At 40.4% G+C, this 72,089-nt stretch overlaps 2 protein-coding genes across 3 annotated transcripts; both read left to right on the forward strand.

Moving 5' to 3' along the window:
• The first annotated feature begins 16,257 nt into the window (after positions 1 to 16,257).
• LOC135089914 (uncharacterized) lies at positions 16,258 to 17,433 on the forward strand. Its single transcript, XM_063986098.1, has 3 exons — positions 16,258 to 16,392; positions 16,724 to 16,912; positions 16,999 to 17,433. The coding sequence occupies exons 1-3, from the start codon at positions 16,258 to 16,260 to the stop codon at positions 17,431 to 17,433; spliced, it is 759 nt and encodes a 252-aa protein (XP_063842168.1).
• Positions 17,434 to 20,725: 3,292 nt separating this feature from the next.
• Positions 20,726 to 60,476, forward strand: LOC135090070 (dimethylaniline monooxygenase [N-oxide-forming] 2-like). Of its 2 annotated transcripts, XM_063986351.1 has the most exons (8): positions 20,726 to 20,880; positions 53,483 to 53,680; positions 53,791 to 53,926; positions 54,078 to 54,211; positions 54,764 to 54,941; positions 55,203 to 55,353; positions 55,521 to 55,684; positions 56,010 to 60,476. In XM_063986351.1, exons 1-8 carry the CDS (start codon positions 20,867 to 20,869, stop codon positions 56,469 to 56,471), a joined length of 1,437 nt encoding a protein of 478 aa, XP_063842421.1. In that variant the 5' UTR covers positions 20,726 to 20,866; the 3' UTR covers positions 56,472 to 60,476. The 2 variants fall into 2 exon arrangements, with proteins under 2 accessions (XP_063842421.1, XP_063842422.1); XM_063986352.1 differs by lacking the exon at positions 20,726 to 20,880 and having other exon boundaries at positions 53,539 to 53,680; positions 53,796 to 53,926.
• The last annotated feature ends 11,613 nt before the right edge of the window (positions 60,477 to 72,089 follow it).

The following is a 72,089-nucleotide window of genomic DNA, read 5'->3' on the forward strand; positions in this document are numbered from 1 at the left end:
CAGCATCAGGGACAGGCGAAGACAGCCTCTCCAAAAAAGTCATCAGGAAAGGCGCCGACGGAGACATTCGTGCCGCCCTCCAGCTCCTGACGACCTCAGACTGTATTGCTTTGCCCAGCAAAGAGATCATCGATGCTCTCCACGCTAAACATCCCCACCACCTTCCCGGACGACATTCTCCAAGAGCTCCCTGACCTAGACCAACATCACCTTTCGGCTGTGGAAGACGATGTGCTGGCAACTATCAAGGCCACGCCACCCGGCTCGGCCGCCAGTCTGGACGGTATACGACCTCTTTACCTGAGCACGCTAGCTGCTGGACACAACGGAGGCGGGCCGCAGACTGCTTCGTGTGCTTGCTGAGCTCTGCATTTTTACCATTGCTGGGAACATCCCTGAACACACGAGAGAGGCATTTTTCGGCGCCAGTCTTACCTCCGGACTGCGGACGGCGGCCCATAGCAGTCGGTTCCATCTACAGCCGACTAGCGTCCTAGCTCCTGGCCAAACGCATGTCCTCCGATTTGGCTGCCGAACTTCAACCCGTTCAACTGGGTGTCGGCACGCGGATGTGCTGCGAGGCGGCGGTCTACGATGTACGCGAATACACTGAATCGCAGACACGGTTGCTGGATCTCACCAACGCCTTCAGCAATGTCCACGGATCAGGAATACTCTGCGAAGTCTTTCGCCGCTTCCCTGCCGCCGCGCCGCTGGTGTCACAAGCATACTCACAGCCTTCACCACTCCGCTTTGGAGTGGTTCCAACCGTCTTTGGTGATGTCGTGGTGTGTAGCAAGGCGGCCCTTTGGGCCCGATTTTATTTGCCCTCTCGGTAGACCCTGTCATACAGGCTCTTCACTCTTCCCTCAGTCTATGGTAACTGGACAAATGGCACCTTAGGAGGTCCCTCAGATACAGTCGCTGTCGACATCAACAGTTTATTCCCATCCCTTCCAGAACTCGGCCTCGAAGTTAACCTACGTAAGTGTGAGATCACCCACCTCGATTTTTAGTGATGAAACCGGAATGAGCAACAGAGGCCGAACAGTACTAAGAGAAGGCAACGGCTCAAGCGCAGCCTCCCACTCCATCGGAGACGCCCACACCAACATCGGCTCCCACTTTGTGGAATTCCTCAGACTCGCCCATCCTACTCTTCTCACACACCTCACCATCCTGGTAGCCCACATTCACTCCCATGACTACGAAGAGGCTCTAGTTAACACAGGGGATCACCAGGACGCTCATCAACAGGACAGTAAACTCTGGCAGCCATGCTACTCTCTTCTTTCTATCCAGATATGCAGCAGTTCCCAGAGCCACTTACCTGCTGAGAGCAGCACCCATCTATACTGCCCAAGAATCTCTGCGGGCTATTGACAAACAAGTGCATGAGGCAACATCGCGAAGCTGCAACGTGCATCTCACTGACGTCTCCTGGACACAGGCTTCTCTACCACTGCATTTTAGAGGTCTAGGAATAAGACTCCTGACGGACGTGGCACTACCTGCCTACATTGCCTCTGTGGAAGCATTGCGTGGCTTGGTCTGTACCATTAACCGCCGCCCCAACAGCGACAGGCCTATGTGTCTGACTTCAGCCATAGAAATTTTCACCGGCAACCAGTGTCCCAACCTCAACCCTGACCTTGCTCTTATACAGCGGACTCTGGACGAGGCAGCCTCCAAGCACTAGTTGGACAACTTGCTGACTCACGTTAAGACTGACCGAACGCGTATCCTTGCCGTCACGGCACCGCACAGTGGGGCTTGGCTGTCAGCCATCCCAGTGGAATACCTCGGTTTCTTCTTACCCGATGAAGCGGTCCGAGTCGGCATATCATTAATACTGGGCATCCTCATCCTGCAACCTCATCGCTGCAGCTGTGGGGTCTTGACGGACGTCTTAGGACACCACAGCCTCTCCTACCTGGATTCAGACGGCTTGGTAGCTATCTTCAAGCCGCCAGTTTTGAATCGAGGAGATGGACGCCGACCAGATGGCATCACAGTCTTCCCCTTCAGGCAAGGCAGAATGCTGATATAGGATGCCAGATGCATCAACACATACGAGTATACCAGCACCCACCTACTTGACTGTTCCTCTGCAACTGGCGTAGCAGCCCGAGCGGCTGAGGAGCGCAAACGTCAGCGCTACGCGGCCCTCGCCTAGCGGTACGAAGTCACGCCTCTCACCATGGAGACAAGCGGAGTGTTGTACCAAGCCTTCAGCGATCTGCTGCAAGACGTCGGCAGGTGCGTCAAACAGCGCAGCGGAGAGCCGCGCGAGAGAGCCTGGCTGCGGCAACGAATCAGCCTTGCCGTGGTGCGTGGCAACGCAACGGCGATCTGCGGGCCCTCGGACGGCAACGTACGGATTTAACCGCACCTCGCACATCACACGTGTGGGGTAACACATACGCACACGCACGCACACGTGCACACACACACACACACACACACACACACACACACACTGGCTCAACATCACATTAGTCAGCAGAAAAGTGGGGCAGGTGCCGTCACATTTGGTGATGCCTGATAGAGTAAATGGTGGAGACGTCTCACACACACACACACACGCGCACACACACACACACACGCACACACACACACACACACACACACACACACACACACACACACACACACACACACATATACACACACACACACACACACACACACACACACACACACACACACACACACACACACATACAAACACACACACACACACACACACACACACACACACACACACACACACACACACACACACACACACACACACACACACTGCCTTCTTTATTTTCTCTTTCTCATTATTTTCTCCTCCTGTTTTTTCTTTTAGGAGGAAGAGTAGAAAAAGGAGAAGAGGAATAAAAGAAAGAAAGAAGAATGAAGAGGAACAAAAAGCACACAAATGGCAACAGCAGCAGTGCAGAATAAAACAACGGTATTAAGTTCCCGTTCACATGGTGCGTTTTCAACAATCGGCTGCATACAGTCTGGCCGTCTTTGGGGGTGGCCACAAACTAGCACGCGCTTTTTTTTTTCTTTTTTTTTTGTGCCACCTGGGGAACCGCTGGAGAGCAATATTTCCCTTCCTACCGCACGATTGCTTCTGTATGTGTGTGTGTGTGTGTGTGTGTGTGTGTGTGTGTGTGTGTGTGTGTGTGTGTGTGTGTGTGTGTGTGTGTGTGTGTGTGTGTGTGTGTGCATATACTATATTCATTAAAATGTATACACGCAGCAGTTATTCTGTTTTTTTTTTTTTTTTTTTTTTTTAGAAGAATCAATGAAAAGAAGATAAGGTTCAAGACAGAGTGTATGTAGGCGTTAATATTTATCCAATGGTTGACCTATTTTCCGTGGTAATTTATTTTCCCTTTTCTCCTGTTCAGGGTCCGCCTTTGCTCTCCCTCCCCCTTCTTGATACGGTACCTTATATTAATCCTCTTTTTCGTGTAGTAGTGAACAGCTTTTATATTTTTGGCTATTGTATTTTGTGCTAATCCCTTCTTCTTGCTGTTCTGGCCTCTTTTCTTTTTTTTTTATGTAGGAGGGACACTGGCCAGTCCCATAAAAGGGCCCAAAAATGAAGGATAAGTGTCTTGAAACCTCCCTCTTGAATTCAAGTCATAGGAGGGTGGAAATACAGATGCAGGCAGGGAGTTCCAGAGTTTACCAGAGTTTGCGCTATCCGGTTCCCTAGTCAAGGTTACAGTGTCTGGAGTGACAGTTTGTTTTCTCCTTTTCTTCTTCCTTATTACTTATTCTGTCTTCTTCTCTTTTTTTTTCTTCTTTCTTCTTTCACCTTTTTTTTGTTCTTTTTTTCCTTCTTTCGTAGTAGTAAAATATATACTGTGGTATGGGGTCACCACAGGCCTTCCCGTTCAAACACCGCGTCCACGCGCTCAAGAGGATAGTATGGGGGCTGCCTGTCCTCGTCCAGGGATGGGACAGTTGTCAATGGTAGGGTCAGGGTCACGGGTCACTGCTCGGAAACAACAGGTGCGAGATAAGTTTACCATCCCCAGGGGAGCCCCAGTAGACTGCAAAGGGTCCAAACTTTTCTTAAAAAAAAAAAAGTATATATATATATATATATATATATATATATATATATATATATATATATATATATATATATATATATATATATATATATATATATATATATATATACACACACACATTAGACGAATAGGAAGCCATTCAGAGTTTTGAGAGACTTGGGGAAAGAGCATATTTCAACCTAACATATTATATATATATATATATATATATATATATATATATATATATATATATATATATATATATATATATATATATATATATATATATATATATATATATATATATATATATAGTCCTGTAGGGAAGATCTTCGTTTCTCATTCCTAATCATATATTAAGCCATTTTGTAGGAAGAAATCTGATTTTGAGTTGTCATGGAAAGGGTCTTATACGATTAAGCCACATTTGAGTCAACAATATTCAGTCTTTGTATTCCTTAATATGACATAAACCAATCAAGGCATTAATTTCCTTAAAGAGCTCGACAACAATAACTCAGTATTCAAGTAAAACTGTAACTTCCTGACCAATGATAAACACCAACTCGTGCTCACAACTGTATATCATACTTTCAGAAATATTTGATTTATTTCATTTTTCCACATTCACATCTGTAAAGATTAATCCAAACATAGATATATTTATATTCATTTTTCTACTCGATGTTTTAGTGGGTCCACTAATATCCTTGTGAATAACTTAAACATTTCCATAATGGGTATTGATGAAACGAGGTTTCTAGGGTGTCTCCCGGCCTTCTGAATCGACGAATCCCTAAATAGAATTTATATAATATTTCTCGAAACATTTAATTTCTGGGCAGAAAAACAACTTGACACTTTGTTAAAATAACTTATTCACAACTATGCTGCTAGGTTGGCACGAAGTGTGCAAGTTAGCTAAGTGCCAAACTAATTACATCAGACACATCTGTTTATCAAAATATATAACTCACATTTATCTACTTCAACTTACAAACTATATTGTTAATTTGTGTTTACTTAATTTCAATTTTGATTAATATAATACTCATCATACACATATTTTCCACTACATATTATTCCTATGCTTTGATCTCATAATAATTACTCATCTCTTCAGTAAATCACATAAAATCCTGAAAAGGGTGATCGTTCTAATCCCTCAAACTACGTCCTATTGCCTATCCATTTTTTTTTTATCGATCCTCAACAGGAAGTTTCTTAAACATCTATCACTTCACAACCAAAATTCCATCTAATCGCCAGTAGGGGTTCCGTCAAGGCCACTCTACTGGTGATATTCTGGTTTTGTTTACTGAATCTTGATCATCCTCTTTTTAGAGATTTTGGTGAAACTTTTGCTTTTAAAGATTTTGGTGAAACTTTTGCTGTTACTTTAGACATATCAAAAGTTTTTCATAGTGTATGGCACAAAGCTTTGACTTATAAACTACTCTCCCACGGCTTCTATCCTTTTCTCTGTAACTTCATCTCAATTTTTTTTTTATTTCTGCACGTTTTATTGATGTTGTGGTAGACGGTCACTGCTCTGTTAAATTTACCTCTCTTCCTAATATTCATCATTGATCTTCTAAACAAAACTTCTTGTCCTAACCACCCCTACGCTGATGATACCACCCTTCACTTTTCCACGTCTTTTCGTCAGGAAGTAAACAGTTCACGCAGGGAAGCCACAGAACGCCGGACTTCTGATCCCTCTAAAGATTTCTGATTGGGGCAGAGCAAATTTAATATTGTTCAATGTCTCAATTCAATTCCTCCGTCTCTCAACTAGGCACACCTTCCAGACCATTATTCTTCAGTTACACTCGGCTGTCCCTCTCCCCTACTATGAACATCTTGGGTCATTAAACCCTGCTGTGAACTCCCTGAATGTTTCCCTTTGTGTCTCACAACACAAGGGGGAAGTCACAGCCTGCCCTCTAAAGACAACTCTCTTCCTCCACACAAAACTACAAGCACCTAATAACACACACCCTTCACTCAAAAATGTTTAAATCATCATGGCGACTCCTACACCAGACTCGGAGTCCCCATCTGGGGAGGGGACCATAAACGTCCCCAGGTCGGACACTTAGGGTCGGACGACCCTAAGTGTCTTGACACCCCCATCAACTTTTTCTTCATTAACTTCTGCAATATTCGAGGTCTAAGATCTGATTGTCAATCTGTAGAACACCACCTCTCCTCTTCTAAACCTCATCTTCTTTTCCTCACTGAAACTCAAGTGTCTGAGGCAACTGACAGTAGCCCCTTTTCTGTTCCCTCCTACTTTCTCTATCCTCATTTTCGATCCAAAGCTGGATGCTGTGTTTATGTGCGCAATGACTTAACCTGCTCTCGTGCCCACGCTCTTGAATCTTCCGAGTTTTCCACCATCTGGCTACGACTACAGAATCACTCTCAAACTAAATTTATCTGTGCTGTATACCTCTCACCTAACTCCTCTGACTATGAGAAATTCTTTGATTACTTAACTTCCAAAGTGGAGCACATTCTGACCCTCTTCCCTTCTGCAGAGATCTCTATTTTTGGAGACTTCATTGTTCACCACCAGCTTTCCTCTCCCTTCACTGACCATCCTGGTGAACTAGCCTTCAACTTTGCTATCCTCCATGACCTAGAGGAGTTGGTGCAACACCCTACTCGTATTCCTGACCGTCTTGGAGATACGCCCAGCATTCTTGACCTTTTCCTGACCTCTAATCCTTCTGATCATGCTGTCACCCTTTTCTTCTCATATCTGTATCTTGACCTATCGCTCCAATCCCTCCTCAGGATCCCCATAAGCGAAAGCGTTTTGCCTCTGCTAGTTGGGGGGACCTGAGGAGGTATTTTGCTGATTTTCCTTGGAATGACTACTGCTTCCGTGTCAGGGACACGTCTTTGTGTGCTGAGCGCATAACAAAGGTGATAGTGTCTGGCATGGAGGCGTACATTCCTCACTCTTTTTCTCGTCCTAAACCTTCTAAACCTTGGTTTAACACAGCTTGTTCTCGTGCTATACATGATAGAGAGGTGGCCCACAAAAGGTACTTAAGCCTTCCATCACCAGAATCTCATGCACTTTATATTTCTGCCCAGAACTATGTCAAGTCTGTTCTCCAACTAGCAAAAACCTCCTTCATTAAGAGAAAGTGTCAAAACTTTTCAAGATCTAACTCCCATCGTGACTTCTGGCATCTAGCCAAAAATATCTCCATTAACTTTGCTTTTTCTTCTTTCCTTCCTCTGTTTCAACCAGATGGCACCACTGCTATCGCATCTCTTCGTTCAGACCTTTGCCAAAAACTCTACCTTGGATGATTCTGGGCTTGTTTCTCCCTCTCCTCCACCCTCTGACTACTTCATGCCACCTATTAAAATTCTTTGCAATGATGTTTTCCATGCCATCGCTGGCCTAAACGCTCGAAAGGCTTATGGAACTGATGGGGTCCCTCCTATTGTCCTCCAAAACTGTGCCTCCGTGCTTGCACCTTGCCTAGTCAAACTCTTTCAGCTCTGTCAACATCTACCTTTCCTTCTTGCTGGAAGTTTGCCTACATCCAACCTGTTCCTAAAAAGGGTGACCGATCTAATCCCTCAAACTACCGTTCTTATTGATTTAATTTCCTGCCTATCTAAAGTTTTTTAATCTATCCTCAACGGGAAGATTCTTAAGCATCTATCACTTCACAACCTTCTATCTGATCGCCAGTATGGGTTCCGTCAAGCCCGTTCTACTGGTGATCTTCTGGCTTTCGTCACTGAGCCTTGGTCATCCTCTTTTAGAGATTTTGGTGAAACTTTTGCTGTTGCCTTGGGCATATCAAAAGCTTTTGATAGAGTCTGGCACAAAGCTTTGATTTCCAAACTAAAATTTCTGATTGGGGCAGAGCAAACTTGGTATTGTTCATTGCATCAAAAACTCAATTCCTCCATCTATCAACTCGACACAACCTTGCAGACAACTATCCTCTCTTCTTCAATGACACTCAACTGTCGCCTTCTTCTACACTGAACATCCTCGGTCTGTCCTTTACTTATAATCTGAACTAGAAACTTCACATCTCATCTCTAGCTAAAACAGCTTCTATGAAGTTAGGTGCTCTGAGACGTCTCCGCCTGTTTTTCTCACCCCACCCAGCTGCTAACTCTGTACAAGGGCCTTATCTGTCCATGTATGGAGTATGCTTCACATGTCCGGAGGGGTTCCACTCATACTGCTCTTCTAGACAGGGTGGAATCAAAAGCTTTTCGTCTCATCAACTCCTCTCCTAACTGACTGTCTTCAGCCTCTCTCTCACCGCCGCAGTTTTTCATCTCTAGCTGTCTTCTACTACTATTTTCATGCAAACTGCCCTTCTGATCTTGCTAACTACATGCCTCCCTTCCTCCCGCGGCCTTGCTGCACAAGACTTTTTTCTTTCTCTCACCCCTATTCTGTCCATCTCTCTAACGCAAGAGTTAACCAGTATTCTCAATCGTTCATCCCTTTCTCCGGTAAACTCTAGAACTCCGTGCCTGCTTCTGCATTTCCACCTTCCTATGACGAATTCTTTCAAGAGGGAGGTTTCAAGATACTTATTCATCAATTTTTGACTACTGCTTTGACCCTTTTATGGGACTGGCATTTCAGTGGACATTTTTCTTTTTATTGGATTTTTGTCGCCCTTGGGCAGTGTCCTTCCTATACATAAAAAAAAAAAAAAATTCTTATAATCTAAACTGGAAACTTTACATCTCATCCCGAGCTAAAACAGCTTCTATGAAGTTAGGTGTTCTGAGTTGTCTCCGTCAGTTTTTCTCAACTACCCCATCTGCTAACTCTGTACAGAGGCCTTATCCGTCCATGTATGGAGTATGCTTTACATGTATGGGGAGGAGTTCCACTCATACCGCTCTTTTAGACAGGGTGGAATAAAAAGCTTTTCGTCTTGTCAACTCCTCTCCTCTAACTGACTGTCTTCAGCCTCTTTCTGATCGTCGTAATGTTGCATGTTTTGCTATCTTCTACCGCTATTTTCATGCCAATTGCTCTTTTGATCTTGCTTACTGCATGCCTCTCCTCCTCCCGCGACCTCACTGGACAAGCTTTTCTTCTTTCTCTCACTCCTGTTCTGTCCACCTCTCTAATGGAAAAGTTAACCAGTATTCTCAGTCATTCATCCCTTTCTCCGGTAAACTCTGGAACTCTCTGCCTGTTTCTGTATTTCCACCTTCTTATGAATTGAATTGTTTCAAGAGTGAGGTATCAAGACACTCATTCTGTATTTTTGTCTAACATTTAGGTTAGGGGACCGGCACCTCAGTGGCCTTTTTTTATTTATTTTTTATTTATTTATTTATTTTTATTTTTTTTTGCTATAATTTTTGTTGCTCTGGGCGGTGCCATTCCTACGTAAAAAAAAATAAATAAATAAAAAATACATATATATATATATATATATATATATATATATATATATATATATATATATATATATATATATATATATATATATATATATATATATATATATATATATATATATATATATATATATATATATATATATATATATATATATATATATATATATATATATATATATATATATATATATATATATATATATATATATATATATATATATATATATATATATATATATATATATATATATATATATATATATATATATATATATATATATATATATATATATATATATATATATATATATATATATATATATATATATATATATATATATATATATATATATATATATATATATATATATATATATATATATATATATATATATATATATATATATATATATATATATATATATATATATATATATATATATATATATATATATATATATATATATATATATATATATATATATATATATATATATATATCTTTCTAGAGTACAAAAGTACAAGAAAAATAAAGAACGAATCTAATTGTTACAGATTACCAACTTTCATTTTCTCCTAACTCGAGTGGTTTTCCTTAGTGAAGGCTCGTTATACCCCATCTGTAATAATATATATATTTTCTCTCTCTCTCTCTCTCTCTCTCTCTCTTTTGCAATCAATTTATCACAGAATCATTGCATTAGGGTGTGACTGTGTTATTGTTACTGTTAATTTCACGAACGTGTATATGTAGCAGTCCTACAGGCGAGCACATTAGCATGCTGTGTGTATGAGGTAGTATGACTCACGTGTACTCATATGAATACACATGTGAATACATATGATTGTATGTGTGAATATATGTGTGGATGACGTAGCTAGCGGCGTTGTGTTCCTTGTTATTTAGAGGCTGGCGCCATTATATCCAGCACTAATGGAAGGAGAGCTGACATAAGCCTATTGGTTGACCTCTGATGCCCTGGGGTCATGAAGGTGCCCGTGTGTGTGTGTGTGTGTGTGTGTGTGAAGGTTAGCTAACCCTGGAATAATTTTTATACGGTACCGTCAGTAAAAAAGTAAATGAATATATAAAAGAAAATAAAAAAAACAAATAAATGTATAATAAAATTAAGTAAAAAAAATAATAACCTGACCTGCAGTGAGATGAGTTACACGCGTTATAATAAACACTGGCTTGTAGCTTTATTTATTTGTCACATCAATAAAGCGAAGAACGTTTCACCGACTCACCACCTAATATTAGTCCTAAGACCATGTTCTCAAACACTTCTGCCCTCACTTCGACTACTTTCATAAGGCTCTTATTGAAATTACAAGCGATTTTAAAGGTGTGTTTACGGTTCTAATGCTTATGCTGTTAGCCTATCTTCTTCGTTGGGTTCCTCCGATCATAGTCTCATACCTGTAACTTGTCCTATCACCCCAAACTCTCCTCAGGATCCCCCTAAGCGAAGGTGCATCTGGCTTTTTTGCCTCTACTAATTGAGAGGTCCTGAGGAAGTATTTTGCTGATTTTCCTTAGAATGACTACTGTTTCCGTATCAGAGACCCGTCTCTGTGTGCCGAGCTCATAACAGAGGTGATGGTGTTTATCATGGACTCTTTTTCTCAACATAAATCTTCCAAACCTTGGTTTAACACAACCTGTTATCGTGCTACATATGACAGCCTTCCATCACCAGAATCTCATGCGCTTTATATTTTTTCCTGAAACCATGTCATGTCTGTCCTCCAACTAGCCAAAAACTCCTTCATTAATAGAAATTGTCAAAATCTTTCATGATCTAACTCTCCTTGTGACTCCTGGCACCTAGCCAAAAACTTCTCCAATAACTTTGCTTCTTCTTCTTTCCCTCCATTATTTCAACTAAATGGCACCACTGCTATCACATCTATCTCTAAAGCTGAACTCTTCGCTCAAACCTTTCCTAAAAACTCTACCTTGGACGACTCAGGGCTTGTTCCTCCCTCTCCTCCACCCTCTGACTGCTTAATGCTACCTATTAAAATTCTTCGCAGTGATGTTTTCCATGCCCTTCCTGACCTAAACCCTCGGAAGGCTTATGGAACTGATGGGGTCCCTTCTATTGCTCTCCGAATCTGTGCCTCCGTGTTTGAGCCATGCCTAGTCAAACTCTTCCAACTCTGTCTATCAACATCTATCTTTCCTTCTTGCTGGGAGTTTGCCTACATTTACCCTGTTCCTAAAAAGGGTGACCGTTCTAATTACTCAAACTACCGTCCTATTGTTTTAATTTCCTTCCAATCGTTATTCTTTTCAATATATCCACAACTGGAAGATTCTTAAACATCTATCACTTCACAGCCTTCTATCTGGTCGCCATTATGGGTTCCGTCAAAGCCGATCTACTGTTGATCTTCTGGTTTTCCTTACTGAGTCTTGGCCATCCTCTTTTAGAGGTTTTGTTGAAACTTTTAAAAGATTTTTGATAGAGTCTGGCAGAAAGCTTTGATTTCCAAACTATCTGTAGCTGCCCGAAGACGGTAAAGAATTTTAGACCCCACACGGTAACACTAATCGTTTATTGCATTCGGTCAAACCTGAAGACAAATATTATAAACATAAGACGTGTGTAGCACTACGAACCATCTAGTACTGTATCAACATAACGCATCAGTAATCATGGATTATGACAATCAGAGCAATCGACCCTTCGTAATACAGTTATGGAACTCACGTGTTTGGGGTCTTACGGAGGCCTGTCACAAAGCAACATCTGCGTCTATATTGTAGTGGTCCGATCTTTCCTGAAGTAGTCACACCCGAACGCGGTGGCGATACAAAGGGATCTCTCCCTCCGGGCTTCGTCTCTGCTGGCCCTCGGCGCCTCACACCTGCCCGTCTTACCCTTAAGTCAGCGATAGCTCACCACTCCCATGTCACTGTCTCTCCTTATCTCAATTTTCTGCTACGTCCAAGATTTTCCCACTAAACACGAGCCTCACTACCACAATGTAGCTACACCTTACATATTCACCACTCTCATTCTCAGTTTCATTATCATTATATCTCTCATTTAACTTTCATAACACCAGAACATAAACCACCAGAACTAAACCAGAACTTAATATACTAGTTTCCTTTAACTCTCATAACATAGAACATATTATTTAACATATTTGTTTTGCCTTTACACCTATTTCTTCCATCGTTACTTCCATAACCGCCAGCACCACCGTTGGCGGTAACACTACCTATCCTACGGCTTCTTTCCTCCTCTTTGTAACTTCATCTCAAGTTTACTTTCTGACCGTTCTATTGTTCCTGTGGTAGACGGTCACTGTTCTTTTCCCAAATCTATTAACAGTGGTGTTCCTCAAGGTTTTGTCCTGTCACCCACTCTCTTCCTATTACATTATGTAACATAATTTTTGTCTTTGACAAGCAAGTGTTATTTTCCAACTCTTTTCACTGAAAAACAATAGAAAATGTCCATTATTCCTGTCAAACTTTGCTTTTGTAGCTTATAGATTGGCTAAATTGGCTAAATTTCACCATTTTCACCATTTTTCGATAGAAAAAAAAATCAAATAACAAAAATTTATTTTAAAACTTCTGAAACTAATTTTAAGGAAAAAAAAAAAATAGCAGTTTTCTTGATTTGCGTGAATACAACAAATCAGTTTCACGTATGAGCCCCCAAATGCAATCTCCCATTCAAATTATACAAAATTTTTTTTTTAAATCTTCTCAAGCTAATTTTCAGGATCAAAAGTGAAAAATTTTTCTTGATTTGCGTGAATACAACAAATCACTTTCAAGTATGAGCCCCCAAGTGTAGCCTCCCATCATGTTGTCATTGAAGGATCCCTGATATCTCTGTTCAAAGTTCATTATATCTTGGTGGAAGCGCTCTCCTTGTTCCTCTGAATATGCTTCCATATTCTCCTTGAAGTTGTCGAGGTGAGCATCTAGGATATGAACCTTCAAGGATATTCTGCAGCAATGAAACACTCCCAAGCTTTTTTCTCCTTTTCTGTGACCTTCTGTAGAAATTATGAGCACTCCATAATTTTCCTTACTTGTGGTTCAATGAAGATACCAGATTTCACCTTTGCCTCTGAAAGCTTAGGAAAGAAGTTTTAAAGTGCCCAGGTCTTGTCTTGGTCCCCAATTGACACAACAAAATATGCTTTGTAAGCTTCACACATTTTTCCAGATGCTGTCACAGAGAACTTCTTTGCTCTTGTCTTGATGAATTGACCACATATGTAGCAGAATGCATCTGGAGAATGATTGCAGCCTCTTGATGCCATTTCACCTTTTGTGATGTGTCTTCTCAGGCAGCCAAAGCAGAACTGAATGGTGGTCTGCAAACCCTTATTTTTATATTGTCAAGCAGTATTCTAGAATATTTTTAGTCTTTCTAGAATGTTCCAGAATGTTCCCAATCTTTCTAGAATATTCTTGAACCTACATTAGAATATATTGAATTATTCTAGATAATTCTTGTAGATTCTAGAAAATTCTTGATACTTCTACATATTTCTACTGTATTTTAGAAAGTTCTAGAATAGCCTGAAAATGTTTACATTGAATAGAATGTTCTAAAATGTTCTAGAAATTTCTAAAAGTGTCTGATGGAACATTCTGGAAGATCTGAGAATTCTGAAATGTAAGCAAGTTCTTCTAAATATGAAAAATTTCTTGCTAGATCTGGTTAATTAATTATTAAAATTAAAATTCTTTAGAACACTTTATATTCTTTCCTTCATTATTTTAACTTATTTGCAACATTTCAAAAGCAATTAGATAAGCAATTGAGATTTTGAAAAGGTCTTTACCTGACATGGAAACCAATACTAACCCATACTATAATGAAATAAAGCAAAAATGTAAATTACTTGTTCTAACCACAAAAGCAAAACTTTAGGATCAAAATGACTTTTTTTTTTATTTTATTTAGATAGAAATCACTGAAAAATTATGATTTGGGGCCCAGGACAAGACAAAAGTGAAATTTTGTTACATAGTGTTATTCATCAATGATCTAAACCAAGCATCCTGTTCTTTCCACTCCTACGCTGATGATATCATCCTGCACTTTAACACATCTTCTCATAGACGTCCAACTCTTCAGGAAGTAAACAGTTCACTCAGGGAAGCTACAAAACACCTGATTTCTGATCTCTCTAAAATTTATGATTGGGGCAGAGCAATCTTAGTATTGTTCAATGCCTCAAAAACTCAATTTCTCTATCTACATCTATCTATCTATCTATCTCGACTACATTGAACATTCTCAGTCAGTCCTATGCTTATAATCTAAACTGGAAACTTCACATCTCATCTCTAGCTAAAATAGCTTCTTTGAAGTTAGGTGTTCCGAGACGTCTCCACCAGTTTTTCTCACCCTTCCAGCTGCTAACTTTGTACTGGGGGCTCATCCGTCCATTTATGGAATATGCTTCATATATATGGGGGGTTCCACTCATACTGCTCTTCTAGACAGGGTGCGTTACTGCCAGAGAGAAAGAGAGAGAGAGAGAGAGAGAGAGAGAGAGAGAGAGAGAGAGAGAGAGAGAGAGAGAGAGAGAGAGAGAGAGAGAACACTGAAGATGGTAGTGGATGGGATGGGGAGAAGATATTTTGCTGACCTGATAAAGTTAGCCTCGGCCGGGTTAATGGAGGTCATATAGGGACTTCAAAGACTCCACACAAGAAACATGTGTACGGGACACCCAACTTTGCCCTGCCCTGGGGCAGAAGCAGGTATACTGTAGAGGGGAACAGACGTCGTGAACGAGTGTCTTGCATTGAGAGTGATTTCCAGTCTACAGGACTTAAATGACCCGCCAACACGTGAGTGTCTTGACTGCAACATACTCAGTGTAACATATATGTCCTGTTTTTATGTAAGTATACAGCAGAACAATTTGTAATCTTATTCTGTAAGATTGAGACTGTTAAGCTACCAATGTGTGTAGTAACGTAAACCTATAATCCTATTCCACAAGGCTAAGACTGTTAAGTTACCAATATATATTTGTCTTTATGAGAATTTCCTCGTGTTCCCAGGTTTTGACCGATTCAATCAATACATCGAGTCAACGTGAAACGGGTCTCATTATCCTGCACTGATCGCCCCACGAAAGTGGCGATAACAGTCAAAACATGAAGGGTCGGCCGCCGTGGACGGATTGTGGATCCCTACGAGGACGAGAGCGGAGCGGTGGGACTGAGTGAACAAAGAGCGGTGCAGGGTCCTAGGACGGTAGAGCGAGTGGTTGCCCGCTGGTGGTGAGTGGTAGCTGTGACAGAGACTGATGCCACATCTGGCCAGCGGGGACTGGTGAAACGGTCGACCAGCGGTTGCTCCCGCACCGACGGCCACAAAGTGTGACAGTTGCCAGGACTTGTAGCTGGGCTTAAGGTTTAAAGATAACGGCGGGTCGGGCGAGTGCCATACATACAGACAGACATATATATTCCCTGTGCGTTATTCATTGCTGGCGAAACTCTGTCACATATGGTAGTTGCAAGTTTAATTTAAATTTACACATGCACAATTGTATTTACGCATCGTGTAGTGCCTGTGTCTTCGAGCTGGCGAGACACTGTGTAGTGCCTGTGTCCTCGCGTAGGCGAGGCACTGTATAGTGGCTGTGTCATCGCGCAGGCGAGACACTGTGCGATGACTGTTTCCTCGCGCAGGCGAGACACTGTGTAGTGATTATGTCCTCACGCAGGCGAGACACTGTGTAGTGACTGTGTCATCGCGCAGGCGAGATGCTGTGTGGTGACTTTGTCACCACACAGTGGGCAAACGACCAGCCTGCTTGTGACCCTGATATCTATTGCATGACAGTTCACCTCTTTGGGGGTGTTTGGAGCCCATCCTTTGCTGGATTCGCCCTACGGCAGGCATACTACTCATGGAAAGAATATGCCAGAAGATATTACCAGAAGTGAACAAAACCTTTATTTGTTTTTTTTCTCTCTCTCAATGAATTCCTTGGCAAGAGCTTTGATTATCACTCATCGGTTGAGAACCTTACTGTTAAAGGACGGTTTCAAGCTTACCAAGTGGATTTCAAATAACAAAAGAGTACTTAATACCATCCAAGAGATGGAAAGCCTAGCAATGCCAAAATAAATAATGCTTGCAGAGAAAAAGACACATACCGAACGTGTACTGGAACTTCTTTGGGACCTCCAAAGGAATGAAATTTGGGTAATGGTAAAGCCCACACAGAGGCGGGGCATCTTAATCATGGTCAGCTCTATATATGATTCTTTAGGTCTCCTTGCTCCAGTGATTACACATGGTAAACTTATCTTCCAAGAAGAATGTCGAAGAACCATTGCATGGGATGAACCACTGACAGGCCTGAATGAGTTGGCCTGCCGACGGGGGAAGAAGGGACTTCAACACCTATCACGGGTGAGAATACCGCGGTGGTATTTGCCTGAGAACGCAGACCAACTGAGAGACATACTCCTGCACCATTTTAGCGAAGTCCCCAACAGGCGTATGGATCTGTGTCCTATTTAAAGACAACTCGTAAGGATGGCTCCTATTATGTGACCTTTGTATGTGGTAAGGCCAAACTAGTTCCGATAAAGAAACTCACCATTCCTTGTCTCGAGCTGTGCTCTGCAGTTCTGGCCTCAGAGGCAGACAAACAATTGAGAAAGGACATAAAACTACCTGTTTCCCAGTCCGCGTTCTGGACAGACAGCACAGCGGTGATTCAGTACATAAGGATTACCAAGAGGCGTTTCCTTATCTTTGTAGCAAATTATATGGGAATGATACATGATATGTCTAAACAATGGCGATATGTCAGCTCAGAATCAAATCCTGCTGATGACGCCTCTCGGGGAGTAGAAGGAGACAGATTCACCAGTGAGAATCGATGGCTACGGGGACCCTCATTTTTGGGCCTGGATGAGAGGGACTAAACTACATACCCACAAGTCTCAGATCTTAGTGACAGTGATCCAGAAGTGAGAAAGGAGTGTACTGTGTTAACCTTGCAGAGCAATGGGAAAGAAGACAGCATCAAAACCCTGATCATGCGATATTCATCATGGCACTGTCTCTTGGTAGGAGTTGCTTGGATAAAAAGATTCCTACGTTGGTGTCAGAGGAAGTGGAGATATGGAAGAAATGAAGGCAGGGGCATTAAGCCTAGAGAACTGGAGGAGGCAAGGACCGCTGTCTTGCGTATAGTGCAAGCAGAGAGCTTTGCATCAGAAAGACTTACATTACAATATCGGGGTATTGTAGTGAAAGGTAACCTTAGCCGCCTAGATCTGTTCTTAGGTGATGATGGTCTAATTAGAGTTGGAGGGCGGTTGAGACACGATAATGGACAATCTTCACTAGGGAATCCCATACTGTTGCCTAGAGATAAACGTCACAAAATTCATTACTGAAGAAGTGCACGCTCTGAAGGCTGGACATTCTGGCCGTGACCATACCTTGGCAATACTGCGGGAATTATACTGGATCCCACGGTGTCGCAGCTTGCTAGATCGTATAATACGAAACTGTATAACCTGCCGTCGGAACAACTGGAGAGCCACACATCAATAACAAGCGGACCTACCAGAAGATCGGATTAAGGCAGGAGAGAAGGCCTTCAACTTTTGTGGGGTGAACTGTTTTGGGTCAAAAGATGGGGATGCATTTTTACATGTCTAACTACCCGAGTCATCCATTTAGAGGTTTTGACATCCCTGAGTCCGGACATATTCACACCATTGCTCTATTGAGATTCTGTGCTCGAAGAGGCTCACCTAAACGCATTAGGTCTGACTAGAGAACTAACCTGATGGGAGCGAACAAGGAACTACAAAGGGCTTCCAAGAGCTGGCATGAGGATGAGGGTGTGAAATATGCACTCTTGATTAGGCGCATTGAATGGGTTTTTAATCCACCTGCGGTCCCTCACATGGGTGGAATCTGGGAGAGACAAATCTGTACTGTAAAAAATGTTCTTTCCAAGGTAATTGGAACACAAATTCTGGATAACAACAGACTCCTTACTGTGTTCTGTGTAATTTGGAGGAAATTGTGAACGGTAGACCGCTCACACTGAACCCTAATGATCCGAGTGACCTGGAACCACTCACCCCACTACACTTACTGAGGACCGAGTGTATCACAGTGGACACTGGGAAGGAACCACACATAAGTGAGACTTACAGACGAAGCTGGAAACATGCCCAATTCCTTTCTGACCAATTCTGGAAAAGATGGACTAAGGAATACCTGCCACAGCTACGTCAGAAACTGGGGAACATCACTCCAGAACGTAATTTTCAGATTGGCGACATAGTTATCGTTGCTGGCCAACAGCTCACAAGAAATCACTGGATGACGGGAAAGGTTCTGGAAGTGATGCCAAGTGATGACGGCCTGGTACGGAAAGGTCGAAGTAAAAAAACAAGGGTTCAGTGTTCCTGCGTTCAATTACGAAACTTTGTCTCCTAGAAGGTGTTGCAGACTTCCAAGACTCGGGATCCCTGTGAGACCCTGGGGTACGATCCTCTTACAGTGAGGGGCCCCGGGCCCACAGTGATTCTCAACACTTGGCACAAGTAGCAGGCCGCTGAACCTACAGCTTAACATAGTCATTAGGCATGACTTACGATTTCGTGCTAAGCCCGACAGGGGGAGTGTTACTGCCAGAGAGAGAGAGACAGAGAGAGAGAGAGAGAGAGAGAGAGAGAGAGAGAGAGAGAGAGAGAGAGAGAGAGAGAGAGAGAGAGGGGAGAGAGAGAGAGAGAACACTGAAGAAGGTAGTGGATGGGATGGGGAGAACATATTTTGCTGACCTGATAAAGTTAGTCTCGGCCGGGTTAATGGAGGTCATATAGGGACTTCAAAGATTCCACGCAAGAAACATTTGTAGGGAACACCCAACTCTGCCTTGCCCTGGGGCAGAAGCAAGTATACTGTAGAGGGGAGCAGACGTCGTGAACGAGCATCTCGCATTGAGAGTGATTTCCAGTCTACAGAAGTTAAATGACCCGCCAACACGTGAGTGTCTTGACTACAACATACTCAGTGTAACATATATGTCCTGTTTTTTTATGTAAGAGTGTACAGCAGCACAATTTGTAATTTTATTCTGTAAGATTGAGACTGTTAAGCTACCAATGTGTGTAGTAACGTAAACCTATAATCCTATTCCATAAGGCTGAGACTGTTAAGTTACCAATATATATTTGTCTTTATGAGAATTTCCTCGTGTTCCCAGGTTTTGACCGATGCAATCAATACATCGAGTCAACGTGAAACGGGTCTCATTATCCTGCTCTGATCGCCCTAAGAAAGTGGAGTCAAAAGATTTTCTTCTTATGAACTCCTGTTCTCTAACAACTGTCTTCAGGCTCTTTCTCATCACTACAGTGTTACATCTCTTGCTATCTTCTACCGCTATTTTCATGCTAACTGCTCTTCTGATCTTGCTCACTGAATGCCTCCCCTCTTCCCCCGACCTTGCTGCACAAGACTTTCTTCTTTCTATCACCCCTATTCTGTCCACCTCTCTGATACAAGAGTTAACCAGTATTCTCAATCATTCATCCTTTTCTCTAGTAAACTCTGGAATCCCTACCTGCTTCTGTATTTTCACCTTCCTATGACTTGAACTTCTTCAAGAGGGAGGTTTCAAGACACTTAGCTTTCAATTTTTCACCCCCGCTTGGGACCCTATTCAGGGACCGGTATCTCAGTGGACACTTTTTTTTTTTTTTTTTTTTTATCTTTGGTCGGTGTCCCTCCAACCAAAAAAAAAGAAAAAAAAATTACAAGATTTCTACATTATCAACCGGAGAATCACTCTTAAGAACCCGGGCAATCATATCTGTGGTCCTTAAAAGTAGCCGTGGTAAGAGAGCAAAGCGTTTCAGAATATGGACCCTAGTTAACAGTGTGGAGCTTGATAGAGAGCAACAAGATGCTACTATAAGCAAGTCATACCCCGCACTCTTCACCCTCCACCTTATCACTTGCTCTGTTGCCAGTTTAGTTTAGTGGTTGCTAGGATGGGATGGTTGTTCAAACTAGATAAATGAATATATGTTTTTGTTAGGAGTAATTTATATTATGGTCATTACCTCAAAACATAGTGAAACACTCCACTACTTACAACAGCGGTATTCTAAAGTTGTAGTGCGTGGGTGGCGAGTAAAGTTGGAATACAACTGACTCCTGGCAACTTATCACAGCTTCAAGGCCACGGAGAACCAGGAGGAATCCGAGTGCGTCATTCTGTCAGTTTGTTGCTTAAACAAGAGTGTGCATAGTACCCATGGCTTAGTACAGCCTTAAAACCATATAGAAACCAAACCAAGAAGAGTGCGTCATTCCATCAGTTTATCCATGGCTGAGCAGGGGTGAGTACACAGCACAGTATGTTCAGAGCTGTGGTGGTAACGGACAATGTACCAACCTGATTGTTAATCTTCATCCTCCTCTAGTAAATATTCGTTATCACTGCCAGATGCTTCAGAGGACGAGGCATTGCACGTTTAAAAGAAAATATGTATTTATCGGGAAAAACTCATTAATAGGTGATGAACAAACGTCGCTACACTAGTGATGTATCAGATACATAGTTTTAGAGATCCTCGGATGCGAAGACAGCCTATGCATTTCTCATAAAATGCGGTTGCGGACAAGACTGCGAATGTTAAAAGTCAATGTTTATGGATGCGGATTTCTTTTACTTCCATATCCGCGTTCATTTTTTATGTATTTACACACACACACACACACACACACACACACACACACACACATATATATATATATATATATATATATATATATATATATATATATATATATATATATATATATATATATATATATATATATATATATATATATATATATATATATATATATATATATATATATATATATATATATATATATATATATATATATATATATATATATATATATATATATATATATATATATATATACGAAAAAAAAAAGTGCACAAGCACACACATCATGGGATCAGATCAGACTGGCCACGTGAAGACACTGGACAACTGAACATACTGAAAAAAAAAATAAAAATTATATATATATATATATATATATATATATATATATATATATATATATATATATATATATATATATATATATATATATATATATATATATATATATATATATATATATATATATATATATATATATATATATATATATATATATATATATATATATATATATATATATATATATATATATATATATATATATATATATATATATATATATATATATATATATATATATATTATATATATATATATATTTTTTTTTTTTCAGTATGTTCAGTTGTCCAGTGTGCTCACTGTCTTCACGTGGCCAGTCTGATCTGATCCCATGATGTGTGTGCTTGTGCACTTTTTTTTTCGTATTTTTTATTAAATTTTATCTTGTTATATTTATTTATTTATTTTATTTATTTATTTATTTATTGATCTTATTTTTTATTTGCTTATTTATTTATTTTATTTATTTTATTTTTTTTTGGGGGGGTGGTTTATCCTAATATGTGTACCAATTATGGGTCCCGCCACTCCAGGAAAACCGCTAATTGCCATGAACTCAGCTTGTTTTCGCTGAATGTCATCTAGACTGGTTGGGAATTTTATAAATCTCACGAATGCTGGTGTTACAAGGGTAACCAAAGTCTGCCCTATCATTTGACTAATAGCTTGTTGGAATAAACCACGGTGACCACCACTGTAGAGCTGCATTTTTCAGTAGCCAAATACCGCAGTGTTGTGGCCACCTTAATTTCCACACTTATTGCCTTGCTCCTGTTGGTCTTGGGTGCGATGGCATCTCTCACCATATCGCACACCAGCAATTTCCCTTCACTTTCCAATCTGCACCTTTTTTACGAGTTCAGCGTCTTCATATACATTTAAAATGTCTTTTCTAGGCCTATAAATCCTTGGTCTACGTCTCCTCTCTCCTTGTTGTGATGCGTCCATCTTAATTGTGAATACTTAAGTGTTGAAAAAGCGAGATGAGACTCCTCATCCACGACACTTAATTTCGTTGTCCGCTAAGTGTACTTAGCAGACTTAGCCCATGCCCTTCCTTCTCTTATCTTGCACCATTAGGTTTGGCCCAAATTTTCTTTTAATTATGTTTTATCGTTCCTTAACCAAATTGAGAAGTGAGGCAACTTCGTCTTTTGGAAGGTAGGACTTAAACACTCCGCCAGCACTTGACGTAAGTGTAAGATTTGAAAATTTCGTCTGTTAAGCCTATTTAATAATATTAAGTATTCTTCGTAGGTGCGGGCCCTGATCCACTTTCTTCTCCAAATGTAGAACCTTTATGCGTAGCTAGGAGTCATTTCATTGAATTTAGCCAGTCATCACATTCACGCTACCAATATACCTTCATAGGAGAATCAGCGACCCAACATCATCTGTGTTGCCACCATCTCCTGCCACCCAGTAAGTCTATTAACCAGTGAACTAGCGGCGACTTCCGACTGAATAAGTGGTAGCAGCAGTTAAAATGGCAGGCAACACGTAACAACTACCAGAACAAAGTGGTGGCTGGTGGTAAATCTACATCTAGTACATATGAGGGCCACTGGCCGAGGGTGCGGATGTGGATTGTTTTTACATATAATGTTAATAAAGTGATAAAAAGTGCGTAATATCTGTGAGAGAATGTTTCACTTTTCAAGAATTTCAAGAATGTTGATGTAAATGGGGAAGCGGAAAGCGGAGTACATGGGGGCAACTGGGAAGGAGGTTGATCGGGGAAAGACTAAAATTAGTAGGGTCAGGGAAAGGAGATTACGTGCTCCCCACTACTTCCTCTCTCCCTTAGATTCTTCACTCACATCTCAGCCTTCCTGCTTATATTTATTATTTCTACTTTCTCTGCCTATTCCCATCCTCCTCCTTCACCCTTTCTCCACTTCCTTGCCAATGTACTCTCCTTCTCCCGTTACGAGCTCACTCCCTGCCTCTACTTCACAATACGTCCCTTCCTCTCCGTTTCTTTCCTTCCCTTCCTCTTCCGTCTTGTCTCAAACCTCCCTCCTGTCACCTCTCCAAGATAAAAGGGACCAAGGAGTGATGCCTCTTTCTTTCCCCTTCACTCTTCTCATAGCATTTACTCTTCATCTTTTCTCATTTTCTCTCACTCTCGAATAATTCCATTCATATTCTCAGTCTCATTTTATTTATCAATCCTCAGGATTGTTCTTACTCACTATCACATTCAACCTTTCTCTAACTTTTACTCATGTTGACTCGCTCACGTTTTCTCTCACTCAGGGCGTTCGCAATGGTCTGAGTTGCCGGTGGTCGCCAGCTGTCTTAATATAGTTCTTTGGAGATGCAGAGCACATTCTAAAATCGCCTCTCGTGATACATTTTGGTGTACTGTATCTACATCTTACAAACCATTAATCCTAAATGTTTATGTTAACAGTATCCATGGGATATGGTAATTCACACTCAACAGAACAATCATCATAAGGTTCTTAGTGTTTTCACATGTCTACTCTCCTGCTTCATATTTACTTAGAAAAACTTTTCCACTGGTTTTTGCAGGAATTAATGGCAAAATCTTGCAAGTCCCGAAAAAAAAAATAAGCAAGTATTACTTGCGCTACAGGGACACTGTTCATCAGAATGTATCACAATCAGTGGCGGCTCCTCAATAGGGACTGCGAGACTGCAGCCCCCCCCCAGTAGATTTCTAGGATTCACGAAAATAATGTTAATTTATTTATGTTTGACTATCATTCACATGAAAACACCAATTCTCATATGTTTATATGAAAAAAAAATAAAATACTGCCAAACAATGAGGAAGTACGGAAATTATTTACTATTTAATGATACGAAAGCGGGGAGAAATGGGGGGAGGCTTCCCGGGCAGAATGGCGAGTGTGGACTGCATCCAGCGCAGTCTTGTCTCGGCCGTTGTTGTGGCTGGGTGAGTGTTCTTGCGTCGGTCTTATTTTCGATCGTGTTTTTCAATTTGTCAGGGATGATTTTAAAATATTATTGATTTTAAAATATTATTGATTGATATTATTGATCTTGTGCTCAATCTTGATTATCATGGATGGTGTAAAATCACAGAAACATCGTATAAAATAGTTTTTTTTTTTCTTTTCCCAGGTAGGCCTAGCAGTATTTTGCAAAATGGCACAAGAAGCAAAGACGGTTTCAGCATTGAAAAAACTCACAGTTCACAGTTAACATTTCAAGAGAAGGTAGCAATTAAACAAGCAGGTCGCCCATTACCAGACATTAAAATTGTGCAAGAAGGAGTAAGCCACAACAAGAAGTATATTCGTAGTTTTAATTGTGATTGTTACCAAAGGAAAACATGGCTCTGTGGATGTGAAGTTAAGAATGCACTATTTTGCTTTCCATGTCTGTTGTTTTATTTGTCTGAATGTGAGACAGCCCCCCCCCATCAGTAACAGTCACGAGCCGCCACTGATCACGATACACGGTTCTAGAATGTGTATCTCCGGAGAGCTGTGAGAGCGTGTACCAAGCCCTACACATTAAAACAACCGGCGACCACCAGCAACTCAGACCACTGAAAGTACCTGAATGGGAAGTTTTCAGAACTAATCCGACAGATGTCGTCGCTACTGCATGTCTCTTAGTGGCATGACGTAAAATATTATTATTCTAAATCCCATGTGCATACAGATGAATAGAACATTGATCATTATTTCAGATTTTTGCATCGACTTTTAAATATCTTGTATGGATAATTCTGAGAGAAGTTCGTCACCACAGAAATATATATTTTTTTTCGTGATTATTTAGTAATACTGTCATAAATATTTTTATTTGGCTTATTATAAGCCTAAACTCTATTGATTTGGGCAATGAAAGAGATAAAAAATAAGACTGTACTATATGTACTATAATATGACATACTCGGTAACATCTTGATATATGGATATAGTTGTTTCCGTGGATATTTTATCATCTTTCATGAAGCAAGCTATATGGCAAAGTAATCGAAACACCAAAACAAACATCTCTCTGAACTACTTTGGAGAGGAATACAGGAAGCCACAGGCTCATGGAGTAGTGGCATGGACACTGCAACAGAAATTAACTGGTTGTCCAACTACGTGTTTGTTAACTTCAACTAAGGTTTGTTTTGATTAGATATACAGGACACTCGAGTTGCCGATTTTCAATTAAAATTGTTGTTTCTATGTACTAGGAAGTTGATTTATGCAATTTGGAGCTTTAAGTGGGACAGATAAGTTGTCTTCTTCTTTATTGTCGTCTACATTAATACGCTTCTGATCAATGGTGTACTTTTTTTTGGAAATCTCGACATGACCAAATAAATCTAAATGTCAGTTCACTAAAAAAAATCAAGTTAAATATTTTTGTTCATGAAAACAGTTCGATTTTACCTGTGTTACTACTAAGAGAGAATTGTGCTGAAAAGTATAATATATAAGCTCATTGCATATCTATGTATATAGAACGAAACTGTAGACATATTTGATATTGCTCTTATGTGCGAGAGGGGGACATATATGGTGCTGCTGCCTGGTGATACTCACTTGTTTATGAAACTTCCCATTAACACTCACTACCATATCCACTCTCAGTCTCACTCTCTCAAACTTAATCTTTCACTTACTTTCATAATCTAACTCATACTTGTTTTCTCCACTCAGTCTCACATTTCTCACATTTCACTCAGTCGCATTTCTTCTCACTTATCCCACTTATACCTCACTTATCATTCTCAATCTATTAATCTCTCAACTCATTCATCCTTGTTTTTTTATTCAACTCATTTTTTTTTTCTTTTCATGTTAGAGGGGCATAGGCCAAGGTCAATAACAAATTCGAGAAAAAGGGACACTTGAGTACCAATTACCGAAGTCAGATAGAAAAAAAAAAATCATCAACAACTAGAGAAGCAAATTGAAACCCTCTTGAAAGAGTCCAAGCTGTAGTATATATATATATATATATATATATATATATATATATATATATATATATATATATATATATATATATATATATATATATATATATATATATATATATACGGAGGAGGAGGCAGTAGACACCTGCCGAAACGATAATTACTCCCAGTGAGGTCTAAAGCACTGTTCAGGGGGTGCTGTGAACTTATCATTAAACCCAGCTGTGACCTCACTGAACGTTTCCCTTTGTGTCTCACAACACAAGGGGGTAGTCACAGCCTGCCCTCTAAAGACAACTCTCTTCCTCCACACAAAACTACAAGCACCTAATAACACACACACCCTTCACTCAAAAAAATTTAAAATCATGGCGACTCCTACACCAGCCTCGGAGTCCCCATCTGGGGAGGGGACCATAAATGTCCCCAGGTCGGACTGCCTTTCCGTCGACGACCCTAAGTGTCTTGACACCCCCCTCAACTTTTTCTTCATTAACTTCTGCAACATTCGCGGTCTAAGATCTAATTTTCAATCTGTAGAACACCACCTCTCCTCTTCTAAACCTCATCTTCTTTTCCTCACTGAAACTCAGGTGTCTGAAGCAACTGACAGTAGCCCCTTTTCTGTTCCCTCCTACTTTCTCTATCCTCATTTTCGATCCAAAGCTGGATGCTGCGTTTATGTGCGCAATGACTTAACCTGCTCTCGTGCCCACGCTCTTGAATCTTCCGAGTTTTCCACCATCTGGCTACGACTACAGAGTCATTCTCATACTAAATTTATCTGTGCTGTATACCTCTCTCCTAACTCCTATGACTATAAGAAATTCTTTGACTACTTAACTTCCAAAGTGGAGCACATTCTGACCCTCTTCCCTTTTGCAGAGATCTCCATTCTTGGAGACTTCAATGTTCACCACCAGCTTTGGCTTTCCTCTCCCTTCACTGACCATCCTGGTGAACTAGCCTACAACTTTGCTATCCTCCATGACCTAGAGCAATTGGTGCAACACCCTACTCGTATTCCTGACCGTCTTGGAGATACGCCCAACATTCTTGACCTTTTCCTGACCTCTAATCCTTCTGCTTATGCTGTCACCCTTTCTTCTCCGTTGGGCTCCTCCGATCACAATCTCATATCTTTATCTTGTCCTATCACTCCAATCCCTCCTCAGGATCCCCCTAAGCGAAGGTGCCTCTGGCGTTTTGCCTCTGCTAGTTGGGGGGACCTGAGGCGGTATTTTGCTGATTTTCCTTGGAATGACTACTGCTTCCGTGTCAGAGACCCGTCTGTGTGTGCTGAGCGCATAACAGAGGTGATAGTGTCCGGCATGGAGGCGTACATTCCTCACTCTTTTTCTCGTCCTAAACCTTCTAAACCTTGGTTTAACACAGCTTGTTCTCGTGCTATACATGATAGAGAGGTGGCCCACAAAAGGTACTTAAGCCTTCCTTCACCAGAATCTCTTGCACTTTATATTTCTGCCCGGAACCATGCCAAGTCTGTTCTCCAACTAGCCAAAAACTCCTTCATTAACAGAAAATGTCAAAACCTTTCAAGATCTAACTCCCCTCGTGATTTCTGGCATCTAGCCAAAAATATCTCCAATAACTTTGCTTCTTCTTCTTTCCCTCCTCTACTTCAACCAGATGGCACCACTGCTATCACATCTATTTCTAAAGCTGAACTCTTTGCTCAAACCTTTGCTAAAAACTCTACCTTGGACGATTCTGGGCTTGTTCCTCCCTCTCCTCCACCCTCTGACTACTTCATGCCTCGTATTAAAATTCTTCGTAATGATGTTTTCCATGCCCTCGCTGGCCTAAACCCTCAGAAGGCTTATGGACCTGATGGGGTCCCTCCTATTGTTCTCCGAAACTGTGCCTCCGTGCTTGCACCTTGCCTAGTCAAACTCTTTCAGCTATGTCTGTCAACATCTACCTTTCCTTCTTGCTGGAAGTTTGCCTACATTCAACCTGTTCCTAAAAAGGGTGACCGCTCTAATCCCTCAAACTACCGTCCTATTGCTTTAATTTCCTGCTTATCTAAAGTTTTTGAATCTATCCTCAACAGGAAGATTCTTAAACATCTATCACTTCACAACCTTTGCTAAAAACTCTACCTTGGACGATTCTGGGCTTGTTCCTCCCTCTCCTCCACCCTCTGACTACTTCATGCCTCGTATTAAAATTCTTCGTAATGATGTTTTCCATGCCCTCGCTGGCCTAAACCCTCAGAAGGCTTATGGACCTGATGGGGTCCCTCCTATTGTTCTCCGAAACTGTGCCTCCGTGCTTGCACCTTGCCTAGTCAAACTCTTTCAGCTCTGTCTGTCAACATCTACCTTTCCTTCTTGCTGGAAGTTTGCCTACATTCAACCTGTTCCTAAAAAGGGTGACCGCTCTAATCCCTCAAACTACCGTCCTATTGCTTTAATTTCCTGCTTATCTAAAGTTTTTGAATCTATCCTCAACAGGAAGATTCTTAAACATCTATCACTTCACAACCTTCTATCTGATCGCCAGTATGGGTTCCGTCAAGGCCGCTCTACTGGTGATCTTCTGGCTTTCCTTACTGAGTCTTGGTCATCCTCTTTTAGAGACTTTGGTGAAACTTTTGCTGTTGCCTTGGACATATCAAAAGCCTTTGATAGAGTCTGGCACAAAGCTTTGATTTCCAAACTACCCTCCTACGGTTTCTATCCTTCTCTCTGTAACTTCATCTCAAGTTTCCTTTCTGACCGTTCTATTGCTGCTGTGGTAGACGGTCACTGTTCTTCTCCTAAATCTATTAACAGTGGTGTTCCTCAGGGTTCTGTCCTGTCACCCACTCTCTTCTTATTATTCATTAATGATCTTCTAAACCAAACCTCTTGTCCTATCCACTCCTATGCTGATGATACCACCCTGCACTTTTCCACGTCTTTTCATAGACGTCCAACCCTTCAGGAGGTAAACATATCACGCAGGGAAGCCACAGAACGCCTGACTTCTGATCTTTCTAAAATTTCTGATTGGGGCAGAGCAAACTTGGTATTGTTCAATGCCTCAAAAACTCAATTCCTCCATCTATCAACTCGACACAATCTTCCAGACAACTATCCCCTCTTCTTCAATGACACTCAACTGTCCCCCTCTTCTACACTGAACATCCTCGGTCTGTCCTTTACTTATAATCTGAACTGGAAACTTCACATCTCATCTCTAGCTAAAACAGCTTCTATAAAGATAGGTGTTCTGAGACGTCTCCGCCAGTTTTTCTCACCCCCCCAGCTGCTAACTCTGTACAAGGGCCTTATCCGTCCATGTATGGAGTATGCTTCACATGTCTGGGGGGGTTCCACTCATACTGCTGTTCTAGACAGGGTGGAATCAAAAGCTTTTCGTCTCATCAACTCCTCTCCTCTAACTGACTGTCTTCAGCCTCTCTCTCACCGCCGCAATGTTGGATCTCTAGCTGTCTTCTACCGCTATTTTCATGCTAACTGCTCTTCTGATCTTGCTAACTGCATGCCTCCCCTCCTTCCGCGGCCTCGCTGCACAAGACTTTCTTCTTTCTCTCACTCCTATTCTGTCCACCTCTCTAACGCAAGAGTTAACCAGTATTCTCAATCATTCATCCCTTTCTCTGGTAAACTCTGGAACTCCTTGCCTGCTTCTGTATTTCCACCTTCCTATGACTTGAATTCCTTCAAGAGGGAGGTTTCAAGACACTTATCCACCAATTTTTGACCACTGCTTTGACCCTTTTAGGGACTGGCATTTCAGTGGGCATTTTTTTTTATTAGATTTTTGTTGCCCTTGGCCAGTATCCTTCCTACATAAAAAAAAAAAAATTAAAAAAAAATAATAAAATATATATATATATATATATATATATATATATATATATATATATATATATATATATATATATATATATATATATATATATATATATATATATATATATATATATATATATATATATATATATATATATATATATATATATATATATATATATATATATATATATATATATATATATATATATATATATATATATATATATATATATATAATATATAAAATACAGGAGGCAGTAGACACCTACCGAAACTATAATTATTCCCACTGAGATCTAAAGGACAGGTTCGGGAGGGGTGCTTTGAACTTATTAACCCAACTGTGACCTTACTGAATGTTTCCCATTGTATCTCACAACACGTGGGGGCAGTCACAGCCTGCCTTGTAAAGACAAATATCTTTCTTCACACAAAACTACATGCACATAATGAGACACACACCTTTCATTCAAAATTCAAAATTATCATGGCGACTCCAGCACCAGCCTTGGAGTTCCCATCTGAGGGGAACCATAAATTTCCCTAGGTCGGATTTCTCTTCTGGTATCGACCTTGTGTCTTAACACCCTCCTCAATGTTTTCTTCATTAATTTCTGCAACTTTAACGGTTTTAGATCTAATTTTCAATCTGCAGAACATCACCTCTCCTTTACTAAACCTCATCTTCTTTTCCTCCCTGAAACATTGTCTCAGGCAACTGACAGTTACCCCTTTTCTGTTCCCTCCTACTTTCTTTATTCTCATTTTCGATTTAAAGCTGAATGTTGCGTGTATGTGCGCAACGACTTAATGTGCTGTCGTTCCAACGCTTTTGAATCTCCCGAGTTTTCCATAATTTGGCTACGACTACAAAGTCACTCTCAAACTAAATTTATGTGCTGTACACCTCTCACCTAACTCCTCTAACTATAAAACTTAGAGCAACTGGTGCAACACCCTACTCTTATTCCTGACCGTCTTGGAGATACGTCCAACATTCTTGACCTTTTCCTTACCTCTAATCCTTCTGCTTATGCTGTTACCCTCTCTTCTCCGTTGGGCTCCTCCGATGACAATCTCATATCTTTATCTTGTCCTATCGTTCCATTCCCTCCTCAGGATCCCCCTAAGCGGAGGTGCCTCTGGCGTTTTGCCTCTGCTAGTTCAGGGAACCTGAGGCGGTATTTTGCTGATTTTTCTTGGAATGACTACTGCTTCCGTGACAGAGACCCGTCTCTGTGTGCCGAGCGCATAACAAAGGTGATAGTGTCTCGCATGGAGGCGTACATTCCTCACTTCTTCTCGACCTGAACCTTCCAAACCTTTGGAACACAGCCTGTTCTCGTGCTATATGTGATGAAGAGGTGTCCCACAAAAGGTACTTAAGTCTTCCCTCATCAGAATCTCATGCATTTTATATTTCTGTCCGGAACCATGCCAAGTCTGTTCTCCAACTAGCCAAAACCTCCTTTATTAACAGAAAGTGTCAAAATCTTTCAAGATCTAACTCCCCTCGTGACTTCTGGTATCTAGCCAAAAAATGTCTCCAATAACTTTGCTTCTTCCTCTTTCCTTCCTTTTTTCAACCTAATGGTATCACTGCCACCTCATATATTTATAAAACTGAACTCCTCGTTCAAATATTTGCTAAAGACTCTACCTTGGAAGATTCAAGGCTTGTTCCTCCCTCTCTTCCACCCTCTGACTATATCGTGCTATTTATTAAAATCTTTCACAATGTTTTCCATGCCCTCGATGGCTTAAGCCCTCAGAAGGTTTATGGGCCAGATGGGGTACCTCCTGTTGTTCTTCAAAACTGTGCCTCTCTGCTTGCACCTTTCAGACTCTTTCAACTCTGTCTATCAACATCTACCTTTCCTTCTAGCTGCAAGTTTACCTGCAATCAGTTTGTCACTAAAAAGGTTGACCGTTCTAATCCTTCAAATTACCGTCCTATTGTTTTAATTTCCTGCCTATCTAAAGTTTTTGAATATATCCTCAACAGGAAAATTCTTAAACATCTATAACTTCATATCCTTCTATCTGATTGCCAGTATGGGTTCCGGCAAGACCGCTCTACCGGTGATCATCTGCCTTTCCTTACTGAGTCTTGGTCATCTTCTTTTAGAGATTTTGGTGAAACTTATGCTATTGCCTTAGACATATCAAAGGCTTTTATTGAGTACGGCACGAAACTTTAATTTCCAAACTACCCTCCTACAGCTTACATCCTTCTCTGTGTAACTTCATCTAAAGTTTCTTTTCTGACCGTTCTATTGCGGCCGTGGTGGACGGTCACTGTTCTTCTCCTAAATCTATTAACAGTGGTGTTCTTCATTTTTCTGTTCTGTCACCTAGTCTCTTTCTATTATTCATCAATGATCTAAACCAAACTTATTTTCCTATCCCCTCCTGCACTTTTCCGCGTCTTTTCTTAGAGATCCAATCTTTCATAAAGTAAAGATTTTACGCAGGGAAGCTACAGAACGCCTGACTGATCTATCTAAAATTTCCGATTGGGGCAGAGCATAACTTAACTAACTACAATTGTATGATGTGGCTTCACGAAACCCTCTGGGAGTCTAGATCCTCCTTATCCTACATTTTGTATGTTTTTCGGTATTATAGGGACGCCCTGACGGCACTCTCTACTGTGGCAGAAGGCACAGCTAACATGATGTCGGCGACCCTGTTCCCAGCAGCGAGGGCGTTCGCCTAGGTTAGACTGGCAGCTCGTCAGTCTGCTGTATGGTCAGTTTCGGAGATGGCTCGCCGGGGCGTGGTGAGGGCAGCTCCCCTTTCCCGAAGTCTGTTCGACCAGTAGGCGACAGACCGCGTCTTCACTACGCTCCCGGCCGTCATCCAGTTCCAGCCGCCTCCCCAGCCAATGCCTCGGCCCTCCCCGGCTCCCAGGTTCCATTCTCTCCCTAGGCGCCCGCCTTCGTTCGCGCGTCAGCAACAGCAGCATCGGGTGTTTTGTTCCCCACCATTAGGAGAAACGACCAGCGCCTGCAACAACATTAGTCCTTTCGGCGCCTGCAGCCGCAGCACCACACCTCCTCCCTACGCCTGAAGTCCAAAAGCTTCTGAAAGACCTCAGGTGGGGTGTCTCCTGGGGTGGCACCACGCGTGGGCTGTGCACGGGTGGGCCACCAGGGTTGTCCGCCAGGTGCTCACCTGGCCTTGGACATCTCTTCCGCCACTACGCTGCCCCCCCGTGTCATCCAAGGTGCTGCCTTACGTGAGAGACATGTTAAAGAGGGGAGTGGTGAAACCAGGGACAGATCGGGTCTTCCTGTCCCACATAGACTGGTTATGAAACTGAGTGCATTGAACAAATTCTTGAAGACTATGCGCTTCAAAATGGTGTCGGTGGCTCAGGTCCGATCAGTACTCCGGAAGGGAGTTTGGTTAGCGTCCCTGGACCGTCAAGACACATATTGGCATGTCCCCATCCATCCCCGGTATCGCCGTTTTCTGGCGTTCCAGGTGGGGAGGGAGACATATCAATTTACCAGGCTCCCTTTTGGAATCTCGCTTGCCCTGAGGACCTTCACGAAGCTATTGAGGGTGGTAGGACCATGCTTGGCGGAAGCAGGCGTCTCCACATTCATGTATCTGGACGACTGGTTGATACATTCCCTCACAAAGGTGGGTGTTTCAACCAGCGTCTAGGTGGCGCTGAGAGGGTTAGCAGACATTGGGTTCAAAGTGAACTTGGACAAGTTTGCCCTCACTCCCACGCAGAAGCTTTGCTGGCTCGGGATCGAGTGGGACACGGTCAACGCCTCACTGTCGCTGGCTCCGAACAACGCCCTTCGGACACTCCTCTGCGTCAAGAGGGCGTATTTCTCTCACACCTTCTCTCGCCGTCAGTGGGAGGACCTGCTGCCTTCCCGGCCCTCCCAGTGGGCCGCCTGAAACACCGATGGCTGACACGGGAGGTCAACAGGTACATCCCGCTCCTCCCACGCGACCTTCACAGGCTGGTACCACCAGCACTCCACAGCTGGTTGCGTCCCTGGCTCCGGTTGGGTGCCCTACGCCAGTCAGTACCATGGTCCTCACATCCACCCTGGATAACTGTGGCGACAGACGCCTCAGACATAGGCTGGGGCTTCCAGTCAAGCTGGGGGGATGAAGCTTGTGGGGGCTGGTCAGAGGAGAGAAGGTCACTTCACATCAACCTTCGAGAGCTGATGATGGTGAGGGAATGGCTCGAGAGGTACCCTGAAATCTCTGGCATGAGCGTCCACTTCGACATGGACAATGTGACACCCGTACAATGCGTGCAGAGGCAAGATACGGCCAGGTTCAGATCCACTCCTGACTCTGTCAGAGAACATCTTCGCCATAGCGTCACGCAGGAACATATTGCTCTTTGCGAAGCATGTCCCGGGTCAGGAGAACGACTAGGCGACACTCTGTCCAGGTTTCAGGGGACGTCGGAGCAGTGGCACTTACGCCCACAGGTGTTCGAGTCTCTCTCTCTCTCTCTCCCCTTCGGCACCCCGGAAGTGGATCCGTTTGCCTCCCCGGACACAGCACAGCTCCCCCTCTACCTTACCTACAACCAGAGGACACGTGCAGGAGGCTCGGACGCCTTCACAGAGGAATGGAACCACTGGGAGTAAGTGTACATTTTTCCTCCTCCAGCGACTCCAGTCCCTCAGGTCCTTCCAAGGACGGGGGTCCTCGTGATAGCACCTTACTGGCCAACCCAGCCGTGGTCCCAGGAGCTGAAGAGGTGGTGCCCTTCCCCCCTCCTACTGGGGTCAGCTTGCTTAGCCAGCAGCCTTGCCGCACTTCTACAGTCATCATTTCAACTTCACAATTTCACACTTGGAGTTTCTGCAGGGAGCTCTCAGCCAACACTTCTCTACGGAAGTAGTAGGCATGATGCTGAAAGCTCACCGCCCATCGTCGGTGTGGTAGCATGAATCCTGTTGGCGGAGATTTCAGGACTACCTTCGGATACACGCGATAGGAACCATCTCCGCCATCACGGTTCTGGACTTCCTAACTTGGCTCGCTGACTCCACCAACAGGACACCGGCGACGGTTTCGGCTCACTATGCAGCCCTCGCTGATTTGCTCCGCTTTGGCATGGACATCCGAGTGCCACGAAGAGCACTATCCATCTTAAGGAAGGGGATCAGCTCCTCGAGAGAGCCGAGACATCAAGCAGTCCTAGCCTGGTCCTTGCATCGGGTTCTGCAGTACTTAACCTTCGATGAGGTCACTATGGAGGAAGAACACTTCTTTCAACATGCCGTCTTCCTGCTCGCCTTGGCTACGGGTTACAGGGCTTTACAACTGGCGGCAGTCACCCGCCATTCGTCTTTTTCCAGCCTGGAGGAGGACTGTTCAGCCCTAACCCTTTCTCCATCGCCAGGTTTCCTAGCCAAGAACGAACGGGCGGACGACATGATTGGCCCGCTCAGAATACCGTCCTTCCTGGAAAGGGGACATCTACATCTGCTGTGGTGGGTCTGTGCATTCAAGGACTACGTGGAAAGCACAGAAAGGGTTTCTGAGGATCATCTCTTTTACAACTCGAAGTCTCGAAAACCCCTACCCCCGAGGTTCCTGGCGCGCCTGCTTTGCCGCGTTATTGAGAGGGCCGACCCGGGCTGTGCCCCACACGCCCATAACAAGGCCCATAAGGGGCCTCGCGACATCGCTGGCGTTCCTCCGCACCCACTCGGTGGCACGGGTGCAGGACTTGGGGGGCTGGGCATCAGCAGCTTCCTTCAGGACGCGGTATCTCTACCACTCGGTCATTCTGATTTCGTGTGTCGCCATGGGAATGGCTCCACCCCTCTTGTCTCAGGCAAGAAGAGGAGGGTGGACACAGAGCAACGGACAACCGAGGGGTAGGGGAAGACCCAGGAACCGTTGAGCAAGGTTTTGTATATAGTGTATTTACATGTATTGTAATGGTAATTATTGTACTTTTGTAAACACTGTACATAACACTAGGATGAAATACAAATGCAAATGTTCCTAGGTAGTTTTCCTTTCCACCTTATCAGTACATAGGAATTTATTGCAATAAGAGGATATAAGAACGTGGTGTTTCTTCTCTCCTCTCTTTTTGAATGATGAAATGACAAATTTTCCCATGGAAAGAGCACATAAAATTGTAACTTGAGTCTTCGACTACTTTTCCTCCCACCTTTTCTCGTCTCATGCATAGCATCACTGTACAGGTTTCTTTCAGCCAATATTTTTTCTTTGTCGCGGCTCTTGCCGCTTAAATTGTTTTTATTGGCTTAAGAAACCTGCACAAGTTTATGGTCCCTCCCTCCTCCCAGAGGTGAACCCTTAGATGTTGCTGGTTTTCTCATTGAAGTGGACGTCACGAATGAGTGAGCCCCCAAGTGGGGTGAAAGGGGGTAAGGGTAGGTTGTCTACGCATGCGCGTGCCTGCACAGAGCCGGGAATTTTAATTTCTGATGAATCATGCGGAACATTTCCAACCACACTCTCCTTTTCGGGTGCGGCCACATGGTCAAGAGTATGATGGGATGGTTACTGCCATAGCATCACTGTACAGGTTCCTTAAGCCGATAATAACAATTTAAGCCGCGACAAAGAAAAATTTTCTCACTCCCTATTCTGTCCACCTCTCTCTGGAACTTCCTCCCTGCTTCTATATTTCCACCTTGCTACGACTTGAACTCTTTCAAGAGGGAGATTTCAAGATATTTATCCAGTAATTAATTTTTGACTACCGCTTTCGGTGTACTTCAGTGGGCCTTTTTTATTATTACAGTTTTGTTACCCTTGGCAGGTGCCCCTCCTACATAATATATATATATATATATATATATATATATATATATATATATATATATATATATATATATGTATATATATATACACATAATGATTCAGAAGTAAACATCACTGCATTTGAAAACCGACAGCAAACAACACACATGTGCTGTCGTCTCCCTACTTGATGAAGCAGTTTTCTTACCTATATTTCGAGCGAAAGCGACACCTGACATATTTTTCATTGTACTGCTGATTAGCTAGAGAAGCCTTTGTCGTAATTATTTTAGTCTTGTCCTCTTTTTCTCACCTTCCACACCCGCCTCACATACACCTACCCTTCCCCCATATTTATCTTACCCCTCTCCCCTATAGCTACTTCACCCACCTTTCTCTCTTTCTCTCTCTCTCTCTCTCTCTCTCTCTCTCTCTCTCTCTCTCTCTCTCTCTCTCTCTCTCTCTCTCTCTCTCTCTGTCTCTGTCTCTCTCTCCGATAACTGAGAAGATTGCATAGGAATAAAAAGAGTAAAAATCCTAATGTCTATAATTCCTTTGTTACAATTCTAATGGCAGGACGGTGTAATTAATTCGTAGATCTAAGGGAATATTCTGCCACCATCATCCTTCCTGTCGTGCTCCATGCAACGTGTGTGTGTGTGTGTGTGTGTGTGTGTCTGTTATATTATATGCATATACTCTCCTGAATGTGTATGTAAAAGATAGATAGAGAGAGAGAGAGAGAGAGAGAGAGAGAGAGAGAGAGAGAGAGAGAGAGAGAGAGAGAGAGAGAGAGAACTTATACATCGATGACCTCCTGCGGCAAATACCGACTCTGCTTGCATACGCCGACGACTACAGTCTCTCCCGCTCCTACTGCCGCTCCGACAGTCAGCGAGCCGTCAGAGAGCTGAACAGGCAGTGGAAGTGGGGAGAGGCGTGGCAAGTCAGCTTCGCTCCAGAAAAGACTCAGGGCATGGTCATCTTCTAGTGATCTAGGTGGAAGCCGCCAGGAATAGAGAAGAGAAAACCGACAGGTAACCGTCAGCAGTTGCAAGTCCTTTAATCTCTTAGCTCGCCAGAGATAGAGAAGAGAAAACCGACAGGTAACCGTCAGTAGTTGCAAGTCCTTTAATCTCTTAACTCTTTTTGTTCACCAGCTATGGTTGTATTCATAGCCACTTGTTAGACTGGTTGAACTCTTTCTACTTTTATTTAACAAAAACATGAAAATATATACAAGAAATACTGAACATAAAAAATGATTTACATAAAGATATGGACAAAGAGAGTGAATGTGTGTGTGTATGTCTGTGTGAAGAAAGGAGTAATATGATGTATAGAAAAGACGTGTAACGTATGTGTCGAAAAGCGTGCACAGAATGTGTATGTATAAAAAAATGAAGAAGAAGAGATGAAAGACGAAAAATCTGTGCAGTAGAAAGAGAACGGAAGGCTGAAAACATATAACAGAAAACGAAGTGCTTGGAGCGGTGACTTGTGTTTACATTACTGGTTCTGAGAAGCGCGTAAGCTTTAGTGTACCCTGAATATTTACAGAAAATGATGAGAGAAAATGGAATATTTCTATGGCTGACTAGATTATTTCCTGCAATCTCCCCAGCTGCCTCCCCGGCTGTCTCAGTCTATCTGAGTTTTGGAGCCCAAACACTTCCCCTCCAGAAACACGTCAAGTTGCTGGGAGTGACAGTGGACTGTGGCCTGCGCTTTGACCGCCATGTTGCTGCTGTTGCTCACCAGGCCTCCCAGCGGGTCTGCATTGTGTCGGATGGTGGGAAACCTCGACTCCCGGGGCATCCTTACACTGTACAAGGCTCAGATACGGCTTTGTATGGAGTACAGTGCCTTGTCCTGGATGTCGAGTGCCCCCACCCACTTGCAGAGACTGGTTGATGTACAACGACGTGCCCTGCGCTTGGTGGGGATGTACGGACAGCAGCAGCAGCCGCAGCAGCAGCAGCAGGAGGAGCAGACCGGAATCACGTCGTTGGAGCACCGGCGGGACGTGTCGGCGCTCGTGGTCCAGCACAAGGCCCAGATTCTGGAAGTTCCTAATCTCAGCTCGCTAGGGCTCCCACCACGAGCTGTCCAGAGGGAGTCCAGGACCACCACCTCCAGTGATATGCTGGTGCAGGTGCCTCGATCTTACTCGAGGCAGCACCAGCGCTCTTAGGCTGCCTTCACACTTTAGCGTTTTTTCGACGCGCGTCGTTTTCGACGCGCGTCGAAAAAACGCATCTACCTTCACACGGGACGTCGTGCTCCACTTCAGCTTGCAGTGCAGTGACAGCAGTTGAGGAAGTAAGAAGTGTCGTTATGGAAATGAGTGAGGAAATGAGTGATGTTCTCATCACATACTCTGCGTACAGAACACTCTACAAGAGAAAGAAGAGGACAACGTGGATACACCCATTGTTAGCGGTTAAAACCAGATATTACGACAATTTATTTGCTGAACTAACAAATGATGACCTCAAATTTTTCAACTATTTTGTCTCATTTTTTTTCCTTCTCGCTCTGGTCCATGAAGTTTTCTGACAATTGCTCTCCAATTTCCGCCCATGACTTTGCCTTCTTCTGTTTGTTCTTGTAATCATCATTACACAAATCCCAGAGACAGGTCTCTCTTCTACTAAATCAATCAACATTTCAGTATTTAGTTCGTTAGCCATAATAGCCTACGTAATGCAAGGAACGTGATGCAAATCTGAAAAAAATGTATAATTAATATAAATAAATGCACATACAAGATTATTCAATTTTATACAGTTTCTACACAAAATTATAATAAAGAAAGAGTACAAAATCACAACCTGACGCTCCGTGTGTAGGGAGCGACGCTCGTCGAGAAAACGCCAAATGTGAAGGCACCCGGAGCAAATACACACCCGCCACACGCTGCGCAGTGCAAATGACGACTGAATTTAGCACAGGGTGACGCCCGACGCTGAAGCGTCGTCTCGACGCGCGTCTTTTCAACGACCAGTGTGAAGAACACCGTCTGTTAGCACAGTCAGCTAAAACTGCTCGTCATTTACGACGCGCGTCGAAAACGACGCGCGTCGAAAAAACGCTAAGTGTGAAGGCAGCCAGAACCTCCAGACTGTGGAATGTGTTTATGGCAGCCACGAGTGACACACAGACAATGATACTCCAGCAAGTGAAAGTGGCTGCCCACAGGTGGCGTAAAACACAAACTCAACACAAATCCTGTGTTAATCATCTGTGTATATAGTAGGATAAGTTTGCTTTTTGTATATATTTTCTTTATATTTAAGAATAGACTTTTTAAATAGCAGCATAAAAAACGTGTTGTTTTAAGCCTGATGTAAATTTGTTTAAATAAAGAGAGAGAGAGAGAGAGAGAGAGAGAGAGAGAGAGAGAGAGAGAGAGAGAGAGAGAGAGAGAGAGAGAGAGAAAGTTCTCTACAAAGGGCAGGCAGGGAGGAGGCATCTTGCCCTTTTATGAAAGACAGCTCTTATAAAGCTGTTTTTAGCCTGTGAAAAGTTACACTATTTATGTAATGTAAATTACGTTACGTATTTGAATATAACGTGTGATTGTATAAGAGAAAGAGAGAGAGAGAGAGAGAGAGAGAGAGAGAGAGAGAGAGAGAGAGAGAGAGAGAGAGAGAGAGAGAGAGAGAGAGGTGGAGGGTTAAGATGGAAGAGATAGGGAGAGAGGTAAAAACAAGGGAGTCGGGACAGGGAGGTGGACATGGAGTGTGGTTAAGAAAGGTGTGGGTTAATTTATGCGTCACGACTTCTGGCCAATGATATTTACCTATTGAAATCCCTTGTGTTGTAATGCTGCTTTAGATAAAAATGAGTGTAGGGAAGCTGCTTCATCAAGTAGGGAGCCGACAATACAACTAAATATTAATTGTAATAAAATGTTAATATGTATGTTGTGTGGTGAAGAATGCATGGATGTATAATGGAAAAAGAAAAAAATATGTAAGTGTGTGTTGAAGGAGCAGAGAGCGGAATATGGTGTGCGAGAAAATCAGATGTGCGAGAAAAGAGACAGCCTTGTGTACTTGTGCATGTAGGTGTGTGTAGTGAAATTGTGTGTACATGCTACAATACTCCCCCTTTAGTGATGTGGCAGGGGAAAAGGTACAGACTTCTTCCGGCACTGGGTGGCACGAGAAGTGTCCTGCTCCTCTGCAGTAGATAGGGAAATCCGTGGGAAGGTGTCTTGCTTCATTTGGGGAGGGATACGTACTCCTGTAGTAGGTAGACAGGTTTGAGGTGGTCCAGGGCGATGACGTCTCTCATCCCATTGCCCTTGATGGTGACTTCTGCCTGCGGATGACCTTGCAAGGGCTTTCGTAGGGATGTTGGAACCGTTTCCTCATTGAGTCCACCTTGACAAACACGTAAATGGAGGTTTCAAAGTCCTGCCTGACGAACGTCTCGGAGGGTGATGTGTGACGTTGCACGAGATGAAGGTGCTGCATGGACGCCTTGAGACTGGCGTCAAAGTCCCGTACACTGCAGGGCGTGGTGACAAGTTCAAGGGCTAGAAGTTTTCCATGTAGTGTGAGGGTTGTGCCGTACACCATCTCTGCAGAGGGGTGATGCAGATCTTCCTTCAGCGATGTTAGGGTGCCAAGTAGGACCTGGGGAAGCGCGAAGGACCACTCTGCTCGTTGGGCCAAGGGTGCCAAGGAACTCTTGAGTTGGCGGCGAAAGCGCTCAACTGTGCGCGGGTGGTAGCTGGCAGTCCTGTAATGTAGAATGCCAAGCAGGGTTATGAGCTTGCTCCATACGTTGGACTCGAATTGATTTCCACGGTCGGACTTGAGGCTGAGAGGGAAACCAAGTCTCGAGATCCACGTGTCGATTACGGCACGGGCGAAGGAGGTCGTGGTGATGTCAGCCAGTGGTGAAGCTTTGGGCCAACGTGTGAAGCGGTCGATGCAGGTGAGGATGTAGCGGTTCCCGTTGGAGTAAGGCAGTGGTCCGATAAGCTTGATGTGCTCGAATCGTGTAGACTGGTTTGAAGGTGGCCGAAGGGGAGTGTGTAACGCGTCACCTTGGAAGCCTGATACTTGATGCAGGTGCGCGTCCAGTGTCTGACATCCTTGTTGATGCCAGACCATACGAAGTGGAAGGTCATCTGTTATGACGCTCTGTTACCAGGATGTGAGAGGTCGTGCAGCTATCGGAAAACACTACCGTTGTTTCTGCGGCAGGTAAGCACCGGCAAGTATCGGTGAATGTGTTAGCATATTTAGGCACTTGTGTCTCTGGGAGGTGGATCCTCTTCACTGATAATGCAGAGTTTTCCAGAAGATACTGCAACTCAGCATCGCCAGTCTGGTCGGCGGCAATGGCGGCATGGTCAATGAGAGAGGTCATCACAGATGATATGTGGCGGAACAAAGCAACAACTCAGCACCATTGATGTAGCATATGTCGGTTGTGAACTGTGATATGAAGTCCGTGTGTCGCAGTTGCCATAGCGTGTAGATGATTCTGTTGTTGATGAATGTAGCAGTGAGAGACTTGTGGTTGGTGTGAATGCGTCTCACTGCCTTGTAGATGGCCAGAAGTTCACGGTCGAAGGCGCTGTACTTGCTTTCAGGGCCGTTGATCTTCTGGGAGAAGAAAGTGATCGGTCTCTAGCCTTCATTAGTTTAATGCTGCATGACTCCACCGGTCCCAATAGTGGAAGCGTCTGTGGCGATGGAGGTGTCTGCGTCTGGGGCGAGGAAAATGAGTGCGGAGACTTCGCTGAGGACCTGTTTGGCAGCAAGGAAACCTGAATACAGACGATGGTGACGTTTTATTACTGATTTAGGTTATGTCCCCGCAACATCGCGGTCATATGGCGCCACTACAAAAATTTGAAAACAACAAATATTGCAGATTAAAATACGGTCAAAGCTTGATTTTTGTATGCCCTAGTTTTCGTACGATTTGGTTTTCTACGACTTTTTTCGTCGATATTTTGTCCCAGCTTTCGTACATCCACTCGGTTTTTGTAGCAAACTCGTCCGCTTGTCAGCGTGACTTGGCCACTCATTTCCTGGAATCGAGCGCTCACACAAATCACCCCATGCGTTCGTGATTCAGTCAGTTTTTGTTTCTCGTTGAGCGAGCATCACCCCACGCGTTCATCCGAAACATTTCGTAATAATTCATTGTTTTTTTGTGTTTGTTTATTAAGTGCGACTGCTAAATAAATCACCATGGGTCCAAAGAAAGTTCTGAGTGCCAGCCCTTTCATAAATAAGGCGATAAACACGATAGAATTAAAATAAAAAAAAAATAAAAAAACTCAGAGTGGCGTACGCCTGGCTGATCTCTCCAGGATGTATGAGAAGTCCGCATCAACAATCCGTTACATACGCCAACAAAGCTCTTCAATAAGGGTAAAAATGATGTTAAATGTTCATTTATCCATCTCATTAATCATCTATTTTTCATTGTTTTATGTATGTAATAGTAAAGTTATTCTCAACAAAATGCATTTTTTTGTTAATGTTTCTGGGCGTCTGAAACGAATTAATTGGATTTAATTTATTTCTTGCGGTAAATATTGCTTCAATTTTCGTACGTTTGGTTTTCGTCAGAGTTTTTCGAACGGATTAATCACGAAAACCAAGGTTCCGCTTCATCGATATCAAAAACTAAACAACAAGAATGATAAAAATGTTAAAAGATCACTAAAAAATAAACATCAGAAAGAAAATGGAATGAACCATCAAAATCTTAATTACTAAAAATAACAGCGTTTGTTATTTTAATGTATTAATACATTTAACTTAATCTAGAGTGAGGAGGTACCGATCCCACTGACCCAGACCAATGTGTCTGGCGTTGTTCGTTCTGCACCCAAGACACTGACCCCATTGACCTAGATATCTGCCATTGCTCGTCACTTGTCCAAGTCACCGACCCCACTGATCGAGATACCTGGCGTTGTTCTTTGTGTGCCCCAGACATTGACCCCACTGACCCAGACAGCAAGACCCAGCGTTATTCGTTACGTGTCTTCTTTACTTGCCTCCAGGATCTCCCATTGCAATGATATTATTTGTAGAATATTAAAAAAAAAAAAAAATAGGTATTTCAAAGGAAAGATATAATTTCTTTAAAAGACCAGCCTTCTCCAGCATGTATCCCTCACTTGCCTTCGAGTTCACTCAGTGCAAGGATAAAGTTTCGCCCAATACTATATTACAAGTAAAATAATTAAAAGGAAAATAGTTAAATAATAATCTATAATTTGTTCAAAAGACCATCCTTCTTCACAAACAAAAGGACCTCATGTCCCGGGGAAAGAGCCCTCTCTCCAAGTATCAGCGCCATCTGAAAAGTCTCATCCTCACCACGACAACGAATAAGATATCGCTCCCGCAGCTCCACCAGACTGGGACACTCCACTAGAAAAAGAACAAAGCAGTCATCACAAAATGTTTGGTTTTCCCGGAACATGAGTGAGACGCGTGTGACACATCTGGAGACAAGCCAGACAGTGCAGTCTCTGAGAGGTGCTTCTGTACATGGACATGCGTCCTAGGACGGTCAGTAAAAGCAGTTACCTTCCTCATTTACGTGGTAGCAACTAAAGCCTCCCATTTGCTCTGCCAACGGGTAAGAACTGCCACCTGTATACTGGAGTATAAATCATAAGATGAAATGGGGCTGGAAGTAGGAACCTGAGTTGCCACCTTTTTAGCCAGCCTATCGGCCTTCTCACTCCCCAGAATCCTAACATGTGTTGGGACGCAGCAAAATCCAGTATGGTAGCCTCTACGCTGTAAAAGGTAAAGCCACTCAAGAAATTATACAAGTGGATGAAGAGAAGAAGGGATAAAATGTTGAACAGCGCAAAGAACATTACCATAGCCGATAAAAATTGTAAAATATGAGGTGGGAAAAGTTAAATGAATTCTTGGAGCTAAGATAATGGGACACAGCTCTGCCATAAAAACAGAGGTAACACCGGGGAGGCTACCGCCTCGAGAGAATAAAGGAAAGACAACACCATATCTTACTCCACCCTCGGATTTTGAGCCGTGTGTAAATACAGGAATGGAGTCTAAATATGTACAGGGACATACAGAGATGGAAGGTACATTTAATATCCCCATAGCAGATGCAATTCTGAAACCGAAAGGTTTAGGTAAGCTTGGGTGAGATGCATATAGTTGAGAACGTGAATCACGGGCGACTGCCACACAAGAAACGGATTCGGGAAGACGAGGGACTCGATACCAGCTCCTTAACAATAAGGGCTGGCAACGCAAGTCCAAAGAAAAGACACCAGCATCTACTAATTAGCTAGAAATTGGAAACGAGCGGAACCCCACTAGTTGCAAGGCAAATACCGGCATGATGCACCGAATCCAACACACGAAGCCGAGCCTCAGTAGCAGAGGAATAAACCTTACACCCATACTCCAACTTAGAGAGAGTAAGGCCCGTACAAAGAGTCATGAAGGTTTAGAGACGGTCAAAAGGAAGGATGATGAGTACTCAAAGTCAGTAGCATTTTTGGAACGAAGGTTTTCGGGAGAGACGAAGCGAAGGCAAGGTCTACCTTGTGTCTTCCGGTTAACCTTCGAGAAAAATATGTTTATTTTCCAAATTTTGCGTGGCAAGTAGTTTTGATTCAGTTAAAACAACCTGAGAAAGTATTTCCCTAATTGGAAAGTCGTACATTATAGTTGCAGCGAATATGTTTGTCTTTTTCTGCAACAATAGCACGACCCTTCAATGCACAAAGGAACCAGCCAGAAGGATGCCATCGTCGCTCACAACCCCACTTTTTTTTTACAACTTTATTTTGTTTTCACGGTTAACTAACACAAATTTGAATTTATCATTACGATATTCTATCTTTGTTGAACACGTTACATAAATATGTAAAAGGGCGAGATACATGCCTTGATGGGTCGGGAACAGCGAGTGCAAGATAGTGGATGGTAAGAGCGTCTAATATAGGGTTGGTGTTAAAAAAAAAATAAATAAATACCTAAGTGCGTTTCTTTTTATATATATATATATATATATATATATATATATATATATATATATATATATATATATATATATATATATATATATATATATATATATATATATATATATATATACATTTTACTTATCAAAATTTAGTTCTATATTATACTGATAACTAAGGTCTATATGTGTACATATATATAGCAAAATGTAAAAGTAGTCGTCTGACCCGTTCATTTCCTATAAAGCACATGTTAATACAAGCTTTGTCCAGCCGGACCAACCTATATCAGCATGACCTAAATAAGTCTGTGTTCTTCATTAAAAGTGTCAAAATCTTTCAAGATCTAACTCCCCTTGTAATTTCTGGCATCTAGCCAAAAACATCCCTAATAACATTGCTTCTTTATCTATCCTTCTTTTATTTCAACCTCATGGCAATACTGTCATCTCATCTGTTTCTAAAGTTAAACTAAAAATCGCTAAGAATAAAACTCACCTTGGATGATTCAGGGCTTGTTCCTCCGTCTCCTCCACCCTCTGACTACTTCATGCTACCTATTAAAATCCTTTGCAATGATATGTTTTATGCGCTCGCTAGCCTTAACCCTTAGAAAGCTTACGAACCTTTCCCTTTGTTCTCCGAAACTGTGTTTCTGTGCTTGCACCTTACCAAGTCAAACTCTTCCAATTCTGTCTATCAACATCTACTTTCCTGCTTGCTGGAAATTTCCCTAAATTTAACCTGTTCTTAAAAAGGTTCTAATCAGTCAAACTATTGTCCTATTGCTTTAATTTCCTGCCTCTCTAAAGTTCTGAACGCATCCTCAGCAGGAAGACTTTTAAACATCAATCATTTCACAACCTTCTATCTGATCGCCAGTATGGGTTCCATCGAGGCCGCTCTACTAGTGGTCTTGCTTTCCTTACTGTGTCGTAATCATCCGGTTTTAGGGATTTTAGTGAAACTTTTGCTCTTGGCTTAGGGCATATCAAACGCTTTTAATGGAGTCTGGCACAAAGCTCTGACTACAAAACTACCCTCCTGTGGCTTCTAGAATTTGCTCTCTAATTTCATCTTATGTTTCCTTTCTGACCGTTCTATTCCTGCTATGGCAGACGGTCAATGTTCTGGTAGACGGTTCTGCCCTGCCGCCCACTCTTTTCCCATTATTCACTAATGATATAAAACCAAACTTCTCGTCCTATCCACTCCTACGCTGATGATACCAGCCTGCATTTTTTCACGTTTTTTTTTGTAGACACTCAATACTTCAGGAAGTAGACAGTTCTCGCAGGGAAGCCTGACTTTTGAACTAAAATTACTGATTGTGACAGAGGAAACTTAGTATTGTTCAGTACCTCAAAAACTAAATTCTTCCATCTTATCAACTTGACACAACCTTCTAGACAACTATCCCATCACCTTCAATGACACTCATTTGCCCCCCCCCCTTTCTGCAATGAACATCTTCGGTCTGTCATTTACTTATAATCTAAACTGGAAACTCCACATCTCATCTCTAGCTAAAACAGATTCTATGAAGTTAGACGTTCTGACTCGTCTCCGAGAGGTTTTCTCGCCGCCTTTTTATAGGGGCCTTACCTATGAGGTATGCCTCACATGTGTCGGGCGTTGCACACATAGCGCTCTTTTAGACAGGACGGAATCAAAAGCTTTTCGTCTTAACTCTTTTTCTCTAACTGACTGTCTTCGGCCTCTCTGTCATTGCTGCAATGTTGCTATCTACTGTTATGTTTATGCCAACTGCTCCTTTGATCTTGTTAACTGCATGCCTCCCCTTCTCCCGCGGCCTCGCTGCACGAGACTTTCTTCTTTCTCTCATCTCCTTTCTGTCCACCTCTCTAATGCAAGAGTTAATCAGTATTCTCAATCACTCATCCCTTTCTCTGGTAAACTCTGGATTTCACTTCCTGCTTCTGTATTTCCTCCTTTCTATAACTTGAATTCTTTCAGGAGGGAGGTTATATATATATATATATATATATATATATATATATATATATATATATATATATATATATATATATATATATATATATATATATATATATATATATATATATATATATATATATATATATATATATATATATATATATATATATATATATATATATATATATATATATATATATATATATATTTATTTATTTATTTATTTATTTATTTATCTTTTATTTATTTTTATTTTTTTTCCTTGGCTGTTGTCCCTCATACATGAAAAAAAAAATTCAAGCTTTTTGTTTCACTCTAGATTACTTTTTTTAATTGCTTATCTAAACTGATTTACATATAAATATGAAAAATAAATAAATAAACCCCCCCCAAAAAATAAAACCAGTAAGAAAACAATGGGTTGCATTCTTTTTTTATTAAACCCTGTTTTTTTTTTTACAACCCTTGTCCAGTATGGCCGTAACAGTACTATGTACGCATTATATATGGTAGGTGGAAGCTATGTACCGTGTGTGTGTGTATGTGTGCGTGTGTGTGTGTGTGTGTGTGTGTGTGTGTGTGTGTGTGTGTGCACTGTGCATGACCCTACACGTGGGGTCACTGGGGTGGTGGGAACACTGCGGGGCTGTCCGAACCAGGACACTTGCACAATACCAGGTCATCCCCTAAATGAAAATAAGAAGATAGATAAGTAAATTATCTAATTAAATTAATCTACATGAGAAAGTAATGTTTATGTTGCCGTTCTTCACTAGTTTTCGCTCAGATCCGGATTCCATTTGTACAACATTGATACCAACACCACGCATGTCGTACCGCCACCTACTTTACCTTCCCGCCCAACTTGAGGTAAGGACTGAAGGCACGGTCTGAGGCCGTGCCTACATTGTCGAGAGGAAAGGTACGCGGCTCGATCTTCATGACTTGCTATGGGCCTAAGAGTTCGGTGCAAGAGGAGGAGCGTCCGTCTGTCAGCGCCCCAAGAGGTATGAGGCAAAGCTCTAAGGAGTGACAGCGCCTTCATACATGCTGCCTTAATATCTAGGTAATACTGCATTATGCCATCGCTTCCCAAAGGGTAATGAAAGGTAACAATGCTAACATCGTTGTTTACCTACATTCAGCTTGTTCCTAAAAAGGGTGACCGTTCTAATCCCTCAAACTACCATCCCATTGCTTTAATTTCCTGCATATCCAAAGTTTTTTTTTTTATCTATCCTCAATAATAAGATTCTTAAACATCCTCCACTTCATAACCTTCTATCTGATCCGTCAAGGCCGCTCTACTAGTGATCTTCCGGTTTTCCTTACTTAGTCTTGCTCATCCTCTTTTAGAGATTTTGGTGAAACTTTTGTTGATGCCTTGGACATATCAAAAGTTTTTGATAGAGCCTGGCACAAAGCTTTGATTCCCAAACTACCCTCCTACGGCTTCTATCCTTCTCTCTGTAACTTCATCTCAAGTTTCCTTTCTGACCGTTCTATTGCGGGTGTGATAGACGGTCACTGATCTTCTTCTAAATCTAATAACAGTGGTATTCCTCAGGGATCTGTTCTTTCACCCATTCTCTTCTCGTTATTCATCAATGACCTTCTAAGCCAAACTTCTTGTCCTATCCACTCCTACGCTGATGATACCACCCTGCACTTTTCCACATCTTTTCATAGACGTCCAATCCTCCAGGAAGTAAACGTTTCACGCAGGGAAACCACAGAACGCCTGACTTCTGATCTTTCTAAAATTTCTGATCGAAGCAGAGCAAACTTGCTATTTTTCAATGCTTCAAAAACTCAATTCTTCCATCTATCAATTTGACACAACCTTCATGGCAACTATCCCCTCTTCTTCAATGACACTCAACTGTCCACCTCTTCTACACTGAACATCCTCGGTCTGTCCTTTACTTATAATCTAAACTGGAAACTCCACATCTTATCTCTAGCTGAAACAGTTTCTATGACGTTAGGTGCTCTGAGACGTCTCCGCCAGTTTTTCTCACCTTTCCCTCCCCCCACGCGGGAAACTCTGTACAAGGGACTTATCCGTCTATGTATGAAGTATGCTTCACATGTCTGGGGGGAGTTCCATTCATACCACTCTTCCAGACAGGGTGGAATCAAAAGCTTTTCGTCTAATCAACTCCTCTCCTCTAACTGACTGTCTTCAGCTTCTCTCTCATCGCCGCAATGTTGCATCTTTAGCTATCTTCTACCGCTATTTTTATGGTAACTGCTCTTCTGATCTTGTTAACTGCATGCCTCCCCTACTCCCGCGGTCTCGCTGCACAAGACTTTCTTCTTTCTCTCATTCCTATTCTGCCCCCCTCTAATGCAAGAGTTAACCAATATTCTTAATCATTCATCCCTTTCTCTGGTAAATTCTGGAATTCTCTGCCTGCTTCTATATTTTCACTTCCTGTGACTTGAATTCCTTCAAGAGGGAGGTTTCAAGACACTTACCTTTCAATTTTTTACTACACTTTTGGACCCTATTCTGGGACTGGCATCTCAGTGTGTTTTTTTTTTCTTTTTTTTTTGTTGGGGGAGGGATTTTTGTTGCCCTTGGCCAGTGTCCCTCCTACGTAAAAAAGAAAAAAAAGATGCTGGCTTAGAGATAGATATGCCTTTTGTAGAAAGCCTTTAGTATTACTAACCTATAGAGAGTCCCTATGCTGACCTACACAGCATAGAAGTATAATGTAAAAGCTCGATTTCAGGCTAGATATTGAGGCACTGTGTTGAAGTAGTGATTGAGAAGCCCCGTGATCAGATAAATTTTAAAAAATAAAGTGTTTGAGACTATAGATAGGTAGAATGTTCTATTAAGTTAGAGATGGGAATAGGCCTTACGCTTTAGAAGAAAAGACAGAGAAACATCATTATGTGGATGCGGTAGAGGAATTTCATAAATGAATTAGTGGTGTTAAAATAAATAATTACTGATTCTTACCATCACAGGTGTCAGAAATGGAAAGATGTACTGCAGATTCTATCATTACTACTCAAAAAAAATCAGAGATTACGTGAAAGGCACTGGGGTTGCAGCCAAAACTTCTCACCAAGTTAACAGGCTGCAACAAGACTGATGTATCATGCCTACGTAAACCAAATGTGTCAAATTTATGGCATTTTCTCTTTTTGTAATTGCAGTATCTGCTTCTAAGAAAGTGTTTTTATTAATAAATGCCTTATTTCTTAAAAATTGATCATAATGCCTTTATCATAATCATAATCATATCATATCATATCATAATGCCTTTATAATACCTTTAATGAACATTTTCTTTCCTATCCACAGTGAAGATATTAAGTAAATACGAATTTCAAAGAATCTTTTTTATTTCCATTTTGTTGTAGTTTATTTTGAATAGTATAGTTATCCTAAGTAACACACATAAGTAACACACAATAGAAAATTAAATACTGGCAAGATCTGTGACCTCTCGGTAACTTTTCGTTCTCTCAATAGATAGCGCTCTAAAGCACAACAATCCAGTACTTTCTAGCATCTCTGCGATTTGTTATGTTGGATTGGAAGATTTCCTGTCTTTCTTATATATATATATATATATATATATATATATATATATATATATATATATATATATATATATATATATATATATATATATATATATATATATATATATATATATATATATATATATATATATATATATATATATATTTTTTTTTTTTTTTTTTCTTTTTTTTTTTTCTTTTCTTTTCTTTTCTTTTTTTTCTTTCTTTTTTTTTCGTAATCGCGAGCGTAAAGCATCACAAATGAAAAGCAATCGTATAAGTGAAATATAGTATAGAGTCATCATATAGCAAAGTATACACATGGCTGACTGATTCAGCATAAACAGTGCACAGTAATGCCATGATGAACAATAATATGCTTATGAAAAGATGATAATACATAGTAATAGCTGCAAAGTATATTATCATCATCATCATCATCAGTAGCTGCAGAATAAAAGAATTCATCTCCAGACTTAATGTTCAGGCGGAAGAATTACAGGCTTTGCCGAGCATGAGAAGGGACCAAGCACCACCGCCACAGAGTAAGCCCACCAGCCAACCGGAGACAACTAATCAGCGACTCCCACCGCTCCCACATAACAAGCCCACTAGTCGCGTTGTGCCAGCCAATCAGCGTCTCTTACTGGCCAGAGCGACGCCTCGACTCACGTCATAAATACCAACCTCCCCACCGACTCCCTCGGGGTCATACAAGCACTCAAACACTCACCTTTAACAGACATCATGAACATCCTAAGAAGCATTCTGGCTACAACCCATACCATCAGACAAGGAAGACAAGTCCAGATAAACTGGGTTCCAAGCCACGCCAACATCGATGGCAATGAAGCAGCTGACCAAGCAGCCAGTGATGCACTTAGGCTTCCTACCATCATGGAACGTACTCCAGTCAGCATTTCCCAGATAAAGAAACATCTCAAGCAGAAAACAAGAAAACTCCTCAATCACAACTTACAAAATCAGCGCTGAGAAAGGTTCAAAAAATGCAAGCTGGTACACGCAGACGACCAAAAAGAAAACCCAGTTCCCCGGACACCTAAGCACGATAGAGTGGAACAGTGTGTACAGATTAAGGCTAGGATACCGCTGCCTTTCAAAGATTAAAAACAATTTTCCGGATGTGTGCTGCCATTGGGAGCTTGAGAGCGACACACACCATTAAGACACTACATCACAGAATGTGAGGCAATTGCTCCCTTCTCAGATAGAAACCATGGGTCTGGAGAAAGCATCATTGCAAAACACCTCACACAATGACTTGGACACATTGATACAACAATATACTTCACCCAGATAGACAAGAGTTCTTTCTCACACTGGAGTGCAAGCCAGACTCTACACCAGTGTAGCTGCAGAACCACACGAGCTATGGCCCAAAACAAAGTGCCCGCGTCACCTTCAGTACAAGTGGTGACAATCTGCACACACACACACACACACACACACACACACACACACACACACACAGCGTGTCCAGTTATTCCACAGCTATATATATATATATATATATATATATATATATATATATATATATATATATATATATATATATATATATATATATATATATATATATATATATATATATATATATATATATATATATATATATATATATATATATATATATATATATATATATATATATATATATATATATATATATATATATATATATATATATATATATATATATATATATATATATATATATATATATATATATATATATATATATATATATATATTAGTCTGAAGTGTACTGAAATAATGTATTAGTTACAAGGTGAAAATATACAAGTACAATTGTATTTAAATGCATATTTATGTATTTTCCATATATATTACACCCCATCTATGTTCTTACAGATGCGAGCGTGTGGTGGGAATCATAGGGGCGGGGGCTGCGGGCCTGTGTGCAGCCCGACACGTGCAGGGTATGCAGGGATGGAGGGCAGTGGTGTGGGAGCAATCTTTGGACCTTGGCGGCACATGGAGGCTGTCTCAGAATGTTGGCGTGGACCAGAGAGGTTTTCCAGTCCATTCCAGTCTGTACAACAGTCTGAGGTAATATCAGTGAGTAAAAGTTTTACCTTCCATAGTTGTGGACATTGGCTGTATTAGTGATTATAAAAAAAAATAAAAAAAAGCGTTTTCATTATTTCTGTTCTATTCAGAACAGACGTGCCGGCAGTGCTCATGGCTTTCCCAGATTACAAGTTTCCGGACGGGGAATCCTTCATGCATCACACCACCGTCCTCAAGTATCTGGAGGACTACGCCCGCCACTTCAGTCTCCTTCGCTTTATCAAGGTAATGTGTGTGTGCGTGTTTGTACATCTATCTCTCTATCTATCTGTCTGTCTGTCCGTCTGTCTATCTATCTTTGTTTGTCTATCTGTCTGTCTGTCTGTCTACTTTTTTCTAATAAAAAACAAGAAAACCCTGACTTTTCCACACCTAGTTTGGACATCGTGTGGAGGAAGTGTCACCGGCGGGCGAGCAGGATGGACAGGTGGCCTGGAGGGTCACAGTCAAGGACCTCTCCAAAGGCTTCACTCACGTCACCACCTGCCGGGCTCTGCTCATTTGTAACGGGTGAGTCCTGTCTGATCTGCAGCGTCTGTATCTTGAAAGGACCACACTGGATTAATGTACAACAATTGTTCCCAAACTACCTTACGTAACGTACCCTTTTCTGCATGTAACAGCCTCACCTTCATTCTCCCTTCCTCACTTTATTGTGCTTATATGAAACTATGTATTTTTTGCGGTGTTTATCTTTTTTTTTTTTTTTGTAGGAAAACAAAGTGTTTTCTTGAATTTGAACAAATTAAAAAAATTATACATGCACAAAACATCTTAATGAGTATTTGCTTCTTGGAATAATTTCATTATGTACTTGCGTACTTTAAAACAATTATTTTTGGCTAAGCGACTACCCTCTCTCCCAGTGTATCCTCGTCACGCCCCCACATTATGAGAACCATTAATATAAAGGCAGAATGTAGGGACTGGCTGCACTTCGCTGATTCCTGATTTCCTTTAATGGCTAAATCCTTTCTAATAATGACTTGAATTTTCTTTTCTTTTTTTCATGACCCGTTGGTATGAATAATGACTTGCGGATAAATGTAAGGTTTCCTCTAGTCATTTTTCAGAGCCAAATATCCCTGAGATCGAAGGCATCGAGAAGTACCGCGGGCAGAGGCTTCACAGCCACGACTACCGAGAGCCCTCTGCCTTTCTCGCCAGGCGGGTGGTGGTGCTCGGGGCCGGTGCCTCAGGCCTGGACATCGCCCTTGAAATAGCCCAAGTAGCAGACAAGGCAAGACTTTCACCAGGAGAATTATTAATCTTCAATTTTTCTGGGTTTTGTAGTGTGTCCCTCATTGTTAGATATCATACGTAGCTTTCGAAAAGCTTATTTCAGTAGAGTTTTCCTGTTTTCGTGTGTGTGTGTGTGTGTGTGTGTGTGTGTGTGTGTGTGTGTGTAAGCCCAAGTCCATTCTAATATGGCCAGTCATACAATGCCACAGACTTTAGCGGACCATGACTAATGTAATTTTTTTCCGTCTTTTCTTTGAAGGTTTTCCTCTCGCACAAGTTTCCTCTCTTGATCCCGTCTGAGTTTCCCAACACGCTGCATCAGGTGCGGGCTGTTGTCACGGCTGATGAGACAGGGTTTGTGTTGGCTGATGGAACGTATGTTGAAGCAGAAGCCATTTTGTATTGTACAGGTAATGAATGAGGGTGTGGTACAGCTACCAGAATGAGTTTTAAAGCGCAGAGAAGGTGCAACCACTTGCCTATCCACACCTTCCATTGTTACGTTACTATTTTTCACAAAGTGAAATAGTTTGAAATAGTTTGAAATGAAAGCAGAGATAACAATGATCTCTTTCAGGATACAAATACAAATTTCCCTTCCTGACTGATGAATGTGGCGTTGAGGTGAAGGACAACCGTGTGCACAACGTGCACAAGCACATCATCAACATCAGATATCCCACAATGGGCTTCATTGGCCTCCCATCGCGAGCTATCACCTTCCCTCTCGTCAATTACCAGGTGAGCTCACCTGTCTCTGGCGCCTACTTGCTGAGCGAGATAAAGACGGCAAATATATCAGAGAAAATAATTGAATAATTGTAGGTATATCGGAGTAAAGACAAACAGGAAGAAGGTAATAGGTTCTTTTTTAAATTTCATCACAGCACAAAACGAGGCACTACTCCAGAACACACACACACGCACGCACGCGCGCACGCACGCACGCACGCACGCACGCACGCACGCACGCACACACACACACACACACACACACACACACACACACACACACACACACACACACACACACACACACACACACATAATTTACGATTTCTTTCAGGTGCAGTATTTCCTTGCCACTCTGAGAGGTGAGGTCACGCTACCCTCACTTGAAGAAATGACGGCCATCGCTCACAAGAATGATCAGGAACGGAGGGAGCAAGGGCTGCTAGATAAACACTATCACACTCTTGAAATGACCCAGTTTGAGTATCTCAGGGATCTGGCGAGGGAAGCTGGCCTGGAGCAACCGCCGGCCTTCTTGCCTCAGTTACTAATGATAGTGTTGTTTCGTATTTTTTTTTCATTCCCTGTCTTTAAGAGCTACAGCTACGAGGTCTCTGGGGATGGCGCCATAATAGAGAGTTTGAGGGGGCAGCGCGTGGCGACGTACTGGGATCTAACTAGGCTAATCTTGACACAGGTTGTCCGCTGCCTATGGAGAGACTTTCCTAGGGTTGTGAGTTTCTTTGGCTCCCATCTCATGATTAAATTGAGAGCAATTCTTAGGATACCGAGGTAGACAGACCTATTCATTGAAACAACAACAACAACAAATGTCCCCAGGTAGTACTGCTCTTTTGGTATCGATCGTAAGTGTCTTGATACCCCCATCAACTTCTTCTTCACTAACTTCTGCAACATTCGCAGTCTTAGATCTAATTTTCAATCTGTAGAACACCACCTCTCTTCTACTAAACTTCATCTTTTCATCACTGAAGCACAGGCGTCTGAAGCAATTGAGGGTAGCCCCTTTTCTGTTCCCTCCTACTATTTCTATCCTCATTTTCAATCTAAAGCTGGATGTTGCGTCTCTGTGCACAATGGCTTAATCTGCTCATGCTCTTGAATCTTCCGAGTTTTCCACCATCGGTATACGACTACAGAGTCACTCCCAAACTAAATTTTTCTGTGCTGTATACCTCCCACCTAACTCCTCTGACCATAAGAAATTCTTTGACAACTTAACTTCCAAAGTGAGCATATTTTGACTCTCTTCCCTTTTTGTGGATATCTCCATTCTTGGAGACTTCAATGTTTACCACCAGCTTTGGCTTTCCTCTTTCTTCACTGATCATCCTAGTGAACTAGCATTTAATTTTGCTATCATCTACGCCCTAGAGCAAAAGGTACAACACCCTACTCGTTCGTATTCCTGATTGTCTTGGAGATACGGCCAACATTCTTGATCTTTTCCTAACTTCTAATCCTTCCGCTTCTGCTGTTACCCTATCTTCTCTCTTGGGCTCCTTCGATCACAGTCTCATATCTGTATCTTGTCCTATCGCTCAAGTCTCTCTTCAGGATCTCTCAAAGCGAAGGTGCCTCTGGTGTTTTACCTCTGCTAACCGGGAGACCTGATGATGTATTATGCTGATTTCCCTTGCAGTGACCATTGTTTTCGTGTCAGAGACCCGTCTCTGTGTGCTGAGCTCATAACAGAGGTCTCTGGTAGTCTCTAGCACGGAGGCGTACATTCCTCACTCTTTATCTCAACCTAAACCTTCCAAACTTCGTTTAACTCAGCCTATTTTCGTGATGTACATGATAGAGAGGTGGCCCACAAAGGGTATTTGAGTCTTCCATCACCTGAATCTCATGTGCTTTATATTTCTGTCTGGAATCATGCAAAGTCTGTTCTCAAACTAGCCAAAAAAACTCCTTTATTAATAGAAAGCATAATCTTTCCAGATCTAACTCCCCTCGTGACTTTTGGCAACTAGCCAAAAACAACTCCAATAACTTTGCTTCTTTATCTTTCTTTATTTCAACATGATGCTTCACTGCCGTCTCATCAAACATTTGCTAAAAATTCTACCTTGGATAATTTAAGGCTTGTTCCTCCCTTTCCTCCCCCCTCTGACTACTTCATGCTACCTATTAAGATCCTTCGCAGTGGTGTTTTTCATGCCCTCGCTGGCCTAAACCCTCGGAAGGCTTATTGTTCTCCGAAACTGCGCCTCCGTGCTTACACCTTATCCATTCAAACTCTTTTAACTATGTCTATTGACATCTGTTTACCTTTCCCTCTTGATGGAAATTTGCCAACATTCAGCCTGTTCCTTAAAATGGTTACCGTTCTAATCCCTCAAACTATCGTCCTGTTGGTTTAATTTCCTGACTATCTAAAGGTTTTGAATCTATCCTCAACAGGAAGATTCTTAAAACATCTATCACTTCGCAACCTTCTATCTGATCGCCAGTACGGGTTCCGTCAAAGCCGCTCTACTGGTGAGTTTTGGTCATCCTCTTTTAAAGATAATGGTGAAGCTTTTGTTGTTGCCTTAGACATATCAAAAGCTTTTTATAGTCTGGCACAAAGCTTTGATTTTCAAACTACCCTTCTACGGTTTATATGCTTATCTCTGTAACTTCATCTCAAGTGTCTTATCTGCCCGTTCTATTGCCGCTGTGGTAGACGTTCACTGTTCTTCTCCTTAATCTGTTAACAGTGATTTTCCTCAAGGTTGTGTCCTGTCCCCCACTCTCTTCCTATTATTCATCAATTGTCTTCTAAACCAAACTTCTTGTCCTATCCACTTGTACGCTGATGATACCATCCTGCACTTTTCCACGTCTTTCCGGAGACGTCCAACCCTTCAGAAAGCAAACAGATCACGTAAAGAAGCCATGGAATGTCTGACTTCGGATCTCTCTATAATTTCTGATTGGAAGAAAGCAAAAACTCAACTCCTCCATCTATCAATTCGACACAAAATTCCACAACACTATCCTCTCTTCTTCAATGACACTCAACTGTCCCCCTCTTCTACGTAAAGAAGCCATGGAATGTCTGACTTCGGATCTCTCTATGATTTCTGATTGGAAGAAAGCAAAAACTCAACTCCTCCATCTATCAATTCGACACAAAATTCCACAACACTATCCTCTCTTTTTCAATGACACTCAACTGTCCCTCTTCTTCTTCTGAACATCGTCGGGCTGTTCTTTATTTATAATTTAAACTGGAAACTTCACATCTCGTCTGTATCTAAAACAGCTCCTATGAAGTTAGTCATTCTGAGTCATCTCCGCCAGTTTTTCTCACCCCCCTGCTCGCTGCTAACTCTGTATGGAGTATGCTTCACATATATTCCACATATATTCCACTCATACTGGTCTTTTAGACAGGGTGGAATCTAAAGCTTTTCGTCTTATCAACTCCTCTTTTCTAAGTGACTGTTTTCAGTCTTTTTCTCATCGCCACAGTGTTGCATCTCTTGCTATCTTCTACCACTATTTTCATGCCAACTGCTCTTCTGATCTTGCTAACTGCATGCCTTCCCTCTTCCGCAGCCTCACTGCACAAGACTTCTTTCTTTCACCCCTATTCTGTCCACCTCTCTAATGCAAAAGTTAACCAGTATTCTCAATCATTCATCCCTTTTCTGGCAAACTTTGGAACTCCCTGCCTACTTTTGTATTTTCAACTTCCTATGACTTAAACCTTTTCAAGATGGAGGTTTCAAGAAACTTATCCTGTATTTCTGACTAACACTTTAGACTATGTTCAGGGACCGGCACCTCAGTGGGTTTTTTTATTTATCTTATTTATTTTATTTTTCTATATATTTCTTTGTATTGCAGTTTTGTTGCCCTTGGCCGGTGCCCCTCCTGCATAAAAACTGCTACTACTACTACTACTACTACTATTACTACTACTGGTATTATCATTATTTTAATTTATTATACTTAAAACAAGTTTCCGTAATCAATGCAATCAGTGACGAAGTATAAGAATATCGCAAGTATTCATTATTATATTATACAAGCAAGAACATAGTCAGTTCAGCCGTCGAGAAAGAGATGCCTGAGCAGAATTAGAAGCAGGAATAACAATTAGCTGTTTTCAACTAAAATACGAAATGTATAAAAAAAAAAAAAAAGTAGAGCTCAAAGGCGCATGCTAAGAGTCCCCACTTAACGTAACATCAGGTTGTCAATTGTGGTCGAGGGCCGAGTAACCTTTTCTCCTCAATTCGACTGTGCTTGTATATTTTCAATCTAAAGTCTTCTGATATAATGACAGTCTCGTAACAAAACCTAATCATTGATAGATTCTTATCAGATCAGAGGACTTAAGACTGAGGAAAAATATCAAACACAGTGAAAGTGAACGTGGTGTGATTATCGAGCATGACTGCACCAATGCACCTGACATGGTATCTGTGTGCACACCTATTTTATGGACACGTAAAGGGTCCGCCACACAGTCAGTCACATGATGGCTTTTGTTATGCTATTATGTGTTCCTAATGTGGCTGCATATCATTGTCTTGATGGATGACACAGTTTTCTCATCTACAACTAGGTAAAGGGTGAAATAAATGTTAAGGTTATTAAATGGATACTGCATGGATATTCGAATGCCTCATAATAATGTGAAAACCAATTTATATGCTTTAAATTGTTCACAAAAGAAACAAGCGCCATTTATTGTAGGGTTTGGCACCTCAGTGGGCCTTTTTATTTTTCTAATTATTGTGTTGCCCTTCACCAGTGTCTCTCTTACATAAAGAAAAAGAAAGATCAGCATTTTTACATACGATGGTTCCTTGTCATCATCAGCAGCAGCACACGCTGAGGCAAAAAATTTGTCATGTCATCAAGTATATCTTCTTTTATGAAAAAAAGTGTGAGTTGCTATTGTATGTGAAATTCAAGATTTTTAATGTTGTTTTTATGTGAACACTTTATTGACGTGAATCTTTGGTGAATGGGAACCTAAAACAAATCGAAAAGCTTTATAATTGGAGCATTAAACAATTAATTGTTGTTTGGATGTCTACTTGTACTGCGTACTTGTTTGTTATGCTAAGCTGGGTTACCACCACTCAAGTCCCTATATATATATATATATATATATATATATATATATATATATATATATATATATATATATATATATATATATATATATATATATATATATATATATATATAGCATAACACACAAGTTATGCTAAGCTGGGTTACCACCACTCAAGTCCCTATATATATATATATATATATATATATATATATATATATATATATATATATATATATATATATATATATATATATATATATATATATGGTTATAAGCCGTATCTACATACGCGGGACACAATAATACTTACCTATAGATATTAATGGACTATAGCTAGTGATCCGGATACTCAAGAAGGCGGCTGAAGAATGGGTGTTAGCTGTGCAGGGGCTTGTAATGGAGTGGAGGCCGACCAATGATTCTACATAAGGCTGATAAATGATGAACGGTTCATTTATAACTTCAGTTCAGTTCAGTGCCCATTGTGTAAACATACTTTCAATTTAACATCGTTTATTTTAGATATAGATTTTCCTCTATGTATTACCAATGATCAGCTATCGGAATCAATTAAATAAATAATATTGACACTTTTTATCCTTGAAGTTTTTATTTACAAATTTGTAAAGGGCACTTAATTTTATATATTCAACTAAAGTTGATTGCAATATACTTGCAGAAGACTAATGACGTTTCGATTATTTTACAGTAATCCCAAAATGACAGGGAATCTCAAATTGAGGATAGTCTTAGCGTAGAAAGGAAAGGACCACTTTACATTTATTATACTTTTACTAATACTTCCATGTCAAGCTTACAAACAGGTAAGACTTAAAGGGTAGATCGGGAAACATCATCAGTATATATAAATAAATAAATATATATATATATATATATATATATATATATATATATATATATATATATATATATATATATATATATATATATATATATATGTGTGTGTGTGTGTGTGTGTGTGTGTGTGTGTGAAAAATACAAATTCTTGATGACAATGAAAAAAATGTTCTATGTATTTTCTATGTATTAAGAAATAATTCATAAAATCATCAGTAATTTTCGCTTATAATTTTCCTTGCTATGATAGGTCGAAAAACATGTTCCACGTAATTAATATGTATATAAAATATTCAATGCAATACTGTACATTGCATTTTACGTTACATTTACATTCTATTATGCCTATAATAATCTAACAGTTCTTTGAACAAATATATATACGAGTATATATATATATATATATATATATATATATATATATATATATATATATATATATATATATATATATATATATATATATATATATATATATATATATATATATATATAGGCAGTCCATATAAAACCGGGCAATAGTGTAATAATACAACTGAGGAAAAGGACACATTTTTCTTTGGGTGCGGTTGTGACCAACCTTTAACTTTGAAGACTTAGATATAATATTAATACATTGAGGTTATAATACATTTATTTATTTATTTTTGTTTTAAGAATGCATGGAAGGAAACATTTTAATATTATTAGGAACAGAATTCATATTTTTGAACACATATAAGACAAAGAGTTGATATAATGTCAAACTATGTTTAGGTACACCTATTTGATTTTTTGTACGTGTTGCATAACTGTAGCGGATTTGCCTATCTAAATTTATGTTGACATGAATGTATATATAACAACCTGTAGTTTAATTATATCAAAAAGCCTTAGTATATGTGTTTCCTTAAATAGCGGTTGTGTATGGTAAAAAAAATGCTTTTGTAATGATTCTTATCATTTTCTTTTGTAGTCTAACTAATGATAAGAGATGTGGAAAATTTGTGTTGCACCAAATGGACATACATTACTGAAGGTATGGTAAAATGTGGGCATTGTAGAGAAATGTTTTTTTTAAGACTGTGTGATTAACTTAATGAAGAAGGTAGAAGTTTCTCGATGGTTTGTGACATATGTTTGATATATGAGTTTTAAAGATTAGGGCTTCATAAAAAGTGAGTCCCAGAAGCTTGAGATGACTTGTCCTTTGAATGATGTTGCTGCGAAAAAGGAGGTAATGATGTGATAGTTTTTTTTTTTTTTTATTGGAAAATAACCTGTAAAAAGTTTTATTGATATTTAATGTTAATATGTTACTTAAGCACCAGTTGTGGAAAATGTTTAGATCATTATTATCCCGATGGATAACATTAGCAGGTACAGGCCTTCATATATATATATATATATATATATATATATATATATATATATATATATATATATATATATATATATATATATATATATATATATATATATATACGAGTATGTATATATATATATATATATATATATATATATATATATATATATATATATATATATATATATATATATATATATATATATATATATATATATATATATATATATATATATATATATATATATATATATATATATATATATATATATATACGAGTATATATATATATATACATACATCAAGGCCTGTACCTGCTAATATTATCATCAGGATAATGATGATATATATATATATATATATATATATATATATATATATATATATATATATATATATATATATATATATATATATATATATATATATATATATATATATTTCTGGCCGGATCCATGCCAAGTCTGTTCTCCAACTGGCCATAAATTCATTCATTAACGGAAAATGTCAAAACCTTTCAAGATCTAACTCCCATCGTGACTTCTGGCATCTAGCCAAAAATATCTCCAATAACTTTGCTGCTTCTTCTTTCCGCCCTCTTTTTCAACCAGATGGCACCACTGCTATCACATCTATTTCTAAAGCTGAACTCTTCGCTCAAACCTTTGCTAAAAACTCTACCTTGGACGATTCTGGGCTTGTTCCTCCCTCTCCTCCACCCTCTGACTACTTCATGCCACCTATTGAAATTCTTCGCAATGATGTTTTCCATGCCCTCGCTGGCCTAAACCCTCGGAAGGCTTATGGACCTGATGGGGTCCCTCCTATTGTTCTCCGAAACTGTGCCTCCGTGCTTGCACCTTGCCTAGTCAAACTCTTTCAGCTCTGTCTGTCAACATCTACCTTTCCTTCTTGCTGGAAGTTTGCTTACATTCAACCTGTTCCTAAAAAGGGTGACCGTTCTAATCCCTCAGGCTACCGTCCTATTGCTTTAATTTCCTGCCTCTCTGAAGTTTTTAATCTATCCTCAACAGGAAGATTCTTAAACATCTATCACTTCACAACCTTCTATCTGATCGCCAGTATGGGTTCCATCCTCGGTCTGTCCTTTACTTATAATCTGAACTGGAAACTTCACATCTCATCTCTAGCTAAAACAGCTTCTATGAAGTTAGGTGTTCTGAGACGTCTCCGCCAGTTTTTCTCACCCACCCAGCTGCTAACTCTGTACAAGGGCCTTATCCGTCCATGTATGGAGTATGCTTCACATGTCTGGGGGGATTCGACTCATACTGCTCTTCTAGACAGGGTGGAATCAAAAGCTTTTCGTCTCATCAACTCCTCTCCTCTAACTGACTGTCTTCAGCCTCTCTCTCACTAGCTGTCTTCTACCGCTACCTTCTATCTAGCTGTCTTCTACCGCTATTTTCATGCTAACTGCTCTTCTGATCTTGCTAACTGCATGCCTCCCCTCCTCCCGCGGCTTCGCTGCACAAGACTTTCTTCTTTCTCTCACCCCTATTCTATCCACTTCTTTAACGCAAGAGTTAACCAGTATTCTCATTCATTCATCCCTTCCTCTGATAAACTCTGGAACTCCCTGACTGCTTCTGTATTTCCACCTTCCTATGACTTTAATTCCTTCAAGAAGGAGATTTCAAGACACTTATTCATCAATTTTTGACCACTGCTTTGACCCTTTTATGGGACTGGCATTTCAGTGGGCATATTTTTTTATTGGATTTTTGTTGCCCTTGGCCAGTGTCCTCCATACACACACACACACACACACAAAAAAAAAAATAAATAAAATAAAATTATATATATATATATATATATATATATATATATATATATATATATATATATATATATATATATATATATATATATATATATATATATATATATATATATATATATTAGTATAGTAGTAGTAGTAGCAGTGGTAGTAGTAGTAGTAAAAATAATCATAATCATAATAATAATAATAATAATAATAATAATAATAATAATATAGTAACAATAAAATCATAATAGTAATTAAAATAATAGTGACAACTCCACCAATAACAACAGTGATAATAAAACAATACAAGTTATAGTAGCTATGAAATAATAATAGTGATGATAATGATGTTGATGATGATGATGATGATGATAGTAAAAATAGTAATGATAATAACAATAATAATAATAATAATAATAATAATGATAATAATAATAATAATAATGATGAAAAAATAAATAAAGAAATTAACAAGCAAACAGATATATATCAGATAGGGCGAAAATAAGGCGTGATAAAAAACTCATCTCAAGATAGCAGCGTCTGTGTACATGTTTCTGTCCTGTTGTGCATCACCATTGCTGTCTTGAGTCTCCAGCTTCTGATAAATGATTGCTAACCACCTATCCTTTCTTTCTTTTAAACCTGATAACACTGTCGTTTTCAGTACTTCCTCTATCACACATCGCTATCTTTATTTACGGAATCATGATCATTCCACAAGGAAAAAAAAAAAAGATAATCACTATGAAAATGTTCTTTTCCATGTGTGACTACAACTCGCATTATTTCAATTATTCTTTGTCAATTAAAATAAAACATTCAAAAAGTACTTTTCTTCCGTCCAATGATTAAGAAACCATGTAAGTACTGCACAAAACAAGGGAAATTTTGACCATAGGTAAGAGCAGACATTTTGTTAAACGTCCCTGAAGTTGTCTTTTGTTAATTTAGTCTAGAAGACTTGCCTGTTTTTCTTCTAATGAAATATCGCCCACTAGCACAACAGGAGGCATCATCCTGATCACGAGGTGCTGACGCGAATACAGCCGTTATATCCAATGAGGTCCACTGTATGTTAGCCGATGCAATAGGTTTCAGTGACCATCTAGTTTTAAATGGCCAAGTGCACTCGCAGCCCAGTTTTTACTGTCAGACGTACAACGGATTTACTATGTCACGGTAAGGCACAGACTTCCCTGGATCCTCCCTTAAGGACAATAATCTAATCTAGCATTACCTAACCTAACCGGGCGCTTCGTCCCTGTTGGACCCCCTCCCCCTTAAGGGCACTAATCTAAACTACACTATCTTATCTATCCTAAATACAGTGTAGCAATACGTAACCTATACTAAATAACGTGTAGCATTACCTAACCTAAGCTAACCTAACTGCTTTCGAATAGTGTCGACTGGAGCCTGTGCGTTGTCGTGGCTGGAAGTAAATGCGTCTTGCGTCTGGTAGTAAAAATAGGGCAGCGCACGCCCTTGGTTACTTGAAACTGATGGTCACTTGAAACCACTACACAGGTGTGGCAGGATGAAAAATCTAGTGTAGTAGGCTCACATAACCAACTAGTTTCAAGTGACCAAGTGCGCGCGCAGCGCCATTTTTACGACGCATTCATTCCCAGCCATGGCAACGCGCAGACGTCTTCAGCCGACACCATTCGACATCGGCAGTAGTAGGCATGCCATGTAGGTTAGGTTAGGTAATGTTAAGTTAGTTAGGTATTACTACAGATCATTTAGGTTAGGTTAGGTAATGCTAAGTGTCCTATTATCTTAAAACCCGAAGCAGTCATTGTACTGCATTGTTTGATACGCTAAATAATCCATGCCTAATATTTGAATTCCAATAAAAAGTAAAAAGAATTGATATATTAAAGAAAAATTATGTGATGTGCCATAATAACTAGCGGATCTCGGCCAGCCCCTAAACATTCTCCCGAGAATAAAATGAGTGTCCTTAAGAGGGGGTCCAGGGACGTATGTGCGTTGCCGTAGCTGGGAGTATGTGAGCCATAAGTCTGGCAGTGAAAATATAGTTGCGCGCACATTTGGCCTCTAGAAACAACCTGTCACTAAAACCTACGACACCGGACAGTCTGAGTGCCCAACTTATCGTACAGACACTTGTTTGTGGAGTGGGGTGTGGTGAGGAGCTCTATCAAAATGTAGAATGGTGTAGGTATATAAGCGGGCGATGTGTTGTTTAATATGGTAAGCTATAATATTTTGGATCACTGGGCACGATGTCTCGTATGAAGTTCAGTTTTATAGCTATAAATTATCCTAATGCTTTAAAAATTATGTTAACACTAATAATAGTAAATCACAAATATTAACATGTTACAAGATCATTCAGTAACAAAAATATTTTGATACCATAAAATAAATATTAACAGAATGTGGCTGACTTTCATCTTTCGGTTGTAAGTAGTTATCTTTTTTTTTTTTTTCATTCATATATTATTATCAATGTCACGATTTAAACTTTTTTTTTCTTTTTTTAAGATTTGCCTTTCCTATTCATGAGAGTTTAAACTTAACCCTGCCTAACGAACCTAGTGTTTAAGAGTGATTGGCAACTACTCTTCCAGACTTCGGAAATATGTTTCAGGCGCCGGTAGGCTGTGAGTGATGCCGCGCACGTCTGGCAGTGAACGCAGCATCAGGACACCCCAAACATTAATTTTCATCCTGACAATAGCAGTAATTTTCGAGGCGGTCAGGGTGTGAAGTGCCGTATCAGAGAGTGTTGGCATTTCCCTTGCTAGACTCAGTGTTGTGGTTGTGAGTGTGTGTGCATGAACCCTAAACATTGTCTAGAGCAGTGGTTTTCAAACTGTTTAGTATGGTAGCACATTTAGAATCAATATTTTTTTTTCCGGCACACCTGCCCCTTTAATATATATATATATATATATATATATATATATATATATATATATATATATATATATATATATATATATATATATATATATATATATATATATATATATACACACACACACACGTCAATACATGTAAATTTCATTACTGACATGCAGTTTACACACCTACCTTATTAGTGAGACACATGAGCCTGATTGAATTTACATATCTGTCTTTGTTAGGCATACCCTGATTAGTTTTTGAACGCCTAGCAGTGGCGACCTTTTAATACATTTTCATGTTAGTGAGAATTCAGAACCCTTGTTTACAAAAATACGATGGTGAAAAGTGGAGAATTTTTTTTTTTTTTCTTTTTTAGCTAAATGTGGGAATTCTTTCTCATTATCAATCCAAAACATTTCAAGTGACACTTTTTTTGTACTTGAGTTTTAGAGTGCGGATGTCTGTTAGCTCCTCTTTCTCAGAGCAGTCCTAAGTTCCGTGTTTGATGGATCATTAATGAATGGATTATTTTACCAATCATAATTTTCAACAGCTATATTTAGTAGTTTTTATTTATTTTTTTTTTCTAGGACTTCAAGGTGCTCATATATCAGTGATATAACTTTTATTTATTTATTTATTTTTTTATTTATTTATTTTTATTTATTTATTTATTTATTTTTTTTTTTTTGCAGCAGATTTTCGAAACATCCGAGTTACAATTTTTCATTTAAACATTCAAGTCTTTTTATTTTCATTTTTTTTTCTTTCTGCCACAGCCTGCAATTTGTCTCTTGCATGGTACTATTGACATTATTCTGAAATTCCAAAATATCTGCTCAGTAGCATACAGTAACTTGCTACACCGATCTCCACCAGCTAGTAATTCACAAAATTCAAGTTTTTCCTCAAAGTAAAGAAAGTATGCATTTTTTTCCTTCTGCTCTTGTACTCGAGACAGCACCCTGTCTCTTGATAGCCATCTAATTTCTGTGTGAAAGATAAGGAACATGAGGAACCCCATTTCTTCACAAAGTAGGGAAAGCAAGCATGACTTAACTACTCTGTTCTTGATAAAGTCTACCGTTTTTATAATGTCATCAAGAAGATATTTCAGTTTGAATCCCAGTGTTTTAGCAAACGGAGTTTCACAGTCAAAAAAAAAAAAAAAAAGTGAGTTAAAATCAATTCTGAGTTTTCTTTTTTTCACTAATGATACAAAATCTTTCACTGATCCCACCAATGAAGGAGCAACAACCGTAAAGATTCCTACACATAATTTCCATGTCAAATCAGCCCTCAGCAAGTAGTCACTCATTGTAGAAAAAATATCTTGTCCAAAGATCTGCGCTAGCTCTTTGCAGCATAAAATCTGCAGTTTCCAGTATATATATATATATATATATATATATATATATATATATATATATATATATATATATATATATATATATATATATATATATATATATATAGTATAGTATATAATAGTATAGTATAGTATATAATATAGTATAGTATAGTAGAGCGGCCTCGATGAAACCCATATATATCATATACAAGGTTGTGAAGTGATTAATGTTTAAGAATCTTCCTGTTAAGGATAGATTTTAAAAACTTAAGAGCCAGGAAATGAAAACGATAGGAGGGTAGTTTCAGGGACTAGAATGATCATCCTTTTTAGAAACAAACTGAAAATAGACAAAATTCCAGAAAGAAGAAAAGGTACATGTTGATAGACAGTTAAAAGAGTTGAACTAAGCAAGGTGCAAGCACGGAGGCACGGTTTCGGAGAACAATAGGACGGGCCCCCTCAGGTTAAGGGTAGCGAGGGCATGAAAAACATCACTGTGAAGTATCTTAATAAAGCAGTCATCACCCCGCTCCACGAACAAGTGTCTGTATGATAAGTTGGGCGCCTGGACATTTCATTCTGCCACACCGGTGTAGCAGGTTCAAGTGACTATCAGTTTCAAGTGACCAAGTGCGCACGCTGCCCTATTTTTACGACCAGACAAACGAAGCATTTATTCCCAGCTACGGCAACGCACAGACGCTTTAAGTTACCTTAGATTAGGTAATGCTACAAGTTATTTAGGTTAGATTAGGTATTGCTACACTTAATTTAAGTTAGGTTAAGTAATGCTTGGTTAGCTTAGTGTCCTTGATGGGTAGGGGTGTCCAGCAGGGGTGAAGAACCCCGGTTAGGTTAGGTTAGGTAATGCTGGGTTAGATTATTGTTCTTAAGAAGGGTTCAAGAAAGTCTGTGACTTGACGTAACTGAGAGTAAATGCACTGTACGTCTGGCAGTAAAAAGAGGTCTGCGCGCGCACATGGTCACTTAAGATTAGATGATCACTGAAACCTACTACACCAGCTAACATACAGCAGACCTGAATGGATATAACAGCCGTATTTGCATCAGTACCTCATGATCAGGATGATGCCTCATGTTATAATATTGAGCGATATTTTATTAGACAGGGAATTCTCTTTGACTAACTGAACAAAGGACAATTTCCGTGACGTTTAACAAAGGGTCTGTTCTTACATATGATAAAAAAAAAAAAAATCCTTATTTTGCGTTGCATGGTTTCTTAATCATCAGACATAAGAAAAGGTACTAATGAATATGTCAAAATTTAAATTGACAAAGGATAATCGAAATAATGTGAGTTGTCGTCACACGTGGAAAAGAACATCTTGATAGTGTTTTTCATTTTTTTCTTGTGAAATAATCATAATTCCGTAAATAAAGATAGCGGTGAGTGATACAGGAAGTTTTCCTGAAATCGACAGTGTTATCAGGTTTAAAAGACAAAGAGGATGAATGTTTAGCGAAGTTTTATCAAAAGCTGAAGGCACAAGACAATCAATAGTGGTGCAACATAACAACAACCAGAACAAACACGTACACACAGCCGCTGTTGTCTTAAAGATGACAAGTTGCCTGTCACGCATCCTTATGGCCCTATCTGATATATATATATATATATATATATATATATATATATATATATATATATATATATATATATATATATATATATATATATATATATATATATATATATATATGATCAGGATGATGCCTCATGTTATGCTATTGAGCGATATTTTATTAGACAGGGAATTCTCTTTGACTATATATATATATATATATATATATATATATATATATATATATATATATATATATATATATATATATATATATATATATATATATATATATATATATATATTTTACTTTTTTTCCATTATTATTTTTTTATTATTATTATTGTCATCATCATCATCATCATGAACATCATTATCATTGTTATTATCATTTTATTCTTGCTATAACTTGTCTTCTTTAATTATTATTGTTATTATTTGTGTAGTTGTTACTATTACTTAAATTACTGTTATGATTACTAAAACGTTATCATCATTATTATTATTATTAGTGTTGTCATTAGTATATATATATATATATATATATATATATATATATATATATATATATATATATATATATATATATATATATATATATATATATATATATATATATATATATATATAAAGAGAGAGAGAGAGAGAGAGAGAGAGTGTTCCTTAGGGTTCTGTCCTCTTACCACTCTCTTCTTATTATTCATCAATGACCTTCTAAACCAAACTTCTTGTCCTATCTATTCTTACGCTGATGATCCCACCCTGCACTTTCCAAGTCTTTTCATAGACGTCCAACCCTTCAGGAAATAAACTTTTCACGCAGGGAAGCCACAGAACGCCTGACTTCTGATCTTTCTAAAATTTCTGATTGAAACAGAGCAAACTTGGTATTGGTCAATGCCTCAAAAACTCAATTCCTCCATCTATGAACTCGACACAACCTCACAGACAACTAACACTTCTTCTTCAATGACACTCAACTGTCCCCTTCTTCTACGCTGAACATCCTCAGTCTGTCCTTTACTTACAGTCTGAACAGGAAAGTACACGTTTCATCTCTAGCTAAAACAGTTTCTATGAAGTTAGGCGTTCTGAGACGTCTCCGCCAGTTTTTCTCATCCACCCAGCTGCTAACTCTGTACAAGGGTCTTATCCGTCCATGTATGGAGTATGCTTCACATGTTTGGGGGTTCCACTCATACCGCTCTTCTAGACAGGGCGGAATCAAAAGCTTTTCGTCTCATCAACTCCTCTCCTCTAACTGACTGTCTTCAGCCTCTCTCTCATCGCCGCAATGTTGCATCTCTAGCTGTCTTCTACCGCTATTTTCATGCTAACTACTCTTCTGATCTTGCTAACTGCATGCCTCCCCTCCTCCCGGAGCTTCGCTGCACAAGACTTTCTTCTTTTCTCTCACCCCTATTCTGTCCACCTCTCTAATGCAAGAGTTAACCAGTATTCTCAATTATTCATCCCTTTCTCTGGTAAACTCTTGAACTCCCTGCCTGTTTCT

Source organism: Scylla paramamosain, chromosome 34 (assembly GCF_035594125.1).
Source record: "Scylla paramamosain isolate STU-SP2022 chromosome 34, ASM3559412v1, whole genome shotgun sequence".
Lineage (NCBI taxonomy): Eukaryota > Metazoa > Arthropoda > Malacostraca > Decapoda > Portunidae > Scylla > Scylla paramamosain.

Coding starts and splice junctions, on each gene's coding strand:
- LOC135089914 (XM_063986098.1), top strand. CDS start 16,258: ATGCTGTGTGGTGACTTTGTCACCACACAGTGGGCAAACGACCAGCCT. Junction 16,393..16,723: donor CTGGATTCGCCCTACGGCAG/GCATACTACTCA, acceptor AAGCCCACACAG/AGGCGGGGCATCTTAATCAT. Junction 16,913..16,998: donor GACTTCAACACCTATCACGG/GTGAGAATACCG, acceptor AGTCCCCAACAG/GCGTATGGATCTGTGTCCTA.
- LOC135090070 (XM_063986351.1), top strand. Junction 53,681..53,790: donor AGTCTGTACAACAGTCTGAG/GTAATATCAGTG, acceptor TGTTCTATTCAG/AACAGACGTGCCGGCAGTGC. Junction 54,942..55,202: donor TAGCCCAAGTAGCAGACAAG/GCAAGACTTTCA, acceptor TTTTCTTTGAAG/GTTTTCCTCTCGCACAAGTT.